We start from the raw sequence: 50977 nt of genomic DNA, 5'->3' as shown, positions 1-50977 counted from the left end.
GAATGTTATACTTCTCATCGATACAGAAATGAAGGCTGGTAGAAATCATAAAAACAACTAATTGAACTCTTTATTTAAGTAAATTTATTTATCATAAATAAAATCATTTACCGTATACTTACCATAATGAGATTTCTAAAAATCGACCTATAGAGGCAATAACATAACTAATATCATAATCTCATATTTAAATATTTAGAACAACAACTTTCTCTTTTATTTGTCTACTGGTATCCATAGGGGTCCATAGGGATGTCTTCACTATGCGTGAACTTTTATTCAACATTTTTCACTAACCGGCCGTCCCCATACTCCGTCCGGTATGAGTGCTAAAAAATATCATCCCTCAATACCCCGTCCGGTATGAGAGTAAAACAGGTCGTCCTCATACCCCGTTCGGTATGAGCACCAAAATATCAATTCTCGATACCCCGTCTGGTATGAGACAATATTCACGGTAGGGTTCCCTATGTACCTGCTCCGTCCACCATCACTCAAGATATCCAGTAAGGCTACCATTCATCCATTCACTTAATCAAACAATTTCTCGCTTACATTTAATTTCTAGATTCACAATTTAACTATAAATTATGCAAAACAAGCAATACATACATCAAAAAAATATAACCAAATCATCTTACCAATTCCAGTGTATTATCATGCATTTGAAACTGTAGAATCAAACAATCAATTAAAACATGACAAACAGTAATAAATAATCAGTTCTGGCTCTATTAATAACTTATAATTAATTATGAATATTTTCTAAATTACGCAAAATACCGTATTATTTATAATTAAACTTCAATTCCATAACAAGAAATAAGGTGAGAGATTCTTACATGAATCGATGTCGAAATGTTAAGCTTTCACTTGCGCCTACTGATGGTCTCCAGGTTCCCTGAATTTTTCTTCGAAGATCAAAACACGCTCCAAGTACCTAGAAATACTCCAAAAAAATCTAAAATTGGTGTTAGAAACCCTTTCCGACCAATTTCAAAATTATGGCATGGCGGCGGCGACGACGACACCGCTGCCCGTGGCATTGGTTTGCCTCAGGCTGGCCGTTTTCAGCCAGTTTTGGTCAATTTTGGCCGGTTTTATACTCATCCTTGTGAGAAAATACGTTAAGGGGCTTTAATTGGCCGAAAAAAGTTGAAAAATAAAAACTCACTACTGGCAGAATTTTCCAATAAGGAGGATTTGTCGGCTCACCTTTGCGGTTGGGTATTTTTCTTCGGTTTACCTGTAGAAAACAGAACGGTAAGTACAATTGTAGAAAAATTGCACGAAACAGAAATCGGGAAGGGCCTCATCGGAGGCAGTTTTTGATTTTTTCTACGGCAGTGCCGCCGGACATTACTCGCAGTTTTCGGCCCATTCGCTGGTCCTTTGGCTCCAATTTGGTCATGGAGGTATTCAAAATCAAATTTCGAGAGACTAGAAGAATTTTTACCTCTTTCTGGCGGTCGGAGGTGGCTCCAGCGTGGCAGCGGGTGTAGTTGGTTCCTTTCTCGGGGACTGGTTCTTCTTCTTTGACGGGGATTGGGGGTGGGCTGGCAGCTAGGGTTAGGGTTTGGTGTGAAGTGAGGTATTTATATCTATCTCTTTTTAATCTGGGTTGTCCATCGCGTTTGATCTGGACCATCCGATCGCGTTTAAATAGAAAATAAATCTGTATTGTTCATCGCGATATGATCTGAACCGTACGATCGCGTTTAAAGATGGAACGAATCTGGACTGTTCATCGTCTTTAATCGCGACAGTCCGATCGTGCCTGAGGAGGGAACGAATCCGGATCGTCCACACGTACGGGAACAAATCTGGACTGTTCGATCGCAGGCACACAGATTGCCAATGTGGCCTCTCGTGTGGCACCATGTCAACGTGTCTTGCCACGCGGCGCACTCCGGTTCGTCGGGGCTGCTAACTGGGCAGTCCCACATGGCATATTTTTCCTATATTATATCTTGACCATCAGTTTCTAATTTTTCTTTCAAAAATACCTCCATAACCTAAAATGCCACCCTTTTTTCATAAAATTATTTTCAATTTCATCATCTACCTATTTTTCTTAATTTTTACATTAAATAAAAATTTATAAATTTAAAAATTATATTTTATACATTAATTTTAAATATTTTAAAATTAATTCCGGGTATTACAACTCTTCCTCATTTAAAAGAAATTTAGTCCCTCAAATCCGTCTCTTTTTCACTCAATCAAACAGTTGGGGATACTAGGCTCTGAAATCTGATTTTAGCTCTCATGTGACCTCTCTCTGTGTGTAATTATACCATAGGACCTTAATGAAGAGAATTCTCTGGTTGCGGAGTACTCTGTTCTTTCGGTTCATTATACCGACCAATACCTCCTCGTATGACAGATCTTCCTGGAGTGAAAGAGACTATTGGGCCAAGACTTGAGAGGGATCCGGGTTGTACTTGCATAGTATGGACACATGAAACACATTATGAACCCTAAAAAGTTCTAGAGGCAGTGTTAGTCTGTAGGCGGCGGTGCCAATTCCGTCTAAGATTTCAAATGACTCAATAAACAAGGGATTTAGTTTCCTCCTATTGCCAAATCTACTGATTTCTTTGAACGAAGTGACCTTAAGAAACATCCGATCACCTTTCTCAAATTTCAAATTTCTTCTTCAGGTATCCGCAAAACTCTTCTGCTTGTTCTGAGCAGTCTGGATGTTCTTCTTAATCTTAACTATTTTGGCTGTAGTCTCCACCACAAGATCTGGATCGAACAATCTTCTATTACCCACATATTTTCAACAAATCGGTGATCTGCATGGGCAGCCATACAACACCTCATACGAAGCCATGTCGATACTTGCTTGATAGCTGTTATTGTAGGTGAACTCTATTAGGGGTAAATGATCATCCCAATGGCCCTCGAAGTCAAGAACACAAGCTCGGAGCATATCCTTAAGTGTGTAGATCGTCCTTTCTAATTGTCCATCAGTCTGAGGGTGGAATACAATACTAAATGACAGTTTCGTTTCCATGGCTTGTTAAAAACTATACCAGAACCGAAAAGTGAACTTGGGCAACTACTGTCGGACACTACTGTCACTAGCACTTCATAAAATCTGACTATCTCCTGGATATATATTCTTGCTACTTTATCCAATGGGTCGGTCATCTTGATGGCGAAGAAATGGGAAGACTTGGTGAGGCAGTCAATAATTATCAAGATGGTATCATGTCTCGAGCGTGCCCTAGGCAATCCTGTCACAAAATCAATTGTGATATATTCCCACTTCCACTCTGGAATTGGTAATGGCTGAAGTAGCCCGCCTGGGTATTGATGCTCTGACTTGACTTGCTGACATACCAAACACTCGAAAATAAATTTGGCCACATCTCTTTTCATCTTGTTCTGCTAAAATCGAGATCGCATACTTTGACATATCTTAGTGCTTCCGATATGCATGACAAACCTTGAACTATGGGCCTCTGTCATGATGTCCCTTTTCAACTCACTATCACATGGAACACATACTCTGTATTGAAATCTAAACAACCCATCGCTAGAGACTCGAAATTTTGAATTAACTTTCTGTTCTACATTTTTCTTGAGGGCTGCTAGGGTGGAATTGGTGGATTGAGCTTCCTTTATTCTCTGGATTAACTCAGATTGAACAGTCAGGTGGGCCAAACATGTGACTCTCTTTAGGTTCTGAAGTTATACCTGTTTTGCGGCCCCTATTGCCCTGCATTCTAAAACAATTAGGTGAGCTAATATAATAGCACTTTTTCTGCTGATTACGTCGACTACCACGTTGTCCTTACCCGGGTGATACAAGATGTTGCAATTGTAGTCCTTGAGGAGTTCTATCCATTTTCTCTAAAGCATGTTGAGATCCTTTTGAGTAAATATACATTTTAAGTTCTTATGGTTGATATAGATCTAAAAGGTCTCCCTATACAAATAATGGCGCCAAGTCTTCAAGGCGTGGATAATCGCGGCAAGTTCTAAGTCATGGATGGTGTAATTTTTCTCATGACTCTTCAACTGCCTGGACCCATAGGCTATGATCTTTCCATGCTGCATCAGAACACAACCCAACCTCAGGTATGAGACATCATCATAAACTGTATATCCACTTATCTTGCTCGATAAGACCAACACATGTGCGGTAGTCAACCACTTCTTTAGCTCTGAAAAACTCCTTTCACAATCCTCGTTCTACTCAAACTTGACGTTCTTCTTTGTGAGCCGAGTCAAAAGAGCAGCTAGACTAGAAAATCCTTCCACAAACCGACGATAATAACTTGTCATTCCTAGAAAGCTATGAATCTCCTTAACTGAGGTTAATTTTTCTCAGCCGAGCACTGTCTCAACTTTTTCGAGATTCACTGACACTCTATCCCTTGATATGATGTGCCCTAAGAAGATAGTCTGCTCGAGCCAAAACCTATACTTACTCAGCTTTGCATACAACTTCTTTTCTCTGAGAACTTGTAAAACCTGAGTCAGATAGTGAGCATATTACTCTCTAATTTTTGAATAGACAAGGATATCATTGATAAATACAATGATGAATTGATCCAGGAATTGTCTGAAAACCCTGTTCATCAAATTCGTGAAGATGGCTGGTGCATTGGTTAGTCCAAATGGCATGATTAAGAATTCATAGTGTCCGTACCTGGTTCGAAAGGTTGTTTTAGGAATGTCTTCAGTCTTGATCTTTATTTGATGATAACCTGAACGTAGATCTATTTTGGAAAAGACCTGGGCACTATGCAACTGATCAAAAATATCATCATTCTTGGGGGAGGGGGTATTTGTTCTTGATTGTGACCCTGTTCAATCCTCTATAGTCAATACATAACCTTAGTGTCTCATCCCCCTTCTTTACAAATGTGACTCCGGCACCTCAAGAGAACACACTATGTCGGATGAATCACTATCCTGCAATTCATTGATCTGTTTTCTTAACTCCCCCATCTCAACACGACTCATTCGATGAGGGACAACTGAAATAGGCTGGGTGCTTGGGTGAAGATCTATGGTGAATTCAACTTCTCTCCACTGGCAGTCCGGGTAATTCATCTGAAAACACATCCGAAAATACATTCGAGAAGTCTCAAACTAACAGAATCTCTCGAATAGAAAATTTTTTCTTAGGTTTGCCTAGTTGGAGAAAACAGCCGAGTTAAAACACTTAATAATATGAAAAATTACCATGAGGGAATAATGTTTAAAGAATTTTATTAATTTGTAAATGACTCTTTATTAGGAGGGTTAAATACAAGTTTCTTATGAAAACAATCTACGGTGACGTGATACACCGCTAGCCAGTTCATTCCTAGGACTACATCAAAGTACCCCGTGTTAATCTCTATTAGGTCCATACTCAATTTCTTATCAGCTATATCTATGATACAGATTCTGTATATAATCTTTCCCAATAGTGTCCTACGCCCAGGAGTAGACACAAACAATATAGAATTAAGTTTTTCAGGTAATACATTTAAGTTTGATGTAAAAGCATGTGAAACAAATGAATGTGAAACACCAGTATCAATCAAAACATGTGCAAGATGATTACATATAGTATACTTATCTTGTATCACGCTAGGTTAGCTTCTGCATCTTGCTGCCCTGATTCTAATTCCTCGGGCACTCCCTCACGTAATGCTGGGCACTCCCACATATGCCACAAGTATTGTTGAGGTGATAGAAGGGTCGGTCCCCATGATCCTTGCCACAGTGTTGGCAAGTCCTACTGTTTCCTATTATTAGAATCTAATAAGGAGACTGAGTCATCGGCCTAAGTCTCTTATTCTGTTGAATAAGTACAGTAGGTGCTGGTCTGCGGTGTGAAACTGAGGGCCTGAGGTTCTCTACTGCTATAGGAAAAAAGTGAAGGTTCCTCTCCACTAGGTGTGCTTTGGCCATAACAGTCGAGTAAGTATTGAGCTCGAACACATACAGCTGCTGTCTGATCTCAGGACAGAGACCCCACTTGAACTTTTTTGTTTTTTTGCCTTCATCCATCATGCTTTCAGGGGAATACCAGCCCAACTCCAGGAACTTTCGGACATATTTTGATACAATCATGTCACCCTGGACCAAGTGTGCAAACTCTGTTTCCTTCAGATGTCAGAGATGCTCTGGGAGGTGCTCTATATTAAAGGCCACCAAAAATTGTTCTAAAGTGACTAGAACGAGCAGGGTGCCTTGCTTGAGTTGCCACCAGCGGTCTGCCTCTCCCACCAGCATATAGGTAACAAGTATAACTCTCTATTCGGGAATCACCCCAAGAGTCATGAAGACCTTCTCTATCTTAGCTAACTAGTACTCGACCTCTTTAAATGAGAATTTTCCTATAAAAGTAGATGGATTTAGTCTTTTATACATCTCAATGTAGTATGGGTCCATCATGGGAGGAATTGGGTCCCGTGGGAGAGGGACTAGATTGTGTTGGGGATGGATAAGATGGCCCTGTGGTAGTACTAGATTATACAGTGGAGGCATCGGATTGTACTGTGGTGGTGCCAGATGATATGGTTGGGGCATCGGGCTATACTGTGGTGGTGCCGGTGTTACTGTAGTTGGGGCACCGGATCATACTATGGTGGTCCTAGATGGTACTATGGAGGAGCATGATCGTGCCGGGGTGGCTCAAGATCCTTTCACTGTAGGGATCGCTCGACCTATAGCAGCGGGGGAGGGTCAGGTAGCTCTCGCCTTTCTTTCTGGGCCTGTTGGACAACAATGAGTCTCTCTAACATTTTAAATAGTTGGTCCACATCCTCTCGAAGTGAACTCTCCCGGGCTATTCGGTTTAGTAGGGGTCTGCCTCTTCTCATCTATCTGTACCTGCATTTCACAAGGAATGGTTAAGTGATAATCCATTATTTTTTGTGGTTTGTAAGGATTTTGTGTAAGGAATGGTTCCAAGAAACACGGCTTTGATACCAATTGTAACGACTCGGAACTAGAAAGGGAATAAATTATAAATTGAATGCGGGAGTGAAATAATAGCGTTAGGGTTTACATTCTTTACACAATAATTCAGAATATCCAATAGGGCTATGAGAATGACCATTCTAAAAGAACAACGAAAAATCAAAGAAATAATTTGAAAGTAAACAACTAAACATCCTATTCGCAACCCTCTCTTGGATCAGGATCCGGATCTTGGTTCTTTTGATCTGAACCGGTTAATGAAAGAGTGAGGTACACTAGCCCAGTATGAATGTCACACTTCTCACCAATACAAAAATGAAGGCTGGTAGAAATCATAAAAATAACTAATAGAGCTCTTAATTTAAGTAAATTCATTTATCATAAATAAAATCATTTACCGCATACTTACAATAGTGAGATTTTCAAAACTGACTTATTGGGGCAATAATATAACAAATATCATAATCTCATAATCAAACATTTAGAACAACAAATTTCTCTTTTATCTGCCTACTGGTATCCATGGGGGTTCATAGAGATATCTCCACTACGCGTGAATCTTTATTCAACATTTTTCACTAACCGACCGTCCCCATACCTTGTCCGGTATGAACACCAAAAAATACCGTCCCTCAATATCCTGTCCGGTATGAGCACCAAAATACCAATCCTTGATACCTCTTCCGGTATGAGCGCCAAAATACCAATCCTTGATACCTCGTCTGGTATGAGGCAACATTCACAGTAGGGTTTCCTATGTACCTGATCTGTCCACCATCTCTCAGGATATCCAGTAAGGCTACCATTCATCCATTCACTTAATCAAGTAATTTTTCGTTTACATTTAATTTCTAAATTCACAATTTAACTGTAAATCACGCAAAACAAGCAATAAATGCATCAAGAAAATATAACACAATCATCTTACCAATTCCAGTGTATTATCATGCATTCGAAACTTTAGAATCAAACAATCAGTTAAAACATGACAAAGAGTAATAAATAACCGGTTCTGCCTCTATTAGTAATTTATAATTAATTATATATATTTTCTAAATTATGTAAAGTACCGTATTATTTATAATTAAACTTCAATTCCATAACAGGGAATAAGGTGAGAGATTCTTAAACGAATCGATGTCTGAAACGCTAAGCTTTCAGCTGCGCCTATTGGCGGTCCCTGAGTTCCCTGCATTTTTCTTCGGAGATTAAAACACGCTCCAAGAACCTAGAAATACTCAATAAACCCAAAATCGGTGTTAGAAATCCTTCCCAGTCAATTTTAAAATTCTGGCATGGCGGCGGCGCCATGCTCCGACGGTGGTTTGCCTCAGGTTGGCCGTTTTCAGCTAATTTTGGCTGATTTTGGCCGGTTTTATACTCATTCCTGCGTGAATACACGTTAAGGGGCCTCGGTTGGCCGAAAAAAGTCAAACAATAAAAACTCACCGATGGTGAAATTTTTCAGTGTGGCAACTCCGCCGACTCATCTTCGCGATTTGGTGTTTTTCTTCAGTTAACCTGTAGAAAACAGAACGGTTAGTACAATGGTAGAAAAATTGCACGAAACGGGAATCAGAAAGGGTCTCATTGGAGGCAGTTTTTTATTTTTTTCGTGGCGGCGGCGCCGGGCTTTACACGCGATTTTCGGCCCATCCGCTAGTTCTTTGGCTCTGATTTGGCCATAGGGGTGTTGAAAATCAAATTTCAAGCGATTGAGAGAATTTTTACTTTTTTCTGGCGGTCGAAGGTGGTTCCAGAGCGGCGGCGAGCGACGGTCGGCTCCCTTCCCAACTACTGGTTCTTCTTCTCCAGCCGAGGAGACTGGTGGCTAGGGTTAGGGTGTGGTGTGAAGTAAGTTATTTAAATCCGTTTCTTTTTAATCTGAACCGTCCATCGCGTTTGATCTGGACCATCGGATCACGTTTAAATAGAAAATGAATCTACAATGTTCATCACGATTTGATCTGAACCATACGATCGCGTTTAAAAAAGGAACGAATCTAGACCGTTCATCGCATTTAATTGCGACCGTCCGATCGCGCCTGAGGAGGTAACAGGTCCGGACCGTCGGATCGCGGGTACGCAGATTGCCAGCAAGACCTCCCGCGTGGCATCCGTCAGCGTGCCTTGCCAGGCTGCGCACTTCTGTTCGTCGGGACTGCTGATTGGGCGGTCCTACGTAACATATTTTTCTTAAATTACGTTTTGATCTCCAAAACCCAAATGTTCACAGATTTTTCTCAAAATTATTGAACACTAAAAAAGTAAAAAACTTAAAAATTAAGCTTGTATATTGAACACTTTTATATATTTTTTTTATTGAAACCTCATCCGGACAAATACTTAAAAATCATAAACATATTAAATATTTACACTAAAAAAAATGATATTCTTTAATATAAATTAATATCATACTTAATCTAAATAGCGTATATTGCAAAATTATAAAGTCATGGTACCATGACATGCTACTATGTCACCATGCGCGATGGTAAAACTATTTTCTATTATATCAGTATATTGACATAATTGATGTTTCCTCAATTGTTACAATTACAAAGATTAATATATCATGATGCTTATCAATTTAGAACTAAATAAGATCAAATCGATCAAGAGTAAAGACTAAACAAGAAAAGAGATCGAAACTAAAGGTCGGAGTGAAGAGATATGTTATAGATGTTTTTATTGACTTTATTATAATGGTTGATTGGTTGGGGGCCATCTTATCTTCTTTCTTCATCGTTCATATGTTATTCTTTTAATCATCATTATGTGGGTTAGAGAGGATAAGCAAGAGACGCATGAAAGAGAGGTGAAGAAAATATTTAACAAAAGAAATCCACACACTTGTATATAGTATGATATACATACACTATCTTTTTGTTTCATTACATGTTTTTCTTTTTCTTTTTCTCTTTAAGCTTAGTGCTAAATAATTTTTTACATGATGCAAAGATTACTCAGAGAAATTCGTTAGTTTTTTTCGGGTTTTCCAGAATTAAAAACCGAAACTCATTATTCTCTTGAAGGAGATAGTTATAATTAAATTATGTCAAAAGCTGAAATTAATTTTCTTAAACAGTTGATCACAACCTAAATCTAAATTAATTATGTCGGATTAAAGTCCAAATTTTAAATATGGTTGATATAGGAAGAGGCCTTCAAACCAAAATGGGTTTAAGAAAGAATTTTTAAGAAGCTTAAATTAAAGTCCAAATTAAATTCCAAACCGAAGCATTAAATGTTTAAATGTCCAACTCAAATTAAATTGAAACTAAAGTAATCTCTCAAAGCCCAATTCAAGTTAAACGGCTTTAAAATCTCATGCGTAAATGTTGGTTCTATTCAAAGTCTTAACTTAAATTCAACCCCAAGATCTATACATACATATATATATATATATATTAAAAAAAATAAGTCGTGATAATCTCAAACAACCAAAATTTCTAAATTTCCAACCCCAATTTTCTCAAAGTTAAAAAAAGTAACATTTTCTCTCTTCTAATTGTCATTTTAAGCTTAAGTAAAGCAAAAGCCAGTTCAAATCTACTAATAAATTAGTGATTAATTTATAGTGTTACAATTAAATATATATATTTTTTATAAAAAAAATAAGATATTGTAATTGATGGTAGAATAAAACATTGTATAGGTTATAAGTTATATGCATAGAATTATGTCAAGCAATATATTATTTTATCTTTGTTTCCACATAATTTTGTTGTGACTTACAAGTTTTACAAGTGAAATTATATCTTGGCTCTCATAATTCAAAATTTATAATTAATAATTTAATTTACAAATTTTTTAAGCTCTCGTACAAACAAGAAAATTATTTAATTTTAATCAAAATTATTTCCTAGAGTCATAATGTTATTTTGATAAAATAATAAAAGAATCTAATTGTAAATAAAATAACTTCAAAGGCATTACAACATAATTCATTACATAAATATAATTTTATTGAACGGAAAGTTGAAGGCAAAATCGGCCGCCCACAACTTTCACTTCCAAGAAGCTACACCATTTACTTTTTAACCTAAAAACAAAGGAAACTACCAGATACACACACGTATATATTTACGAGTCAAATGAAGAGATGGGAAAAGGGGCCAGATTCTGTGTAATTCGTCAAACAAACTTATAATATAAGAATTGACGTAGACAAAAGAATAGCAGAAATTGCTCCAAATCTTCAGGACTACTGAAGCTTCCTCTGTAATAACCATGGAAAGAGAAAAGAAAGACGAGACCCTTTCTTCTTCCACTTTCTCTCTCTCCTCTCTGCACCGCCTAACAGAAACCCTTGATATATATATATATATATATATATATATTACCATTGAATTCATAATTCATTCATGTAATTTTCAAACACAATCATTCGTTCATTTCCATTCTTTTCTTCCTAGAATTTCAGGTTGATCTAAATTATAGCACCCACGGAATATTTTCATTCAAGCTTCACTTTCTGATCAATATAAACGAATTATAGCCATGTCTCTAACCAATTTGCAGTGTTTCATTACTCTGGATAAGTCTTCATCAGACGCTAAACAATCCTTTTTCCTATTGTTCGAAATGGTTGATTTATTGTTGTTTCATAGATTTTTCAATTGGGTCAGGAGCATGCAAAGTTTTTTCTTCAGATTCTGGTATTTTCTCCTTTTCTCTGGCTCATCGGAGATTCGAGAAGGAAAGCAGAACCTCGATTTCAACTTCTCCAAGCAGGAAATTTCAGTGAAAGATGATGATGATGATGGGGATGGACTTCGCAGAGGAGATGTGGAGATGGTGATGAGAAATTTGGGACTTTTTTGCAGCCCAGAATCTGGCGAGGAGCTTGAAGAGAGGTTCGGCTCCAATGAGCTTTTAGGGTTGTTTGAGGAAAAGGAGCCGAGCTTGTGGGAGGTGAAGGAAGCTTTTGATGTGTTTGATGAGAACAGAGACGGGTTTATTGATGCAGAGGAGTTGCAGAGAGTTTTCTGTAATTTAGGGTTGATGAAGCATGGATCAGAATTGGAAAAATGCAAGAAGATGATCGGAAGCTATGATGAAAATGGCGATGGAAGGATAGATTTAAATGAGTTTGTGAAAATAATGGAGAACAGCTTCTGTTGAATTATACTTTCAATAAAACGTTCTTTTCCATCTCTCTTGTTTGCCAATTCAATATGCCATCAAATATTGTTTAGTAAATTATCACCATCATTTATACATACATACGTATATATATATATATATATATATATATATGTTACAGCAGTATTGGCTGTAAATATGATTAAACACAACTTCTCCATAAACAGAATCGGGTTAACTTTTGGGTTATCCTAGAATGGGTGTATTATTTGATATTCTAAAGCTGAAGATGAATGTTTGCGAGGCATCGGAAATGATTTGAAGAGGGTGATTAAGTTAGTTAGATAGATTAAAAAATAAAAAATAAGAACAATTCAAGTGGATGTCACGTGATATATTATTAACTCAATAATAATAATAATTAAAAGACAGTATTTCTGTTTTAAACTAATTGTCACAAATTCTGGAAAAATAAAACACAAAAATTTGGATGGATGTTTGGTCAAATTTCAAAAAACAAATGAATCTTATATTACTATTAGATCTAGCCCAAAGTTCAGCCCATTTCTTAATTTCTTCTCAACTTTAAACTAAAAATCTCAAAATCAGCCTAAAACGACGTGGTTTTGGGGATTTTTCTTTCTTGAGTGCCTTCCTCTGCCTGTTTCAGAGACCACAAAAGATGGAATAAGAGAGGGAGACAAAAAAAGGGGCAGGTGATATGGTGTATATATATATTTATTTATCTTATGAACATTTTTACAAAATAAAATAATATTTGAAAATTCAAGTAACGTTTTTAAAACGATAGTAATTTAGTGTTACTTAAAATGTGTAAATCTTCTCACTTCGTTTTGGTTATCCAATGATATTTAATGAGTTTTTCCTCTAATTTGTAGGGGGGGGGGGGGTATTCATGTAAACTTTGTGTTTATTATTATTATTATTATTATTATTATTATTTAACAATATGATTGTAACAGCTCTGGAAATTTAAAACGAAATATGTGTATTAAACCGTCACGGAGGTAAAGGTTTTATTATTGATAAAATGATTTGTTATAAATTATCCTCCATTGGTCTTTTTGTGTTTTCTACCCACCTTTACCTCCGTGACGGTGAGATATCGTGATGTCTTTACTGGGGTAGTGTAGCTCATTCCTTACTTAATCATTTCAGATCAGGAAGACATCGTTCCCGAACCCGTTCCGCAGGGAGACGACGAAGGGGATGCCTAAAGACTCCATAGTCATATTCATAGCTTTTACTTTCGAGTTTCTCTTTTAGTTAGTTTGATCTTTTATATTTTGAGCACGTTTTTTGTTTTAGTGTAAGGGATGTTAATCGAAATTTTGACTTCGCTTCCGCCTTTGACATTTTTAATACACATATTTCGTTTTAAATTTCCGGGGCTGTTACAGTTGGTATCAGAGCCGCATTTCCTCGGACCCATCCCTTACACAATAGCGCCTTAGAGAAATACTCACCGATATATCGTTACTCAACCATTCCTTGTGAATGCAGGTACACGGAAATGAGGAGAGAAAGGCCCCCAGTTCACCTTCAGCCGGCCCCAGCCCCTCTACCTCGGGACCCCGCTCCTTCCTTGATCGACCCCGGCTTCATAGAGAGGTACAGAAGACTGAACCCTTCTACTTTTGCAGGGGGATCCTCTTTTGAAGAGGCCCAATACTGGCTGGCAGAAACTGAGAGAGCTTTCGAGACATTGGGAGTAGTTCCTGAGCAGAGGGCTGCCATTGCCTCCTGCATGCTGGTAGGGGAAGCAGTACGCTGGTGGGAGCTCAAGCGAACCACCCTGCCTACACCAGCTACTTGGGAGCAGTTCTTAGCGGCCTTCCACGCGGAGTATCTCCCTAAACACATCCAACACCTAAAGGAAATAGAGTTTGCTCAATTGGTCCAGGGAAACATGACAGTGTCGGAGTATGCCCGTAAGTTCCTGGAGCTAGGCCGACATGCCCCGAAGACATTGATGGATGAGGGCCGAAAGGCCAGGAAATTCCAGTGGGTTCTCCGCCCGAAGATCAGACAGCACTTACTGGTGATGGAGCTCGAGACATATTCAGCAGTCCTGGCAAAGGCGCAGATCATAGAAAGGAGCTTCGACACCCACCCTCAGCTAGCGGGGAGTTCCCGACCCTCAGCCCCGCTCCGCAGGCCAGCACCTACCATGCCTGTCCAACCCAGTAAGAGGCCCAGACCCGCCATCCAGGCCCCTTCTCAGGCTACGGGGGCAGCACGTGGGAAGATCTGCCAGTACTGCGGCAGGGATCACGGAGACCGACCCTGCTACCGCCTCAACAACACCTATCACATATGCGGCAGTGCCCAGCACTATGCAAGGGAATGCCCTAGGAACCAGAATCAAAGAAGGCCTCCAATCCAGGGCAGAGTTTACAACCTTACCCAGAAGGATGCCGACGCAGACCCGGACGTGGTACATGGTATGTATACTATCTCTGGCCACATTGCTCATGTTTTGTTTGATACTGGTGCATCACATTCTTTTATTTCACATGTTCTTGCTTCCAAAATCTGTGTATCACCTGATAGACTTGATTCATTATTGCTTGTATCTACCGCTGGGGGGGAGACATTGCTAGGAGAGGTTATCTACATGGCATGTGCCGTGGAGATAGCAGATAGGAAATTGAGGGTAGACCTGATAGGGTTAGACACGGGGGATTTTGATGTAATCCTAGGAATAGATTGGCTAGCAGCGTATCACGCCACCATAGACTGCTTTAACAAAAAGATTGTATTTAATTCTCCCAACGAGGAGCCATTTACAAATTAATAAAATTATTCAGTACTGATTTCCCCTAATGACAAGTTTTCTTAATTTCCAGCACCTTAATCTTGTATTTTCTCTAACTAGGTAAACCCAAGAAAGAAGTTTGTATCCAAGAGATTCCAGTAGTCCGAGACTTTCCAGACGTATTTTCAGATGAACTGCCCGGTCTACCAGCGGACAGAGAGGTCGAGTTCACCATAGACTTACAGCCAGGTACCCAGCCCATCTCGGTTGCTCCTTACCGAATGAGCCTCATCGAGATGGAAGAACTAAGGAAACAGATCACTGAGCTACAAGACAGTGGTTTCATTAGACACAACGTTTCCCCATGGGGTGCCGGGGTTACTTTTGCAAGGAAGGGAGATGGAACGTTGAGACTGTACATTGATTACAGAAGGATAAACAAGGTAACAATTAAGAACAAATATCCTCTTCCCCGGATTGATGACCTTTTCGATCAGTTGCAGGGTGCACGAGTCTTTTCTAAAATAGATCTACGATCAGGTTACCATCAGGTAAAGGTGAGAGCAGAAAACATCCTCAAGACGGCATTCCGAACCAGGTACGGATACTATGAGTTCCTGGTCATGTCGTTTGGGCTGACCAACGCCCCGGCCATCTTTATGGATCTAATGAACAGGATCTTCAGAGAGTTCTTGGATTAATTTGTCATCGTGTTCATCAATGATATCTTAGTCTACTCAAAAAGTAGAGAAGAACATGCTCATCATCTTGCCCAAGTCCTACAGGTACTAAGGGAAAAGAAGTTGAATACAAAATTGAGCAAGTGTGGATTTTGGCTCGAGCAAACCGCCTTCCTAGGACATGTTATATTGAAGGAAGGGGTGTCAGTGAACCCCGAAAAGGTTGAAGCGATACTTGGTTGGGAAAGGCTGACAACAGTTAAGGAAATTCGCAGTTTCCTGGGGATGGCAAGTTATTACCGCCGGTTTGTCGAAGGGTTCTCTAGTCTAGCAGCTCCTCTAACCCGACTCACAAAGAAGAATGCAAAGTTTGAATGGAATGAGAACTGCGAAAGGAGTTTTTCAGAATTGAAGAAACGACTGACTACTGCACCCGTGCTGGCTCTACCGAGTGGATCATGAGGGTATACAGTTTATAGTGATGCCTCCTATCTGGGCCTGGGTTGTGTCCTGATGCAGCATGGAAAGGTTATAGCATATGGGTCTAGACAGCTAAAGAATCATGAGAAGAACTATCCTACCCATGACTTGGAGCTTGCCGCAATCATACACGCCTTTAAAACCTGGCGCCATTATTTGTATGGAGAGACCATTCAGATCTACATCGATCATAAGAGTTTGAAGCACATCTTCACTCAGAAGGATCTCAACATGCGTCAGAGAAGGTGGATGGAACTCCTCAAGGACTATGATTGTGACATCCTATACCATCCAGGTAAGGGCAATGTAGTGGCCGATGCCCTCAGCAGGAAAAGTGCAGGCACCCTAGCCCATTTGATGGTTTCAGAATGCAGGTCCATTGGGGCCACGCAGCAGGTTCGACTGCGAGATCTGAAGAGGGCCACATGTTTGGGCCAGTCCAACCCGAGTTAATCCAAAGAATAAAGGAAGCCCAGTCAGTCGACCCCGCCCTAGTAACCCGCAAGGAGGATGCAGAACAGGGAGTGAGCTCAGAATTTCAGATCTCTACCGACGGATTGATTCGTTTCAAGGACAGAGTGTGTGTCCCAGACGACAGTGAGTTAAAAAGAGACATCATGACGGAGTCCCATAGTTCAAGGTTTGCCATGCATCTAGGAAGTACAAAAATGTACCAAACTATGCGACCTTGGTTCTGGTGGAATGGGATGAAGAGAGATATAGCCGACTTTGCATCTAAGTACTTGGTATGTCAGCAGGTCAAAGCAGAACATCAACGCCCAGGTGGGTTACTTCAGCCTTTACCGATTCTAGAGTGGAAGTGGGAACATATCACCATGGACTTCGTATCGGGACTACCCAAGGCACGATCGGGACATGATGCTATATGGGTAATTGTTGACCGACTCACTAAGTCTTCCCACTTCCTGGCCATCAGAATGACTGATTCTTTGGACAAGTTGGCAAGAATGTATATCCGGGAGATAGTCAGACTGCATGGAGTCCCAGTGACAGTGGTATCCGACAGGGACCCCAGATTCACTTCTCGGTTTTGCAATAGTTTCCAGCAAGCTATGGGAACAAAGCTGTCTCTTAGTATTGCCTTCCACCCCCAAACTGATGGACAATCAGAGAGGACAATTCGTACGCTTGAGGATATGATCTGAGCTTGTATCCTTGACTCCGGGGGCCATTGGGACGACCATCTACCCCTGATAGAGTTTGCCTACAACAACAGCTACCAAGCAAGCATCGGCATGGCCCCATATGAGGCGCTATGTGGGCGCCCGTGCAGGTCACCGATTTGTTGGGAGGAAGTGGGCGATAGAAGATTGTTCGGCCCGGAGTTGGTAGAGGAGACCACGTCCAAGATAGTTAAAATCAAGAAGAACATTCAGACAGCTCAGAGTAGGCAGAAGAGTTATGCAGATACCTGGATGAGAGACCTAGCTTTTGAGAAAGGCGACCGGGTGTTTCTTAAGATCACTCCTTTCAAGAGAATCAGTAGGTTCGGCAGGAGGGGAAAATTAAACCCCAGATATATTGGACCCTTTGAAATCTTAGACAAGATTGGTACCGCTGCCTACAGACTTGCACTGTCTCCTGAGCTCTCCCGGGTTCATAACGTGTTTCACGTATCTATGCTACGTAAGTACAACCCAGACCCTTCTCATGTCTTGACTCATGAACTGCTTCCACTCCAAGAGGACTTGTCTTATGAAGAAGTACCGGTCGGTATCACGGACCGAGAGAGCAGAATACTCCGCAACCGGAAAATATCATTTGTAAAGGTCGTGTGGCAGAACCACATGCCCAGGGAGGCTACTTGGGAACTGGAATCAGAATTTAGAGCCCAGTATCCCCATCTGTTCGATCAAGAGTAAAAGGCAAATTTGGGGGACCAAATTTCTTTAAGGGGGGAGAGTTGTAACGCCCAAACAATTGGGTATTTTTGTAATTTTTTTATTAATTGTATTTATTAAGTTTATTTGAAAAAAAAAAGAGCGCCACGTCAGCAACCACGTCAGCAGGCCCAGTCAGCAGTCCTGGCCAACTAGGACTTGACGCGTGGCAAGACCACGTCGACCCGGGGATGGGCCACGTTGGCGATCCGCGTACGCGTGATCGGACGGTCCAGATCAAGCGTGCGCACGGATGGCCCAGATGCAATCGCACGGACGGCCCAGATTCAATCAAAAACGGACGGCTGAGATCAAAAGGCAAAAGGGTATAAATAGAACCCCCACACCTGACCACAAAAACCCTAGCCGCCTGCCCTCGCCGGAGAAGACGAACCAGACGCCGGAGGAGCCGGCTGCCGCCACTCGCCGTCGCACCGGGGAGATTTCTGACCGCCGATCGAGGTAAATTTCATACCCCCGACTCGTTTTTCCATGCTGATTTCTCCTGTGGCCAAATCGGAGCCAAAATCTCGGCCAAACGGCCGAAAAACACGGTCGAAACCCAGCGGTGCCGCCGCGTTCCTCCTCGGTTTTTGCCTCCGATGAGGCCCTTCCTGGCCTCCGTTTGATGCAATTTTTATATCACCATGATCACTATTCTTTTCTCTACAGGTTGATCGGAGTCGAATCACCAAAGCACGAATCTCACCGGAGAGCCGCCGCACCCGAGAGCACCGCCACCGGTAAGCTTCGGTTTTCTGTAATTTTTTGGCCCCCCGAGGGCCCTAGGGTTGTTTTATCGCAGGGACCGATGCAAGTGTGGCCGAATTCGGCCGGAAACGGCCGAAAACGGCCAACCCGAGGCTAATCGCCACCGTGCCGGAATTGCAATATTGGCCGAAAGGGGCCCTGGGCCTAATTTGAGATTTTTTGGAACACGTGCAGGTACCAGTAGTGCGTTTCAGCTCCCCGGGAAAAATTCAAGAAAAATTAGGGACAGCCTGTAGGCGCACTGTGAAGCCGTGTTCGGACCCCGAAACGAGTAAAGACCCCTCACCCTATTTCCTATCACGGTATTAAAGTTCAATAATGATAAAACGGTATTTCTTGAATCAACGAATGTGTGAAATTGCTTAAGGTCACTAATGGAGCCCGAGTCTGGTGTGTTTGTCGGTTAACTGTTATTTGGCCTATTTTACAGTTTTAAATGCAGTATGAGGTCTGATGTTTTCATTTCATAGTTTCGTGTGCATACTTTACTGTTTTATTAATTATGGGTTGAATGACTGAAAAACCGATGTTGTATGTTGTTTGTTTGGCATAAATCACTGTTTGCTTGTTTGTGTGTGAATTGATGATGCTGACTGAGGAAAAGGAGAATGAAAGGTTATGTAAATTGATAATTGTATAATGTGATCAGCCTGACTAGATATCCTGAGAGATGGTGGACGGACCGGGTTCGTAGGGAACCCTACCGGGATTGTGGTCTCTCATACCGGACGAGTTATGGAGACCTTATGTGTTTTGGCGCCCATACTGAACGGGGTATGGGGACGGCCCTGGAATCTGATTACAAGTGTTAAGGGTTCACGGGTAGCGGGACCCCTATGGATCCCCATGGATACTAGTAGGCTGGTAGATAAAGAAAAATATGTTGTGTAATGATTGAATTACAAAAAGCGTGATAAATATTATGTTATACAGTTTATATGATTTCATGATGATGATAATGTTATTGCTTTCGTATACAGTTTTATGAATATCACCGAGGTAAGTGGATGGTAAAGGTTTTATTATTGATAAAAGGATTTGTTATAAATTATGCTCCATTGGTCTTTTTGTGTTTTCTACCCACCTTTACCTCCGTGACGGTGAGATATCGTGATGTCTTTACTGGGGTAGTGTAGCTCATTCCTTATTTAATCATTTCAGATCAGGAAGACATCGTTCCCGAGCCCGTTCCACAGGAAGACGACAAAGGGGACGCTTAAAGACTCCATAGTCATATTCATAGCTTTTACTTTCGAGTTTCTCTTTTAGTTAGTTTGATCTTTTATATTTTGAGCACGTTTTTGGTTTTAGTGTAAGGGATGTTAATCGAAATTTTGATTTTACTTCCACCTTTGACATTTTTAGTACACATATTTCGTTTTAAATTTTCGGGACTGTTACAATGATTGAATTGTTTTATCATTAACTTTACTTAATTTATACAATTAATACCCTTAGTAAACTATATTGTTGGTGAGAATAATTAATTATTGTGCTAAACTGGTGAATTGGTGGGGTACAAATCACTTTCCCATGTCACTTAGCAAACCTGACTCACACCCCATGTGAAACATATACAAGTTGATGATTTGAAACAACGTGCTCTTTCACTTCATGGGTATGTATGTATGATTAATTTTGCACCAACTATGTTTTGATGTGAAATGACCTCAATTAACTGAACTTTACTTGACAAAACTAGCATTTTACAAATCTGCATTACCAATTTTGTGAGTTTGAAACCGATTAGCATATGTATTTGTATAAACTAATTAAATTTGAATTTCATCTCATATTTACTGTATTCTTGTTAGTAGGTTAATTTTCAGATAATGATCTCTCCTTATAAATATGTTGAATCTTTCGCATTAAGGGAACAATTAATATTTACAGTTGAAAAACTTTGAGAAGAGACGTTTTGGGGAGCACAACACGTGTTCTCTTTACCATGTTTCCTGCAAGCATTAAATGGCTACCAGTAATCCTCTTATTAACTTTGAATTTTCACAATTAATCCTCTTATTAACTTGTGTATCACATTTCATTTGTCCTAATAATTAGTCTTCTTTGAGTTAACAAGTTTTAATTCACTCATTATTATCGTTTAATCTCAATTTGTGAGAAAGTCATTTAAGATTTAATCTTGCTTTCAATCTCAACTTATGGTTTGTTAAAAACAAAAAAAAAAAAAAAAAGTGCTACATAATTGCTTTGTAACAAGAAACAAACAAAAAGATTTTATAAGCTTTAAAAGAAATGGATCAAAATATCATACATAAAAAAGAAGTCACAAGAGAAGAAGCTGCATCGACATTTACGAAAATCACTGTCTCTATATTGCGATGCAGTGATGAATACAATTCCATTATATATATATATATATATATATATGTCTCACTCTCAATAGCAGATTCCTCAGGCTTGATTAATCAAGCTTACTCTAAAACTGCAAAAAGTAACGTGTTTTATAATACAATTGAATATTCGAAAATAATTAATTTTTTTAATTGAAATAACCTCAATGGGTTAAAACTTAGATCTAATACTTCTTCTCACCAAAAAAAAAAAAAAATTAAAGTAGCCATCATTTTTAACTGTATTATACATATAAATGTAGATATTGATAGATATATAACATATATCCTAATTAATTCATTAGCCTTGTTGGAATCACATGTTGAACACAAGTGAAAAACAGACGAATTAATTAATAGCGAAACTGGTTTCCGGTGTAAGTCTGGCCGAAAGACCAGCCGGCGGGAGCTACGTTGTAAGACAAGACACGGCGACCGTCGCTGGCGGTGACGAGAAAAGAAAGAGCTTGACCGTTGAGGTAGGCGTTGCTTTGCCAGTTCTGACCCCAGTTTCTTGACATGGCTTGCCATCTTGTTCTTGAACCCTTTATGGACACGCCACGGACATCACCGGCACCTCCAACATTTGTTACAAGAACTAGATTGAAATACGAATGTCCATTGATTGTGAATCTAATGCCTCCACTTCTCCGGCACCTTACCCTACTCACAAAATTACCCGCTTTAAGTTATTATTATATATATATACACTTCAAGTTATTATTATATCCTAGTATTTGCTCCTATCGATATATAAGTTGTCTAGAATTGTGTTACCTTCTGTACATAACCGGGACGATTCCAGCTCGGTACTTCGCGATGTGTTCGAAGATGGGTTGAGAGAGATCAAAGTGCTGGTTTGGAGGGTCACACCAGCCTCCGGGAGGGCAGAAATTAGTAGCAGTTACTACAATGGTCCCAGGAAGACACCATTGTGGGTCATTCACACACTTTAGCTCATAGCATGCACCGCAGCTCAACCCATTGTCGAACAATGCAGTGCTCAGGGCTGCTGTGTTTATGCCATAACCTTGACTGTATAGATTCCCATAACCACACGCTCCACCTGCATTCACATCAATACAACTTTATAGACACAGGAAGCAAATTGCTTGATGAAAAATTTACTAGTTAGCTAGACTAATAGTATTAAAGGTAAGTACGATATTAACCCATGTGATATTCCCAACTAAAAGAACTAATTAGTTATAAAACATAGATATTTGTATATATATATGTATACGTACCCATTGTCCCAGAAGCATCACCTCCTCCATAAAATGTTGCATGAGCATTAATCCACCCTCCTCCACCGTACCCATAAACAGTAGAAGAAACCACCGACACAAATCCCACTAGAACAATGCCAAAAAAACTCTTCATTTTCCTGCAAAAATAAGAACAACCATGTCCATAAAATCAACCATGCATTTATATATCGAAAAGTTTATTACATTAAACTAGCTAGTACTGTATATAAAGTTAATCTGTATCATGCATGGTTAAAATAAGGCAAACTAGGAAGAAAAGAGTAAAGAGGAGATTGTAATTTACAGGGAGATTGAAGAGGTTGAAAGAGTTGTTTTATGAGGAAATGAAGGAGGGAGGAGTCAGAGGAATAAATAGAGGAGGGTCAAGATCACACCTCCTGACAACCTGACAAATATGAGGTATTGGGACCATGAAACTGCTGGGTGGTTTTTGGGACACAAGATTTTATGGGAACGAATTGTAATTTGATGGGTCTGAATTTTTTGTTTTTGCTTCCCAAAACCGCGTCGGTATTCAAGGCAATCAAGTTTAATTGCTGGTATTATTCCATTGCAGAAGCTAGCATTACTAGGCCTTGATGTATAATTGCCTTCAAATAAATGCAGTAAAATTTTAAGTAGCTGACGTTTTAAGTGCTATTTCTTTTGGGCTATACATATGCAGATTAATCAATTGGTAACATAATTGCCAAATTGAAAATTCCCTTCAAGTTAAACACTGAAAATATCTCAATACTCTGACCATATGTACAAGTGTGTGTGTGTGTGTGTATGGTGGATTGTCTTAAAGCCAAGAAAAGAATATGCTTACTTTTCCATGCCATCAACATTGTAACTCTGAACAAGTATTTGAATTTTAGCTCAAGAAAATTGACAATACAATTACATATCATGTTCGTATGACATTAAATGCTATTCATAGAAGTGGACTCGATGACAGGGATACTGTTTCTTGTTTGTAGCTTTGGTTTGGGAAATGTCTCTTTCTCATTTATTACTCGCCAAAGGATCCATATCTCTTTTTTTACTTGCATAAATTTTCTGCTATGCCGCTCCTAAAACTTACCACTTTACACTTTTCCGTATCATTTGCTGTTGATGCATACACACACACACACACATATATACATATTATATATGCATATATTGATTCTAATATTTTATGTAATCAAATTTATAAAAGTTCATAAGTGGTGATGACACTTGCTTGAAGAGAATCATGAATGAAGTAGAAATCAATGTTGAAGTGCCCCATGCTTTTATATTTTTAAATAATAGAATGAACTTATTATCCCAAAAGTTTAAGTTAGATAAAAAATAGTTCAATCAATTATTTATATCTCAACATGTCCACTCATTAATAAGCCCATGACCTAAAAATATGAATCAAGTAAAAATTAAATAGTACATTAAACTCATTATTTTAAAAAATTAAATTGACAGAAAAAACTCAATTAATTATATTAAATAGGATTAGTTACAACATTAATAACAACATGACGATCAAAATAAAAATTTATCATAATAATTATGAGGTAGTTGATACTTTAGCAGAAAAATGAGAAATAACAGTTTGCTTCTTAATATTTTTAGAAAATGAGAGAATCTCTAAGAAACATCAAATATCTTATGACAGAGTGATGAACAATCAAACAACTTATCCAATCATAATTATAATAAATTAAAAGATGAAGGGTTAGTAATAAAATAGGAAAAAATAAAAACTAAAAGATAGTGCACTTTTGAGGTACTAAATACACACAAATACAGTAGTTTAATATCTTATGTAATATGATGTATAACTTCAGATAATACATAGATTGAATGACAAATATAAGCTCAACTAGTAACCAAGTAATGATCTTCGACACTAGGCATCTATATAGTTCAAGATTCTTAAAGAATTTAAAATAATCTAATATTAATTTGTGATGTTATTTGATATGGAAAAAAAAAAAGTAAGTTAAGAATTGATTAGTTTTGTTCATATTCTGGTCTAAATCAAACCAAATATTTTTTATCAAGTTCTTATTCATGAATAAAAGAACCCTAAATTTTGATCTATTTTCATTGAAATTAGACTAGACCGAAATGAATCAAATTGCCAAAAAATAAATAAATTAAAAAAATAAAAAAGCTAGAATTTGAAAAAAAAATCGGTCCTTTTCGATCTAGCTAGAAGCAAAACTAAAAGATATTAGTTTAATCGAGTCTAGTTTGAAATTAAAATAGTTTAATTTTTAGTAAAAACTTCATACCTTATTAGGTCCTTTGTATGGTCTAGTCTCGAATCGATGAATACTTATATTATTAACTAGTTCTATATCCCATGAAATATCCAAAGGCATACTTATATTTGTTGGATCGTCCAAAAAAATTTAATTTCTTGTGTAATTAAAGCAATTACAAAATTAATTCATTAAGTCCTCCGTCTTTGACTTCTAAATAATTAAAAGTCGATAATTTTACCATTGCACTTGTGAATTTCTCTGTTCTAATTCACAAAATCACAAATCAATCAAAAAATCTATCAACCTAACTCTAATACCATATGTTGTAAGTAATAATTTTCAAATTCATTTGAAGCGTATTTACCTTTATTATTATTGCAGAGAGATTTTAAAAATGTTTTTTTTTTTTTACCATGACATTAAATTGCTTAAAGTATTGAAGAATTTGGTCTCTCAATCTCAAAATAAACATTCAAAACTTTAGTAAAGCATTATTAATAAAAGTAATAAAGTATCTACAGTCTCTTATAATTTTCATATTAATAAGACCACGTACGTAAGAGAAAATTAATTCAAAAAAATATGATTGTGACTCATAAATCATAAAATGTGTGTGTGTGTATATATATTAAAATTAGTGGGAATTTTTAAATAAATGTTATAAATATTTGTGACAAAGATAGATTTGTATATAAAGAGATTATGAAATCTGTTGTCGAATAAGAAGGAGGAGGGGAATATTATATATAAATTGATAAAAATGGTGCAGCTTTTTTCAACAATCTTAGCTACCGAAAAAGAATATAACATAAGCATGTGAAAGCACTGTTAGTAGATTAATCAAGTGATAATATTGCCTGCAAAAATTCCCAATTAAACATCACTTATTTATTCATTCATTATACATAATTTAATCTTGGATTACAACTTGAACTTAAACTATTAAAACTTATTAAATTCTTAGTAACACAACTCCAAGTAACTAGTCATTAACATCTCTCTTCAAAGAAGAAATTTACTCGGTTCAACTATTTAAGAGTAATAATTAATATAACTCATAACCATCGAGCGTTGAAGATAAATTTTAAAAAAAAAATAAATACGATAATTAGCAAATGCAGAAAAATTAATCGACATATTGCAATTTTAGTGTTGAAAATTTCCTCTTGTCATGGTTAGTGATGATTTAGAGAGCAATGCATGCCAAGGATTCGAAGAAAGATGTGCTGAAAGTCAAAAGAGAATTTAATTTAATACGTTTATTAATGGCCTGCACTATCCCTTTCCCATCAATTGCCGGCCTGAATTTATCTTAGATTACGGACCACTAGTTTTACGACATTTATCGTTACTATAGTAACAATAATAATATATATATACATATTGTTCTAATTAATATTATTGTTACTAGTATGATAATTATATCTAAAAACGACAAGTGAAAAAGAGGACAGAAGCTAAAAACCCTTAAACTCATTCATGTTTACTCCATAATCTCTCAACTGTGGTAACTATTTTTTTTTTTCCTTCAAGGTTCACAATTTCAAAGGGCAAATGGAAGTAGAGGGAAACAAGTGGCATGTTGGTATGTGATAATAATGTTTATATTGTATTGATTGCATTATATAGATAGATGATTCTTTAGTTACGTTTGTTTTTATTTTAATATATTTTATATTTTAAAAATAAATAGATTTTAATAATTTTTTTTAATTAATTAATTATTTCATAGATGAATGTTAATATCACATACGATACACTTTTAGTTAGGGTATCCATAATGGCATACAAATTACGTTTTAATTAATTAATTGGAGAAAAAATTATGTGTTTTAAATGTATTTTTTTTACAAAATAAAAATATTATGTCAAAAATTTAATCATCCCACTTCAATTAACACGTTAATAAATTAATTATTATAAATTCATAAAATAATAAATTCAACATTCATAAATCATTCGACATATCTTTAATGTGAGATTTGACAATTTTTCTTCTTTTAAGATCACGTTTTGACATTAATTATTATTATTTAAAAAAAAGAAGAGAAAAGTCTAATTCCTTCATTTTCTTTCTGTTTCTCTTCCATGTGCCTGCAGATTATTTTTCTGCCTTCTTTAAGATGAAATTGATAGGTACATAAATATAATATATGATCTTCAACTATACATGATTACTTTGATTGCATGTATATGTATATGTATATTATTATCTTCATGGTATGGATCATGTTTGATTGAAGATCGATGTGTAAGCAATTAAAAGATGGACCATGTCAGTCACTTTTGTTGATCCCACTAATTAAGTTACTGTTATTGAGGCCACATGCCCATGTTCCCATCAAACACCAGATATCATATCACAAAGATCTTCACCAACCAATTCTAATTAAAAACCCTAATCCACCAATCAATTTTACTCCCTAAGTTTTCAAAATTTTTTTTTTTTTTTTTTTTGTTTGGTGTTCTATTGGTTCTAATTAAAAATGCATTACCTTATTCAAAGCAAATCTTGGTTTCTAATAGATGGCCAACGTCTTTGTTGAGGAATAAAGGTTGGAAATCTTCATTTTGTGCCTAATTCTTTTCTAGACCATAATCACTTTTGGAACCCTTTTTTTAGTAGGAAAAAAAAAAAGTTAGAATCTCCATAAAGATATCTACTAGTGGCATAATTTCAATGAATTCGAACTTTTGTTCTCGTGACAAGCTCTTTTATATTATTTTCTTTGTACTTTGTGCTTAACAATATCTTAGTTTTCAAAATTTTATTTGCGTATTAAATTTTATCGCTCATAATTCTAACTTCACTTAAATCGAAAAATCAGTTCTAAATATAACTAAAATTAGTATGCCCCTTTCGATTTCTTATGAGACCAGACTTGCGTGCACTATGCACTCTTACACCCAAATAGGTCAATGGCAAGGTAAAATAGAATATCAAATTTCATTTTAAGTTTAGAGAATGCTTATTACTACTAATCATCACCATTAAACACATAATGAAAGGTAATGTAATGCCCTCAATTAATTTTTAAAAAAATGTTAAAAATTAGTGTGTAAATATAATTTTTGAGTTTTTATTTAATGTATAAAATTTAATTTTTAATTTTTTAAATTATTAATTAATGTAAAAATAAAGAAAAATTTAATAGATGATGAAATTAAAAATAATTTTGGGAAAAAGTAGTGAAAATTTGGGTTCGATTGATATTTTTGAAAGAAAATTCAAAAACTGAGAATCAAAACGCAATTTAAAAAACACGTAGGACGTCCAGTCAGCAGCCCCGACGACTTGGAGCGCGCTGCGTGCTAAGGGACGCCGACGCGGTGTCATGCGGGCGATCTGCGTACCCGCAATCAGACGGTCCAGATTCGTTCCCGCGTGCACAGACGATACTAATCCATTCTGTCCCCAAACGCGAACGAACGGTCAGATTTAAACAAGATGAATGGTTTAGATTCACTTTCTATTTAAATGCGATCGGACAACCCAAAATATATCGCGATAAATGACCCATATTCATTTCTAATTTAATCGCGATCGGACGATCCAGATCAAACACGATGGACGGTCCAGATTAAAAAGGAACAGATATAAATAACCTCTTCACACCAAACCCTAACTCTAGCCGCCATATCCACCCAACCCCCCCCCCCCCCCTCTCCCGGTTGGAGAGAAGACCCAGTCACCGGAAAGGAAGCTGATCGTCGCTGCTGTTGCCGCGCCGGAACCACTTTCGATCGCCAAAAGAGGTAAAAAAAAATTTCTTTGCTCGGAATTCAATTTTAAACACCCCCATGGCCAAATTAAAGTAAAAGAATCGGCAGATTGGCAGAAAAATGTGGACAAAGTCCGATGGCGCTGCCGTAGGAAAATACAAAAAATGCCTCTGATGAGGCCCTTTTCAATTACCGTTTTGTGTAATTCTTCCACCATTGATTACACTGTTTCCTTCTCTACAGGTTGACCGAAGCAAAATACCCAACTGTAAAGGTGAGTCGGCAGAGTCGTTGCACCGGAGAACCCTGCCGCCGGTAAGTTTTAGTTTTTCGATTTTTTTTTGCCAACCGATGTCCCTTAACATATTTTTTCGCAATGATTAATACAAAACTGGCCAAATTCGGCAGAAAATAACCGACCCGAGGTAAACTGTCGTCGTGGGCGACAGTGCCGTCGCTGGAGCACGGCGAAGTCGCGGGCAACAGTTCCGAAATTCTAAAATTGGCCAAAAGAGGGTCCTAACACTAATTTTGGATTTTTTAGAATATTTCTAGGTAATTGAAGCACGTTTTAATTCTCGAAGAAAAATTCAGGGAACCCGAGGGTCGCTAGTAGGCGCAGTGAACAAGTTTAGCATTTCGGACATCAATTTGAGTAAGAATCCCTCACCTTATTCTCTTTTATGGAATTGAAGTCTAATTAATAATAATAATACGGTATTTTGGGCAGTTTAGAAAATATACATGATTAATTACAGGTCACTAATGGAGGCAGAACCAAAAATTATTCACTGTTGTTTCTGTTGATTTATTTTACAGTTTGAATGCATGATAATACCTGATTGATTGATCTTATAGTTTGAATGCATGTATTGCTTGTTTTATGTGATTGTGGTTGAATTGAGAAGCTGAAAATTAAAGAAAGTCGAGAAACTGTTTGATTAAGTGAATAGATGAAACAGCTGCCTTACTGGATATCCTGAGAGATGGTGGACGGACTGGGTACATAGGGAACCCTACTATGAACATTGTTTCATACCGAACGGGGTATCGAGATTTAGTAATTTGACGCCCATATCGGACAGGGTATCGGAACAGCCCGTTAATTAAAAATATTAAAAAAAAAAGTTCACGCATTATGAGGACATTCCGATGGACCCCCATATATACTAGTAGGCTGATAAAAGAAAAAATTGTTATTCCAACCGATTGCATATGAAATTATAATATGTGCTATGTTATTGTCTCTATAGATTATTTTTTTAAAATCTCGCTACGGTAAGTAGGTGGTAAATGATTTTATTTATGATAAACGATTTTGCTTAACTAAGAGCTCCATTAGTTATTTTTATGATTTCTACCAATCTTCTTTTCTATGTCGGTGAGTAGCGTGATATTCTTACTAGGCTAGTATAGCTCATTCTTTTATTAACCACTTCAGATCAAGAGGAACAGGATCCAGAGCCCGATCCACAAGAGGATTGCGAGTAGGACATTCAATCGTTTACTTTTAATTTGTTTCCTTTGTTATTAATTATTCTTTTAGAAGGGTTATTCCCGTAAGCCATATTTAGTACTTTTAGTTATTGTGTAAGAAATGTAAACCCTAACTATTTATTTCATTTTCGCACTAAATTTATAATTTATTTCCTTTAAAATTTTCGGAGTCGTTACATACAAAAAGAATGCCTACTTATTATAATGAATCATTGGAAAAAAAAAAGATCTCATTTGTAAGAGCTTAAACCATATTGAAAACTCAACTCACGAAGCAATTTAAAGTTGCAACTAGTGTATCTTTTACATGTGTTTGGACCCAAAAGCTCAAAATACACCTATCTGTCTTATGATAAATGCACCATATTATAAGGAGATGACTCTTGCATATACTTAAGCTTAGGATAACTAACTATTTGATGAGTGCACACCAAATACAATGACACACTAATTTCAACGTAAAATATTAGTTTCATTTTAGCAAAACGCATTAACTATCAAACACCATGGTTTATATCCATGTTCAGATAATAAATCTTAAGAGATTGAGTAAACCACTAAATGTGTGGGAGGAAAAAAGTACGAAAAATCTGCATGTGCTCAAAAGCTAAATATCAATTGTTATGCCATAAATATAATTAAACATGCATCACACTAAAAATTTTTATATAGCCATCATTATCTTATTTAGTACTAGCAAAGTGTTTCATTATAATTTAGGAACACCTTCTAGAAACTTAAAGGTATGTGCAAGGAAAGAAAAGATGTTAAATCATCATTAGAATAAGGAAGCCTATGGATAAAATAAGGAATTTATAAAGATATTATGGTGTCTAAGATGCAAGCTTTGGTAGAGAAAGAAATGAAAAAGCACATGATTGACATGGTGGAAATGGAAAAGTTCAAAATATAAATTGTAAACTATTTATTAACTATTGGGTTTTAAGAATATCTTATTTAAAGACCTAAAGATAGGAGATGAGATTTATCTATTTTGTCGTTATAAACTATGCCACTATTTATTTTGTATACGAAAAATTTTTAAATCATATGAGTAAAAATTAGTGTTTCCCTTGAGATTCTACGATTCAAAATCCTTATTATTATGGTGATTTTCCTAAAAAAGGTATAGAGAAAAACCACATTTTGTTTTTCCTAATGTGCTTTTATATATCCAGGAAGATATATATGTCTTCTTTAAACTTTATTAAAGGTACATTAATAAGGATATTTTACTATGCTTTATGTGATATACATTTTTCTTTTTTGTACTAATATGGTGCCTATGGCTCCTCTTTTAATGGCAAGGTGTAATAACAAAGGTTTACTGATCTCAGGAATCTAAATGCTAGTGGATTCATCAAATATCCTTTTCATCTTTTAAAAGCCTTTTTAACAACTTTCATTCATTCAATGAGCTAATATTTACTTATTAGCTTGAAAGGTAATGCATAAATTGAAATAAATATTATTATGAAATAGCTAAAAAAAAAAGTAGAGCTTTCTAAGCAATACCATTCCTTATATATCTATTATTGGTGCCTACATCTCTTGGATTACATTTAACTTATCAAGACCGATTTATATATTGTGGATATTGACTAAATAATTTAGTAGTTTTTTCTTATGTCAATCCAAATACACATTTTTAAAAAAAAAATTAGTATGAGGTTGTACTTTCTCAATCTCTCAAGGAATCTATCAAATGTTGTAAAGTATTATCTCTATAATCGAATTTCACCATCAAGTCATCCATATAAGTTCCCACCTCTTTATGGATTATATCACGAAATCAGGTTATCTTCATATTTTGATATGTTGTCCATGAATTTTTTAACCGAGACAACATGACATTCTAGCATTAAGTTCTCTACTAGATGATAAGCGTAAGCCTTAATTCATTTTGTTAACCTCAACCATTAAAATTTGATTATACCTTAAGTACTTGTCCACGCATGAAAGATTAGATGATACTAAACGTGGCATTGTCAACTAATACATCTATATGGAGTAGCGAGAAGTCATATTTTGGCTATGCGTAAATAAAGTATATGTAGTTTATATATATACAAACTCTTTAATATGTCTTAAGCATTAGTCCAAATTGGCTATAAATAGTCGATCAATCCTAAAAACTTTACACATATATGTTTAATCATCTCTTCCTTTATAAATTATACCCATTCTATCATTTCTTTTTAGATTATATTTTACTAGCTTCATGTGTTGGTATGTGGAGATTATGTGTTTCACAATATCTTTATTGATCCCTTCTCATATATTTATGCGTATATTTCTTTGGTTTTTTTGCTCTTTAACCTTTTTTTTTAAAAAAAGAAGAAAATATGTATATTTTTACGGTTATCTTTATACATAATACATTAATTGATAGAATACTTCATTTTTTTCATTTTAACACATAAATATAGATCACTTAGTGTATATACCATTAATGACTTAAGTGTCATATGTAAATACCTAGAATTTAATTGAATAATAATATTGAAATTTATAAGATATTAGCAGAAGCAATTAAGAATTTAGGGTTCTACATTCCTTACATAGTTTAATTAGAATGTCCAATAGGGTTACAGGAATGTTCCTTGAAGGAAATTAAAATAACTGAAAAAAAAGTGTAGCTATAACCTATGAGGTCGACTTCCACTGCGCAACTGATAAAAAACGTGAGGCGACCTTCAATTATTAACTTTCCTACTGCTCAAGATCTAAGTCTTGATCGTCCTGATCTAAAATTATTAATAAAGGATGATGAGATATAGTAGACCAATAAGAATATTAACACTTTCCTACTGACACGAAAAATTAATGGTTGATAAAAAATCAGAAAACAACCAATAGAGCTATTTTTCTTTTTAGCTAAATTCATATAATTTAAAAATATTAATTTCATACTCACCTTTTAAGTTCTTAAATGTTATTTATGAAGGAAGAATAAAGATAACAATACATTAAACACTCTAAGAAACCAACAATAATCAAGTTTTTATATTTTTACCTACTTACGGTACTCCTGGGGATCCATAGGGGTCACTACTGTGCGTGAACCAAATATCCAATCTATTAATCAACTGGTCGTACTCACACTCTATCCAGTAATGGGCGTCAAACGTATCATCACCTTAATATTCCATCCGATAATGGGTGTCAAGCGTACCATCACCTTAATACCCTTTCCGATATGAGCGTGAACAAATACTTTCCAATCTCTTCCGATATGGAACTTCTCAGCCCCGTTCAACTGAGGATAACGTTTATGGTAGAGTTTGCCCTATGTACCAGGTTCATACACCCTTTCTCATGTTACCTGGTAAGTTTTTTAGTTTGATACGTTAATTTAACATATATATGTCCACATCATCAACTAGCCACCAGTTACATACAACAATCTCACTTCATAATCACAGGGAAATATGATGATAAATTAACAGACAATATAATTTAATATTTGATAATTAAAGATAACATAATTAGGACATTTATTTCAAACTAATCAACTGATAGAGATAAAATGGTTTAGTAAATTAATAAACAGAAAAATAATTAAACCAATGAATTAAAGTGCAGGTGGTAAGAAAATAATAACAGTCTAGTAATAAATGAACAGTACATATAAAATAAGCAATTATGTACTGACTAGTTACTGGCTCCATCGATGATCTATATTAATTAAGGGTCGCCAATATTCACAAATTTCACCGTTTATTATATATTAAACTTTAATTAACCATAACGGAAGACCTGGCTGGTTTGGGCCGACCTCGTGCGAAAACCTATAAAACTCGAGGTTAGGTTGCATCTGTTGGTGGAAGAAAAAAACTGAGACTTACCGGCGCGACAGCTCCGTCGTTCCTTCCTCGCAGTTGGAATTTTTCTTTAGTCGTCCTACACTAGAAAAGAATCAGGAATCCAATGGTCAGAAAATGGAAGGGAACAGGAAGGGGATTCGGGCTTACCGAAGGGGTTTTGGGTCGTGGGTACGGCGGCTCGGCGGAGCTCCACCCTCTATTTCTAGCTTCTCCTTTAGTTTTTCGGCGATGATATGGGTTTGGGTTGGCTTAGAATCAAAATGCGAATCGAAAGGGGAGAAAAACTCACCTTCTGGTGTTGGCGACGGGCTCCAATACAGCGACGACTACGGTTGGTCTTCTTCTCCAACAACTGGTTCACTTCCAGTCGCCCCTCTTCTTCTTCTCTAATTCTCTCTTGGAGGCTAGGGTTTTTGGTGTCTGGGTGGAGAGGTTTAAATACCTCTCCACTTTTGATCTAGGTCGTCCATTCGAAGAGGCGTGACCTAACCTCAGCCGTTAAATCTGTCTTATTTGAGTAATAAATCAGGACAACATGATCAGATACAATCAGAACCGTTCGATTACACCTGAAAGGGAAACGAATATGGGTCGTCCATGAGTGCAGGAGCAAATCTAGACCGTTGGATCTGTTGGCACAATCGTCTGCGCGGCTTCCCGCACGGACGCGTATCCACGTGTCTACCAAGCGCGCGGCTACATGGCGGTCCCACGTGGTTACTTTTCTATTTTCTTTTAACTTTTACCCCAGTTTTTCAAATTTCTTTTTAAATAGGTTCTTTCTTATTTTCAATTTGGTCTTTAACTTTTAAAAATTGTTTTTAAATGCACTCAAAATATATATTTTTTCAAAATTTTTAATAAAATTTAAAATTTAAAATTTTTAAAATTATTTATTAATATAATTTGATTATTCCGAATCTAAATTTTGGATCCGGTTATTATATTATATATTATGTTTCCTATCATATCGAGTATTATAACATAAAACTTAAGTCTGATATAAATTTTTGAGTAAATATTTTATAAAATTAAGTATTTTATTGTTCCAAAACTCTTAAAAAGTTCTCTTTAATTCTTTCAAAATTTTACAAACTTATACATTGGAGTGTAACTCATAAACAATTATTTATTATTTGCAAACACATATTTTTACTCTGTCAAAACTTATTGAAGGAACCTCCATTAAACTATAGATTCAAAAAGTACTATATTTTCAGACAAGGACAACACCGTGGAAATCAAATAATTGGGTCCCGTAAACAAAAAGGGTCCAATGATTTGGACTGAACACATCAATGTCTAAATCATATATCTACTACACATGCATGTGATAGTAAATTGTAATTAGCCCTGTAAAGTTATCATATATATCTTAAAAACTTATAATGTAATAACATATAATATATATATATATATGTATACACGGATGTACACATATACACGATAGATGTACAAGTTAAGCCAGACATCACATGCATATGTTATAGCAACACAAGAAGCACTCTCCAGTACTTGATAGGACGTGTGTAACATGGGTTGAACAGAAATTGGATCTTGATTAGATGATGTGGGAGATAACAATTCTTTTGCGCGTGTGAATTAAATTTAAATCTATAATTATTAAAGATAAGAAGAATATACGACGGATTAATATATATATATATATAATATAATATAATATAAAGTTTTTGTTTTTGTATCTATCTATAATTTTCTTAGAATCAATATTTATTGCAATGATATTAGAGAATATACGTAAATTTTTGTTTAGAGATTAAGTTGTTGTAAGTGATCTAAAGTTCAATTTTCAAAATTAAACTTATTGTTAATGAATTCAGATTATTTTAGGGAAAAAAAAAAAAAGACCAGGACAAAATTAATACAGTGTGTGTGTGTGTGTGTGTGTATATATATATTAGTTTTCTAAATTCTATTTGATTACAAATACGTGGAGAAATTATTAATTCAGTTTTTGAATTAATTATACTTTAAAGGTAGAATGTTTGTTATAATTTAATTTCCTAATTAAATGTAAAATTATTTTAAAATAGTATTTTTATGAAGTTTTTATAGAAACAATAGCGTTTGCTTTTCATTAACATGCATAAAATTCTACTTTTAATGTGAATTAAGACCAAATGATTAAAAAATACTTATAGAAAATATCTTTTTTAATGCATATTTGTTATTTTAATATGTACAATTTAAATAAAATAAAAAGGTGTTGTTAATTAATTTTATGGTGAGTATAATAGTTTTATAATTTTTAAATTTTATAAAAATAAAATGTGAAGAAAACAAAAAAAAGAATTTGTTACTTCTATCGAATTTTTGACAAACATGTAAACATATTAGAACTCGAGATAATCTGAATCAACTTGTATCTCTTCAAAAAGAAAATCAAATTATAATTTAATTAATATGACTGATTAGTAACTAATTAGCATTAATATAAAGTGTATATAGATTAGATATATTTTGATGACAGCTGTTAAATATTTTGGTGGAGGTGGGGTTTGAAGAATTGAAGAGTTGTGGGGCTGATTCTTGGAAGAAAGGAAAATAAGGCTTTTTAACTTAACAAAATAAAAAACATGTGTCCCTTTTTTCCATGTGCTCTGGTCGCCACCCAACATCTACTGTTCAACTATTTATTGTTTTGAAAGAGATATTAACTAGTTATAACCGCAAGCATAATATGTTACTAGAACTGGAACTTGAATGATTAAATTGAATTTTTTTATAATAAATTATTATATTTAAAAAAAATTATATGATAATTAAATTTTTTTAGTTGATATAATCATAACGGATTAAAAAAATCCTATCTTATTATTTCTCAAAAAAAAAAAATTAAGAATAAATTGATTCTATTTATAAAAAAATTATACTTAAATTATACTTAGTAATTTACAATTGATTTATAAAGAAGAGAACAAAAATTTCATTTAGAAGGATAAAACTAATTCTATTATAAAACTATTGGTATAATTTAAAGTGGATTCTTATGGTTACACTTTTAAATTTTTTAAAAGGTCATTATTTTCTTTTTTTAATTAAGTGTGAGTCCCTAGATAAATTTTATAATTCTAGTTTAAATGAATGAGACCCACAAAGCATGAACTAAATCACTAAAACATGATATTATGAGTTTTGGCTTGGTTACGTCTCCCTACTTAATCTACATACTAAAAAATTGGAAATTCCAACTCAATCAAGTAGAATCTTCTTAAGTCATCTACACAAGAACTTATATATACAAGTGGTATCAGAGTCAGGTTGACTAGTTTGTTAATTGATTTGTGATATGAGATTGATTGTGTAAATTTAGATGAAGAAATTTGCTGATACTATGATAAAATTGTCTTCTTCAAATTATTCAATTTAGAAGTCAAAGATGGAAGATCTTCTTTATTATAATAATTTATATGATCCGATTAAGTTAAGAATTGCTAAGCTAATGGAAAAATTAAATGAGGATTGGGAGAAAATGCATAGAAAGACTGTAGAAACTATCCGACAGGGGATGGATAATAGTATCTACTATTATATAAATAAAGAAGTTGATGCACAGATTTTGTGGAACAAATTAAAAAATATATATGAGAGAAAAAATGATTGAAATAAGACCCTTATTATTAAAAAGCTTATTAATCTGAAGCTGAGAGATGGACAATCACTTGTTAAATAAATTTCAAGAGTTAGTAAATGAGTTGAACACAATAAAAATGGCTTTAGATGATGAATTGCAGGCGTTATTGCTCTTAAATTCTTTGCCAGACAATTGAAAAACCTTAATAGTGTCTCTTAACAATTCTGCTCCATATGGTATTTTATCTTTACTTGAGGTAATAGATAGTCTATACAATGAAAAGATTAGAAGAAAAGTTATGAGTATTAAGATTTCACAGACACTTGTTACAACCACATAGAGCAAATGTAGAAGTTAAAGTAGAAGTCCTAAAGGGCGCTATAAATCTAGAGGTAAATCACAAGTGAAAGGAAAGTTCACTTATTATCATTACAGCAAAGAAGGACATATAAAAATGCAGGATATGGGAAAAATAACAAATTAGTGAAAAAAAAAATCAAAAAAAAGATAGATGATTAGAACACTATTGCAACTGTAGCTGATGACAGTGAAGAACTGATTGTACTTTTATTTGTTGAGGATCATAGCCACGTCATTGATTTTGATACTGAGTGGGTTGTTGATTCTGCAGCATCCTATCATGCTATACCTAAAAAAGATGTCTTTACTATGCACAAAGCAATGGATTTTGGCAGAATGAAGATGGGTAATACTAGCTACGCAAACATTGTGGGTATTGATGATATTTGCGCGCAAACAGATGTTGGTTGTACGTTGACTTTGAAGAACGTGCGACATGTACCAAATTTACATCTTAATCTAATTTCTAATAATGTTATTGACTTAGATGATTATTACAATCTATTTGGTGGCAGAAAATAAAAATTCACTAAATGTTCAGTTGTGGTTGCTAAAGGCAAATTGTGTCATACCCTTTACAAGACTTAGATAAATATTATTAGAGGTGCACGAAATACAGCTGAAGATGATATCACACTAGACTTATGGCATAAAAGGCTGGCTCACATGAGTGAAAAGGGGTTGTAGATTTTGGAAAAAAAGTTCCTTATTCTTTTTGCAAAAGGTATGATTCTAAACCCTTGTGATTATTGTGTGTATGGTAAAAATATAGAATTTTTTTTACTAGCTCATTTGAAAAAAAAAAAAGAATGTTCTTGAATTAGTTTACGCTGATGTGTGTGGTCCTATTGATGTGGAAACCATAGGAGGTAGCAAATATTTTTTTATTTTTATTGATGATACTTTATGAACGGTTTGGGTATTTGTGTTGAAAACAAAAAGGTCAGGTTCTTCAGTATTTTAAGCAATTTTATGTAATTGTGGAAAGAGATAAAGGAACTTTTTTAAAGCGTCTTCGCAGTGACAATGATGCTGAATACACTTCAAAAGAGTTTAAGAATTACTGCCTACAGCATAAAATTAGACATGAGAAGAAAGTGTCTGGTACGTCTCAGCATAATAGTGTAGCTGAAAGAACAAACATAACCCTCTTTAAAAATGTTATATGTATGTTGAAAATTGCTAATTTACCAAAACCATTTTGGGGTGAAGCACTCTACACTATCTGCTACTTAATGAATCGATCTTCATCACCTCCTTTATATTTTAATATTTCTCAGAGAATATATTCTAAGAATGACGTTAGTTATTCCCATTTGAAGGTATTTGGCTGCAATACATTGATGCTTGTACCTAAGGAGCAGAGACATAAGCTTGATGATAGGACAGTTTCATGTATTTTTCTGAATTATGGAGATACAGAGTTTGGGTACAAATTATGGAATCCAGTGAAGAATAAAGTTATCAGGTCTAGATATGTAACGGCCCCGGAAATTTCAATAAAGTGTATGTATTAAAAATCTCAAATGCGGAAGCGTAATAAAAATTTTGATTAACATCCCTTACACAATAACCAAAGTGTACTCAAAACATGAAGGAACAAACTAACTAAAAAAGATACTCGAAATAAGAACTATAAATATAACTATGAAGTCTTTAGGCGTCTCCTTCGCCGTCTTCCTGCGGAACGGGCTCGGGAACAACGTCTTCCTGATCTGAAATGGTTAAATAAAGAATGAGCTACACCAGCCCAGTAAAGACATCACACTATCTCACCGCCACGGAAGTAAATGTGGGTAGAAAATAAAAATAACCAATGGAGCATAATTTATAACAAACTCGTTTATTAACGTAAAAGGCTTTACTGTCCACTTACCTCGGTGAGATCCATGAAAACAACATATGAAAGCAATAACATTATCATCATCATGAAATCATATAGACTTTATAACCTAACACTTACCATGTCTTTGCATTTCAATCATTAAATCACATATTTTCCTCTTTTACCAGCCTACTAGTATCCATGGGGATCCATAGGGGGTCCCCGCTATCAGCGAACCATTAACATTGATAACCTGATTTCAGGGCCGTCCCCATACCCCGTCCGGTATGGGCGCCAAAACCATAAACCTCCATACCCCGTTCGGTATGAGGGTGAAACGGGCCGTCCCCATACCCAGTCCAGTATGGGCACCAAAACACATAAGGTCTCCATACCCCGTCCGATATGAGAGACCACGTTCCCGTAGGGTTCCTTACAGACCCAGTCCGTCCACCATCTTTCAGGATATCTAGTCAGGCTGTCCATATTATCCATTTATCAATTCACATAACCTTTTTCCCATTTTTCTTGGTCTCAATTATCAAATCAAACATAAATACGTAAACCAGTAATGAACACCAAACAAACAATACAGTATCGGGTTTACCATAATACAAACCATAATAAAAGAAACCATGATTCATGCATACGAGACCATAAAATAATTACATCAAACATCATACTGCATTTAATACTGAAAATTAGATCAAACAACAACTGACCAACAATGTATCATACTCGGGCTCCATTAGCAACCTCAATCAATTATACATCTATAAAGTCTCAAAATACCGTTTAATTATTTATTAAGTTTTAATACTGTGATAGGAAATAGGGTGAGGGGTCCTTACTTGTTTCGGGGTCTGAAATTGACTCTACAGTGCGCCTACGGGTTGTCCCTAATTTCTCTGAATTTTTTTCAGAAAACTGAAACGCACTACCGGTACCTGCACGTGTCCCAAAAAATCTCAAATCAGGCATAGGGCCCCTTTCGGCCAATATCAAAATTCCGGCACGGCGGCTCCGCCGTGTTCTGGAGATGGTGTCGCCGCCTGCGGCGGCGATCCGCCTCGAGTTGGCCATTTTCAGCCATTTTCCGCCGAATTCGGCCAAACTTGCATCGGTCCTTGCAATAAAACAACCCTAGAGCCCTCGGTGGGCCAAAATATCACGAAAAACAGAGACTTACCGGCGACGGTGTTCTCGAGTGCGACGGCTCCTCCGGCATGAGTCGCGTTTTGATGTTTGGCTCTGATCAACCTATAGAGAAAAGAACGGTGATCACAGTGGTATAAAATTTGCATCGAACAGAGGCCGGGAAGGGCCTCATCGGAGGCAAAAATAGAGGGGAGTCGCGGCGGCGTCGCCGGACTTCGGCGGGGTTTTTCGACCGATTGGCTGGTGGTTTTGCTCCGGTTTGGCCATAGGCAGATTCAGCATCAAAAAACGAGCCAGGGAGAGAAAATTTACCTCGATTGGCGGTCGGAAACTTCTCCAGTGCGGCGGCGGCCGGCTCCTCCGGTGTCTGGTTCTTCTTCTCTGGCGAGGCACTGGCGGCTAGGGTTTTGTGGTTAAGTGTGGGTGGGGTTATTTATACCTTTTGCCTTTTAATTTCAACCGTCCATCAAGATTAAATCTGGACCGTCCGATTGCGATTTAATTGGAATTGAATCTGGGCCGTCCATACGCGTGAATCTAGGCCGTCCGTTACAAGATATGTGATTTTTTATGAGCATAAGACCTTATCAAACTTTGAGACATCAGAGAAGATTACAAGTGAATAAATTCTTCTTCCTGCACTAGTTTTCCCTTCGATCAGAGATGTCACAGATGAGGGAGAGTTACATGATGATTAAGGGTTTAATGATATGTCAACACCAGATGATATTGAGTAAGGGATCAACCTCTTACATCTCATGTTACATAAGAACCTTAGCTTAGAAGATCAACTAGAACATATTATCCTTCTAACAGATATCCTAGTTCTGAGTATAATATAGTTATCGAAGAGAGGGAGCCATAAAGCTTTCAAGAAATTTAGAACCATCAAGAAAAAGCTTAGTGGTTGAAAGAAATATAAGAGGAGATGAGCTCTTTAAAGAAGAATAATACTTACGAGTTAGTTGAACTTCCAAAAGATAGAAAAGCTTTGAAAAACATGTGGGTATCCAAGCTTAAGATGGACGATGAAAATCTAGTAAAATATAAGGCTTGTTTGGTAGTAAAAGGTTTCAATCAGAAGAAAGGAATTGACTTTGATGAGATATTTTCTCTTGTTGTGAAGATGAGCTTCATTCGGATAATTCTTGATTTGACTGCTAGTTTAGATCTTGAACTTGAACAACTAGATGTGAAGATAACATTCCTTCATGGTGATTTGAATGAAGAAATCTACATGGATCAACCAGAGGCTTGAAGTCAAAGGGAAAAAACACATGGTTTGCAGGTTGAAAAAGAGTTTGTATAGATTGAAAAAAGCTCCAAGACAGTGGTACAAAAAAATTAATTTTTTCATGGTCAGTCATAGTTACACCATAACATATGCAAATCATTGTGTGTATTTCAGGACATTCCCATATAATAAATTTGTCATTCTGTTGCTTTATGTTAATGATATATTGACAGTAGGACAAGACACTATAGAGATTAGTGGTTTTAAAAATAATTGTTTGGCTCTTTTGATATGAAAGATTTGGGATCAGCACCACAGGTTTTGAATATGTAGATTACTCGTGATAAGAAAGCTAAAAAGTTATGGTTGTCACAAAAAATGCATGTTGAAGAAGTTCTAAACAGATTTCATATGAAGAATACTAAGCCATTTAGTACACCACTTGCTAATTACTTCATACTTAGTAAGAAATTATGTCCTGCTACTCAAAAAGAAAAAGAAAAAATGTTAGTTGTTTCTCACTCCTCTGTAGTTGGGAGTTTGATGTATGTTATGGTTCGCACCCAACCAGATATTGCTCATGTTGTTGGTTTGATAAGTATGTTTCTTTCTAATCCTAGCAAGAGTTATTAGGAAGCAATAAAATAGATTTTCATATATTTGAGAAGTACTTTTAATATGTGTTTATGTTTTGGAGGTTCAGAACCAATTCTAGAGGGATATGCAGATGCAGATATGGCAGGTGACCTTAATAACATGAAGTTTACTTCAGCGTATGTGTTTAATTTTACAGGGGGAGTTGTATCATGGCAGTTTAAATTACAAAAATGTATTGTCTTATCTACAATTAAGACGGAGTCTATAGCTTTGACTGAAGTATGTAAAGAAATGTTCTGGATGAAAAGATTTCTCCAAGAGTTAGGTTTGAAGCAAGATGAGTATGTGATAAATTATAATAGTTAAAGTACTCTAAATTTGAGTAAGAATGTTACATATTATTATCGAACTAAGCATATTGATGTGAGATATCATTGGATAGGAGATGTGGTAAATAATAAATATGTTATTAAAAAATTTCACACTAATAAAAATTCAGCTGACATATTAATTAAGGTAGTAACTTGTAAGAAACATCATTCTTACACCATAAAGGTATGACTGATTGGACACTGAGCAATGTATCCAGCCCAAAAAAAGGCAAATTAAGCAATTTAAAAAAAGAATAAAAAAAAAGAAATTAAGGCTGCAGTTTTTAGAAGTATATATATATATATATATATGTTACACGAAAAAAAAAAATTAAGAGAGAAAAGAAAAAACAAGTTGAGTGGCTACCAGGGAAAGGAAAAACAAGTGGTTTTCATTCTATCTTCTTGGTGACATCATCGCTGACATCAACAATTTCGTATTTTCTCAATACATGTTAATTTGATTTTATTTTCCTTTTTCTTCAAGTTCTGCACACAAAAAAATGTTGCTTTTTCTGTTATGGGTTTAATTTTTAATGGATTACTTTGTATTTATTTTTATTAATACTAGATTTGATTGAAAGTTTGATTGGTGATTTTTTTCTTCATATTGAAGAATTTTTTACGTAAAATCATGTGTTTATTTAATTTTGTAATTATTATCTATTTATTATTTTTGTTCCGATGAATTTAACTTAGAATTATGATTATTAGTTAGTGCTAATTAATTTATTATTAATTTAATTTACACAATTCCAACAATTATGAGGTTTGGTTTGGTCACTTCTCCCTACTTAATCTGCACACCAAGAAATTGGGAATTCCAACTCAATCAAGTAGAATGTTCGTAATTCATCGACACAAGAACTTATATATACAAATGGTTTCCATTTTTACAGTCATAATTACAGTAAGAGTCATTTATTTTCTTCCAACTTTCATCCAGAACCACATTTCTTATGAAGAATTCGTGATATTGAATGTTTCATTTCACCTGGTCCTTTTACAATGCAAAGTTACTGGTGCTAGCTCCAGCTTATGTAATATATATCCATATTTTGATCTTTACATTCGGAAGGATAGAGTTTCATGTATCTATAAGAATCAATTGTTGGGAACTTCTTTTGTTCTATGACTTGGTTTTTATCATGTGCAAGATCTTTGCATATATGAAGTCTAGAAATTATAAATATACTGAATGCTCAACATTTTCTGGATCCACAGAAATATTTTGCTCCCGTTAATACTTCAACAATATATCAAATATTAGTAATTATATTTGTTGTTTGTATAATGTAATATTAATTAAACATAAATTAATGATAAATCTAAAATAAAAGATCAAAAATTACAAATACCAACGCAAAACACTCCAATACCAAATATGTATATATACTCGACTTTAACAAAGTACTTTACATTTTATAATAATTTTTACCCAAATATGTAACTAATGATTATTTTTAAATTGACATCTAATTACATTAAACAAATACTTCAAATACTCTGCATGTCTTTTGGGCCACTACAAACACGTTCTTAATGACTCCTTCCTATGAACAACGTCTAAAACAGAAAAAAGGGAGCTCCAAACAGGAACGAAATTGGAAGTGGATCTACCTGAGACTATGTCTAGTCTCAAGATTATATTCTTGGCTTCATTATTGCCAGATAGCAATTTGGACCAAACTTCCAGGAAGAATTTGAGAAAGAATAACAAAAATATAATATCACATCATCATTACAAGTTTACAAAATATTAAAATTGGATATTTGAAAAAGGTAACTTTCTACCAGAAATAAATGAGGAAAAAGCCCGCTGACTTGTTTTGAAGTGAAATCAGGCGGCCAATACTACTCATTGGTTATAATACGGAGGCTGACCTGGAGTTGCTTCACCTCCAGGTCTCATATTGGGCTGGACTGCGGAAGGTCTCCTAGAAGTCACGCCAGGATGAGAAAGGGGTGAGGAACCCACAGGTACCGAGGTTGTGGGATATGCAGGAACTGGACTGGCAGCATAACCTGATGTTGTGGGATATGTTTGACCAGGAAAAGTCTCAGGTGCCGATACATATGGTCTGCTTGTGTGCATGTTTGGATCCCACACTGGGACTGGTCCAGCAGGGCCTTGAGAGGGCACCCCAGCTCTAGCTGTAGCAGCAGCAGCATAAAGTGGAGCACCCTGAGGATTCTGCCAAACTGTTGGACTGGTAGAGAGACCAGGAACTTGCTGTGCTGCAAGCAAACTTGCATCAGGAATTGTATAATCTCTACTTTTGTCACTGTATGCCTGTAACACATAAGTAGTACATAATAGAATGAGTCAAAAGCTAATTGAAGCCCCGCTCCAGAAAAATAAGTTAAACCAAAGTCAGAAACAGATTACTGAAACAAACAACTAAGCATATTAAAAAATTATATCAAACAGGAAAAGGAGGCAATTAGGTGTCAAGAAGCATACGTTTTTAAGGACCAAATCTTTTTTCGACCGACAACGGATCCACTTTTTCTTCTAACGATGTCTATATTTTTCTCTTAATTTTTTCTCACTAACACTAACTCAAAAGCACATATTTATACCTTTACATTGAGATCAGTATGACGAGAGTATGATAGATGAAGCTTACAATAGCCACCATCATAAATGCAGTGTCCCTCTAAAGCTTCTTTGGCAACTGCTGCAGTCGCTATATCTGAAAAGTAAAACTTGGACATCAGTAAAGCCAAACGTTAAACCTCTGTACCTAAATAGGAACATTTGCCTTTATTCCATTTCAGAATTTTTCTTAACATTTAACCAAGGACCACAAAAAGATGTCTGCAAGGACCACAAAAAACATATCTGCAACTATCAAACATATGGTTTCAAAATCTCCATGAATGACTTCTAGATGCAGATGTGAAGGATCCACAGCTTAGGGTGTAATTGTAACAAAATAAAAAGTTTTAAAAAGCTTGGACATGGGTAGATCCAATTATTGTCTCTTATTTATTTGGCAATAACAAAATGGTAATGAAACTAGAGAAACAGAAAAAGTAAGAGACAAAAAGTGATATCTGTGCAAGAAGATGCTCAAGAAGAATCTACTCTGAAGATTGGTTGCCAAACCCAGAGGTCCCCACTTTCAGCACAAGAAAAGCAGATTCACAAACATTTTTATCTCAAGGAATCAGGGGGTACCCGGATATTGAATCAATGCCTGTGTACCACCATTCTTTTCAAATATAGCAATCTTCTGGACAGTTCCAAATGCAGAAAATACCTGGGATCCAGAAACCAGCAAAATCATTAAGAGTGCAACCTGAGTTAAAAACTTCTTTTCTTACAAAACATTACTGATTAAATATGAAGAAAATAGAAATGAAAATCCTCACTGTGTGGAGAACATCCACTGTGACAGCATACTGCATATTCTCAATTGATGCAAGAAGCACGTTACTCTCAGGTTCCTTCTTCTTTCCATCAGGACCCACGGAAGGCTGGAGAAGACAGCTTGTTAACACAATCCCCATGGGGAAAGACCTGAAAACTATGAATCTGATACTTACCTGCAGGAGTCCCTCCATTGCAGTAGGATTCACAGGAAGGTAAGGATTCGTATAATCTCTGCAGGAATCGCAAGCAAAATACAAATGCATCATTCAACTACCATACAACACACTAATGTGTTAGAAAACCTATGGAAGAGAAAGAACTCGTGAACCAAGATCTAAGACAAATTCGGGAATGCCATGGTAAATGCACATCATATACTATAAATTATGCCAGTATTTCAAATTCAAAGCTTCTTTTGCTAGAGAAGAAGAAAAAAAATTTTGGAGGGTGCAATAAAATGTACATAACCAATACGAAATCCATGAACATGGAGAAAAAAAACTGCTTACTATGATTTGCAAAGAGATCAAAGACTCAAGATATGCCATGGTTAAACTATGTAGAAAATGCTACCACTAAGGACAGTTCTTTATATTCCCAAAGAGTTCCATGAAATCCCATTTGATGCATGTTCTACAAAATTAAGTTTTCAGTTTTCCTTCACTAGTTATATGGCATGCCTACTGCATCTTTCTCTAAACAAAGAACCCTATATAGTAAAACTACAAAATTCGGATAAGTTGCAGTTTCACCCCTGCAGTTGCCCTGGTTGCAATAAAAACCTTGTGGTCCTCTATGACAGTCTAGTACCATGGGGTTAGGTTTTTTTCCATTTTATATAAAAATCACGAGTTTTTTACACTATTATCTAATAATGTTTTTAATTTCTTCATAATCTTGTTTCATTTAGTTTTAAAAGTTTCATGTGCTCATGTTTCAAAACCCAAACATGGCAAATGTACTTAAAATAACAAAAAAATAGCCTTAGCTACTAAACTGTAACCAAAAGAACCATGAGTTTTGAAGTGCAATCAGGTTGAACAAGGGGCAAAAGTGCATGCCCTAAAAATTATCATAACAAAAAATTGGGGCTTCCCACATAACCAACTGTTAGTTAGAACAACTTGCTGAAACCTACATGGACTTGAAGTGGAGCAAAACGAGAAGGAAACACGAATGTACACTACAACAAACATTGAAGTCTCTATTGACTGACTGAAACTAATTGTGGGAAAGAAATAATTGCTCAATTCAGTGCACTTCACACTTTTATGCACAAAAAACTCCAAAAAAAAAAGGGTTAGAAACTGCACGAAAACATCTTTAAAAATTATAGGAATTACTAAACAGCCCATGACAACTGTTTTCGGGCTACTGGGCTTCACTAGCACCCACATCAATTAGCAACAACCTCCAATGCCAGCAAAATATATATACATATATAGCTATAGTTATAAAAGGTTGGATCAATGAACATATTAGCACTGAGGCATTGATCCTCTCAGTAAATTGTTACCGGCTCCGATGAGACTGAAACTTGATATTCAGATCAGTATGAGCAGAATAAGAAATCCGCAAGTGACAAGAACCAACATGCTCTGGAAGCAAGTACCTGAATTTGAACATCATAAAAGAAGTTTAAGAAATCATCAATGTGAAGAAGCGGTTTGAGGAAGGAGTAAGCATCGATGAAGGAAAAGAGACTAAAAGAAGCAGGGCATGCCTTGGGATACTTCTCCCATCCAACGCATTTCTCGCTGAGGATGCAGTCTCAGAATCACTAAATTGAATTAATGCCTGCCAAGTTTGAAAATAGAAGTGAAAATGTTACAGAATCGATGGCAAATTCAAAATGATCCAAATGCACTTTTGCTATCTCACCTGGAAACCAGCAGCTTTTTCAAAAGTAGCAATTTTGTGCACAAAACCAAAAGCGGAAAATACCTGAAAAAGGTTTTAATTAGATATGACTGCATTTTTCAGATGCAAACAAGATTAATGAATATAAATAGTTGGAAACCATCCCAAACATCAATACAATGGGACAGAGAATGAAAATCCAAATGGATAAGATATAAGTGCAGAGTGACACCTGTACATATATGCGTCAAGATAGACCTTAGAAAGGAGTATGACGTACATGATAATATTTCCAAACTGTCTCCAACAAAAGAATCTAATTAAGAGGCATCATCATCTGTTATCCAATCGCATTCAGTTGAAAATAACATGATTTAATCAGAGTGCTATTTCTAAATAAATAGTAAAAAGGATAAAGAACGAATATCTTCAGTAGATGAAGAATAACCTATATTCTCTAACTAAAAGAACTAAGAAAAGAGACCGAAATTGAAAGACTCATACAAGAGCCACATCATTTCAATCAGCTAAGTAGACACACAAATCTTCAAACAAATATTAAATAGTAAGCATGAGACATTATGTTCCAATGCTAGTTCAATTGAATATTACCAAGTTACTGCTTCCACTATTCTTACGAAAAATATGTACAAGGGAAAGATGATGCTACAGACAACAATAACTGTTGTTAACAAAAAGACAACTAATTCATATCATTACAAAAGCACATAGAAAAGCTGCACCAAGACCAATGTCCGGGAAGTGCTTGTAATACAACCTTACAGCTTTGAAGAATTTGATAAAAAAAAATGATGATAGAAGCTCAAGCATATAGTAGCCCAGGTTGCGAGTCCTGAATTCTGAGGAAGATACATAATTTGATAAATTCTCTTAATCAATTTTTTTCTTTGGTGTAATTCTTTTAATCAACCTATTGTCACCAATAATCATATTTCTTTTTTCTATCAATAACTGAGGATTACTTGAAAGAACAAATCTGTTTCAGGATGCTTCCAAGAATTGTCATAAAAAAAATCTAACCACTTGAAATTCAAAAATAGCAAATGTCTTTTTTCTCAAATTAGAAGCTTTTGGGATCAAGCTCAGGTATATGCATCTATGTGTATATCACATTGTAGAAAATAACATCTGCTTCACAAAGTTCAGGTTCAGAATATTACTTGACAATAGATGCCTTTCCCAACATGGAGTATCCAAATAATACAACAGCTTGTAACATCTGATATTACTGATTCAGCAATGTAAACACCCAGCTGGAATCACTTACCAAGTGAATTACATCAATGCTCACATCGCCAGCCTCTACACCCTCGATCGTTACTAGCAAGACATTTCCAGGAACATCTCCAGGACTCTTGTTATTGACAATTTCATGTCTATTTGAATATTGAATGTAAACTGTTTTGCCACGAACTTGTGCAGGTTCTGAAGATGACGCATAATAAGAAACCATTGATATGGCCTGGTTTAGGTCTGCCTGCAAGTTACAAGTTTATCAACACACTTTATAGCATATAATCCCAAAGGACAACCAAAAATGTTCATAAACTCTAAATTGCATTTAGTTTAGAAATAATGCATTATCAAGCAAATTGGAAAACAAACTTCTGATTCTAAAAATAAAAGATTTCATGAAATATGTATCTACCAAATACCTAAGGAACAAAAGAAAAATACTAATTATGCACAGTCAATTTGTAAGTAGAATAAATTCGCAAATAAGCTTTGCAATTGCTAACTTAAATCAACTTGGAAGTCATACAAAGAAATGTTTCAAAAAAACGATTCCATCAAAAATAAATAGTTTTAGAAAGTAGGCTCAGGTCAATCACAAAATCAAAATGTAAGGACACTATCAGTAGGAACCTATAACCACAATTAACTACTGAATCCTGCTTAATTATCCTCCAAAATTCGGTACCAAAATTAAGGTTTCGGACCCATTGTCCAAAAATTTAAGCTAATTCTATAACAGACTAACCAAGCTAAGCTAGGAACAATCCCCTCCACTCCACAAAAACTCTTAACGCCCTGTATAAGTACATACATAAATCTGCAGATATTCACGAATTCATATGCAAGCGTCTACACGGAGTACAGAAAGTATAGACACAAGGTGCTTTTCCTACAAGATGTGGAATAATCTAACGTATCCAAAATGAAAATGAATATAAATAAAGTTAACTGAGGATCCGATTTGAACTCCTCATCAGACAGAAACAAGCTACACCAAAGTGCCCAATTTTCCAGGAAACTATCTGTTGTCCTATAAAACCAAGCAGAATAAAAGGAAAACAAAATATTCTAAACTCACAAACTCAACAAAAGCCTGGTTGCGATTGGCACCAACGTTGCATTTGGTGTTGACAATTCTGCCGAAGGGTTTGCAGAGCTCGACGAGCTCCTCTTCCGCACACTCCCACGGAAGATTCCGCAAGTGCAACACCTTCGACGGGGTCTGTGTGTACCGGAACTGGGGCTGGCCCGACGTCGACATCTCTTTGGGTTGAGAAGTAGGGTTTGACGGGCGTGAAGGCTGCAGGTTCCTATCTGGAAATCTAGAAAGTGTGAGATGTCTTAGGTATCTGTTTTGGGGTTTTTTTTTACGGGTGGAAAGAATTTATGCGTTATTACGGTTGCCTCTCACGTATGGCCGGGCATCTTGTATCATAAGCTAATACGGTACAAAACTTATTGAATCATGTGTATTATGAAATTATCATTTTTAATTTATAATATTTAATTTAATTAGAGTAAAAATTTAATTTCAGTTTATTAATAAAATTATGATGATCAAATTATAATTAATATCAACAAATTATGATATATTTAACGAAATAAACATTTAAGTAGTAGTTAGGTTCTTTTAATTGGAATTTTCACAATTTTACTCTTATTTACCTAAAAAAAATTATGTGTAATTATAATCACTTCTTAAAAATGTGTGAATTTGAGTTCTAGATTTTGCTTTTTGTATGACATTATTATAATATTATATTATGTGTGTGTACGTGTAAATGCCCGGAACTTAAGGAAAAC

At 35.7% G+C, this 50977-nt stretch overlaps 3 protein-coding genes across 4 annotated transcripts; 1 reads left to right on the top strand and 2 right to left on the bottom strand.

Annotated features, from left to right (window-relative positions):
- Window positions 1-11102: 11102 nt before the first annotated feature.
- LOC110820177 (Calcium-binding EF-hand family protein) lies at window positions 11103-12093 on the top strand. Its single transcript, XM_022049608.2, has one exon. The coding sequence runs from the start codon at window positions 11440-11442 to the stop codon at window positions 12061-12063; it is 624 nt and encodes a 207-aa protein (XP_021905300.1). The 5' UTR covers window positions 11103-11439; the 3' UTR covers window positions 12064-12093.
- A 9023-nt stretch (window positions 12094-21116) lies between these two features.
- On the bottom strand, window positions 21117-22701 carry EXPA5 (expansin A5). Its single transcript, XM_022049715.2, has 4 exons — window positions 22544-22701; window positions 22237-22376; window positions 21767-22055; window positions 21117-21652 (listed from the first exon to the last, which is right to left on the bottom strand). The coding sequence occupies exons 2-4, from the start codon at window positions 22370-22372 to the stop codon at window positions 21343-21345; spliced, it is 735 nt and encodes a 244-aa protein (XP_021905407.1). The 5' UTR covers window positions 22373-22376; window positions 22544-22701; the 3' UTR covers window positions 21117-21342.
- A 21342-nt stretch (window positions 22702-44043) lies between these two features.
- Window positions 44044-50569, bottom strand: PTB1 (polypyrimidine tract-binding protein 1). 2 transcript variants are annotated; one of them, XM_022056112.2, is made up of 10 exons: window positions 50253-50569; window positions 49206-49415; window positions 47939-48001; window positions 47781-47854; window positions 47574-47669; window positions 46231-46288; window positions 46057-46161; window positions 45863-45944; window positions 45262-45374; window positions 44044-44971 (listed from the first exon to the last, which is right to left on the bottom strand). In XM_022056112.2, exons 1-10 carry the CDS (start codon window positions 50433-50435, stop codon window positions 44537-44539), a joined length of 1419 nt encoding a protein of 472 aa, XP_021911804.2. In that variant the 5' UTR covers window positions 50436-50569; the 3' UTR covers window positions 44044-44536. The 2 variants fall into 2 exon arrangements, with proteins under 2 accessions (XP_021911804.2, XP_088073585.1); XM_088217459.1 differs by having other exon boundaries at window positions 49206-49411; window positions 50253-50394.
- Between the last annotated feature and the right edge of the window lie 408 nt (window positions 50570-50977).

Source organism: Carica papaya, chromosome 1 (assembly GCF_054855325.1).
Source record: "Carica papaya isolate Zhongbai chromosome 1, ASM5485532v1, whole genome shotgun sequence".
Taxonomy (NCBI): Eukaryota; Viridiplantae; Streptophyta; class Magnoliopsida; order Brassicales; family Caricaceae; genus Carica; species Carica papaya.
Note: the sequence above shows the minus strand (reverse complement) of the source record. Positions and strands in the feature narration are given on the sequence as shown.

Bases quoted from the DNA above. Each gene is read 5' to 3' on its own strand.
- LOC110820177 (XM_022049608.2), top strand. From the start codon at position 11,440: ATGTCTCTAACCAATTTGCAGTGTTTCATTACTCTGGATAAGTCTTCA.
- EXPA5 (XM_022049715.2), bottom strand. From the start codon at position 22,372: ATGAAGAGTTTTTTTGGCATTGTTCTAGTGGGATTTGTGTCGGTGGTT. The intron at 22,056-22,236 runs GTACGTATACAT...ATGTGAATGCAG, and splicing joins TGATGCTTCTGGGACAATGG to GTGGAGCGTGTGGTTATGGG. The intron at 21,653-21,766 runs GTAACACAATTC...TTTTGTGAGTAG, and splicing joins GTCCCGGTTATGTACAGAAG to GGTAAGGTGCCGGAGAAGTG.
- PTB1 (XM_022056112.2), bottom strand. From the start codon at position 50,435: ATGTCGACGTCGGGCCAGCCCCAGTTCCGGTACACACAGACCCCGTCG. The intron at 45,945-46,056 runs GTGAGGATTTTC...TCTGGATCCCAG, and splicing joins CAGTGGATGTTCTCCACACA to GTATTTTCTGCATTTGGAAC. The intron at 44,972-45,261 runs GTATAAATATGT...TATGTGTTACAG, and splicing joins ATACTGATCTCAATGTAAAG to GCATACAGTGACAAAAGTAG.